Here is a 72,089-nt window from a genome sequence, read left to right as displayed (position 1 = left end):
TTATGCCTAATTATCTAAATCAAGATAAGATCATCAACATGCCTAACCATAGCCGAATGTGCAACATTAATCTATCACCTCTATCTCTTAAATACTATCAAGTTCATTTACTTCTAATTTCTTAAGTTCCACATCTTAATGCCCATTATACATAATCAAATTTAACATCATCTATATATTTACTCATATGGCCGAATATACATACCCCCATATAATATCATTTTCATTCCATTTAACACTTAATTTCCACCACATAATCACTTGGCCGATTTTGCTAGCATACAAGCCTATGACCGAATGTCCTTGACCTCTAGTCACCTAGATTTTTATTCTTTAAGCCTCATCCAACTCATATTTTTCATTGACAACCTCCTTAACTTCAATTTATTCACATCTTTAATCATGCTACATTCGACCATTATTTAACAATAATTCATGCATCCTTTTTATTAAACACTCAAAATCAACCATCTTCATACCTCATCACCAAAGACATCAAAATACCAACCAAGAATGTAACATTCATGGCCGAATATCATCTCCATCAATTAACAAAATTTGAACCATGGCTAGGTAGATTTTCACTTACAACTTAAAATATACATGAATCTCAAAGAATAATATCAAACATACCTTAGTCTAGCAAACCACCATAGCCGATTTTCTCAAGCTTTTTCCCCTTCCTTTCTTTCCTCTATTCGGCCAAGGATGTTCAAGAATGAACACTTTTTTTTTCTTTCTTCAATTCACGGCAACAAGGGGTGAGACCATGTTATTTTTTTTTTCCATCACCCTTCCTTTCATTATTTAATCACCATGCTCATTATTTTATTTTTCTTAACATACATCACTAGCATAACATGTTGGAGACATGTTTCCACCCATAGCATGGCCGGCCACTACATATTAGGGAGGGGGAATTTGACATGCAAGTCCCCTTTTTCTTCCACATGCACTAGTAGGTCCTCATGCATTGACCTATCACATTTTAAAATTTTCTCATATAAGTCCTATTGACTAAATTCACATGCAATCGACTAAATCGAAGCTTAAAATTTTCACACATTCATGATTACATATTCTAGACAATAAACATCACATTCAAACCTTTCGGTGACTCGGTTTAGCGGTCCCGAAACCACTTTCCGACTAGGGTCGAATTAGGGCTGTCACAACTCTCCCCCACTTAAGAAATTTTCGTCCCCGAAAATCTTACTGGTAAATAGGTTTGGGTATCGTTCTTTCATCGAGCTCTCAGTTTCCCAAGTAGCTTCCTCGATCCCATGTTTGAGCCATAACACCTTCACTAACGGAACCCTTTTGTTTCGCAACTCCTTCACCTCACGAGCTAGGATACGTATCGGTTCTTCTTCATAACTCATATCGGCTTGAATTTCAACCTCTGATGGGCTAATTATATGCGATGGATCAGATCGATAGCGTCGAAGCATCGAAACATGAAAGACATCGTGAATCTTTTCAAGCTCAGGGGGCAAAATCAATCTATACGCAACTGGCCCCACTCGTTCGGAGATTTCGTACGGCCCAATGAATCTCGGGCTCAACTTGCCCTTACGGCCAAACCTAAGTACCTTTTTCCAAGGCGAAACTTTAAGAAACACTTTATCTCCCACCTGATATTCAATGTCTTTTCGTTTCAAATCCGCATACGATTTCTGACGATCTGTGGCTGCTTTCAGACTTTCACGGATTACCTTTACTTTTTGTTCGGCATCTTTAATCAAATCAACTCCGAAAATTTTACTTTCACCAAGCTCGGTCCAAAACAATGGTGTACGGCATTTACGACCGTACAAAGCCTCGTAAGGTGCCATCTTAATACTTGATTGAAAACTATCGTTGTAAGCGAATTCAATCAAAGGTACATACCGTTCCCATGAACCACTAAACTCAAGGATGCAGCATCTCAGCATATCCTCGAGTATCTGAATTATCCGCTCGGATTGACCATCGGTTTGGGGATGAAAGCGGTGCTAAAATGCAGCTTGGTACCCAAAGCTTCTTGCAATTTCTTCCAAAATCGCGAGGTGAATCTCGGATCTCTATCCGACACGATAGAAATAGGTACTCCATGTAATCTCACAATCTGAGAAACATACAATTCGGCTAGTTTATCCAATGAAAAATCCGTACGCACGGGGATAAAGTGAGCCGACTTAGTCAGCCTATCAACAACAACCCAAATCGCATCCTTCTTACTTGCGGACAATGGCAGTCCGGACACAAAGTCCATTGTGACTCGGTCCCATTTCCACTCGGGTATCATGATCGGCTGAAGTAACCCTGAAGGCACTTGATGTTCCGCTTTCACTTGTTGACATATTAAACATCTCGAAACAAAGTCGGAGATGTCTCGTTTCATACCATGCCACCAAAACCGACGTTTCAAGTCGTTGTACATTTTCGTGCTCCCCGGGTGAATTGACATTCGGCTACAATGGGCTTCGTTCAGAATCATCGGAATGAGTTCCGAATTCCTTGGAACACACAAACGACTTCTAAACCTCAAACAACCATCATCATCAATCTGAAACTCTGATTCCTTGTTCGGAACACACTCAGCTCGTCTTGCAACCAATTCATCATCGACTATCTGAGCTTCACGAATTTGATGAGTCAATAATGGTTTGGCTTTTAATTCAGCTACTAACACATTGTCAGGTAGAACAGACAAGTGTACATTCATCGCTCGCAAAGCAAACAGTGATTTCCGGCTTAAGGTGTCCGCAACCACATTAGCCTTTCCCGGGTGGTAATCAATGACAAGCTCGTAATCTTTCAACAACTCAAGCCAACGTCTTTGTCGCAGATTCAAGTCTCATTGAGTCATCAAATATTCGAGACTTTTGTGATCCGAAAACACATGGCACTTCTCACCAAACAAATAATGTCGCCATATTTTCAATGCAAACACAATGGCGGCTAGTTCGAGATCATGGGTCGGATAATTTCTCTCGTGTGCCTTCAATTGTCTTGACGCATAGGCCACAACTCGACCTTCTTGCATCAATACGCAACCCAACCCAAGTAGGGATGCGTCACTATAAATGACAAACTCTTTACCCGATTCGGGTTGCACCAAAATTGGAGCTTCAGTCAAATGAGTTTTCAGTTGATCGAAGCTTTTCTGACATTTCTCCGTCCATTCGAACTTAACATCCTTTTGAAGTAGCTTCGTCATTGGTGTGGCTATCATCGAGAAACCTTTGAAAAATCGTCGGTAATAACCGGCGAGCCCTAGAAAGCTCCGGACTTCGGTAACATTTCTCGGAGGCTTCCAGTTAAGTATGGCTGAAATTTTGCTCGGGTCAACTCGAATACCCGATGCGGATACCACATGACCCAAGAAGCTAACCTCTCTTAACCAGAACTCACACTTACTGAACTTAGCATATAACTGCTTATCCCGCAAAATTTGCAACACTTGCCTCAGATGCTCAGCATGTTCGGTCTCATCTCTTGAATAGACCAAGATGTCATCAATAAACACAACTACGAACCGATCCAAATACGGCCTGAAGATCCGATTCATCAAATCCATAAACACCGCAGGGGCATTAGTGAGCCCGAACGGCATCACTAAGAACTCGTAGTGACCGTACCTCGTTCTGAAAGTAGTTTTAGGTACGTCCGAATCTCGAATCCGCAACTGATAATAACCCGATCTCAAATCTATCTTTGAAAACACCGATGCTCCCTTTAATTGATCGAACAGATCATCAATACGCGGTAACAGATACTTATTCTTTATCGTCACTTTATTCAGTTGACGATAGTCAATGCACAACCTCAAGGTTCCGTCCTTCTTTTTCACGAACAATACTGGTGCACCCCAAGGTGAGAAACTCGGTCGAGCGAAACCTCTATCCGTCAATTCTTGCAACTGAGCTTTCAACTCTTTTAACTCGGTTAGTGCCATACGATACAGAGCGATCGAAATTGGCGTAGTTCCAGGTACAAGCTCAATACCAAACTCTACCTCCCGAACAGGTGGCAAACTCGGTAACTCTTCAGGAAAAACATCCGGGTATTCACAAACCACCGGCACCGATTCGGGTTTCTTTTCTAACTCCTTGTCATCAAGTACATACGCGAGGTATGCTTCGCACCCTTTCCTTACATATTTCTGGGCCAACATTGCTGATATTACAGCTGGCAACCACCTTAAGTCCGCAGACTCAACTCGGATTATTTCGTTATTTGCGTACCTCAAATCGATAGTCTTGCTTTTGCAATTCACAACCGCATCATGCGCGGTTAACCAATCCAAACCAAGAATAACATCAAACTCGTCGAACGGCAAAAGCATCAAATCGACCGGAAAACAGGATTCTCGGATTATTAGAGGGCATCTCTTACACACTTTATCAACAAGTACGCATTGACCCAAAGGGTTTGATACTCGAATTACGAGCTCAGTAGACTCAACAGGTAGAGTCTTTCTGGTTGCTAAGGTTTCGCATACATATGAATGAGTAGAACCAGGGTCAATCAATGCAATCACATTAGTATCAAAGAGAGTGAAGGTACCAGTGATGACGTCGGGGGAGGATGCCTCCTCTCGTGCGCGAATGGCATATGCTCTAGCAGGAGTACGGTTCTCGGCTCGATCGGCCGTATCAGAGGCCCCCCTCTGACTACCACCCCTGCCTCCTAAAATTCTCGGTGGTCCACCTCTAGATGTCACTCCACTAGGTCTTGCACCTTGAATCTTATTCTTCTCATCCAGCTCCGTGCAATCTCTAATGAAGTGGTCCTTCGAACCGCATCCGTAACAGCTACCGAAGTTGACTTGCCCCAACATTCACCTAGGTGTCGTCTTCCACATTGGGGACATTCAGGTTTCTCGTGACGATTATTGCCCACACTAGCTACCGAAGTAGCTCGGGAGCCCATCGATGGTCTTGCCCTGATGGAAATTCCCGCAGTCGCCCTCGACTTATTAATGTCCTCCCTGAACTTCTTTACAACTGAGAACGGAGCTTTACCCGTCGATCTTTTACGATAATCTCTAGCTTCAAATTCAGCCTTTCTCTTCTCCTTTCCAAGTTCTTCCGCCTTGCAGGCTCGTTCGACTAGTGTTACGAATTCTTTTATTTCCAAAATACCCATTAGTAGCTTTAAATCTTCATTCAATCCTTCCTCGAATCTTTTGCACATAGCAACCTCATCAGCTACACACTCCCGGGCATACCTACTGAGTCTTACGAATTCATGTTCGTATTCAGATACAGTCATACGGCCTTGCTTGAGTTCCAAGAACTCCTTACGCTTCTGATCAATGAACCGTTGGCTAATAAATTTCTTTCGGAATTCCGTTTGAAAGAAGTCCCAAGTTACTCGCTCGTTCGGGACTATGGAAATCAAGGTCCTCCACCAATAGTAGGCTGAGTCTCGCAACAAGGATACAGCACATTTTAGACATTCGTCGGGTGTGCATGACAATTCATCGAACACCCGAATGGTGTTATCAAGCCAGAACTCGGCCCTTTCGGCATCATCAGTTACTATGGCCTTGAACTCCTCGGCCCTACGCTTCCTAATCAAGTCTACAGGTGGCTTACTCAGCCTCACAGGATCAGCGACTGATGGCATTACAGGCTCTTGGGGTGGATTATTCAAATTTGGGAATTGTTGGACAGCCGGGTTGGTTCGGGCATATTGCGCGACCCACTCATTCATCATGGTAAAGAAGGCTTGTTTAGCCCCCTCACCTTGATTATTCGTAGATGACTGAGGTTCAACAGGCGGCGTCCCTTGTGCAGGAGCAGCCGCTACGCTCTCAACGTCATCCGCTAGGGTTCTTTCTACACCGGGATCCATTTACTAATCAAAACAAAAACATTTCAACCGTCAGAAGTCATCACCCTTTTAAACATTAACATTAAGGCATGTATAGCTAGACTCAAACGTGCTATGGTAGTCCTAGAACCGACTAAACCATAGCTCTGATACCAATCAAATGTAACACCCCGAACCCGAAACCAACACCGGAGTCGAACACGAGGTGTTAACTGACTTTAACCCCTTATAAAATTTATTTTCCAGACACTGCCCAATCTGTGTACTAGTCATTTTAAAAATCATATCCTGAGTTTCGTAACTCGAAAATCAGTTTCGTAATTTTTCCCAGAAACTAGACTCATGTGCCCATCTATGTATTTTTTTCTAGAATTTTTGGTCGGGCCAATTAGTACAGTTTATTAGTCAAAGTCTCCCATGTTGCAGGGGTCGACTACACTGACCTTTTCCCATTACGACTTGGATATCTCCATGCACGGGGCTTCAATACTGATGCCGTTTGTTTCTATGAAAACTAGACTCAGAGAGGAATCTGTACATATATGGTACGACCCCTAATTATCTCTGGTTAATTTATAATGAATTTCCAAAGTCGGAGCAGGGAATCCAGAAACCGTTCTGGCCCTGTCCCACAAAAATCTGTTTATCTCTTAATATACTGCCCATATGATCTTTTCGTTACTTCCTCATGAAAACAGACTCATCGAGCTTCGATTACATAATTTATTAATCAATTAATTCCACTCCTACTATTTTTAGTGATTTTTCAATCTCATGACACTGCTGCTGCCAGCATCTGTTACGAAAGTAACTAGGTCCATTTCATGCCTACCCTTAATCCAACTCAATCGAACATTCGTGCCATTTTCGCATGGCTTAAAGTTTACATGCCAAAGTTCAAACACAACGTAATAGCTTATACATGCCAAAATGTTCTTCTAAGCCAACTAAGAAGAAAGTACCAAAACTTGCTATCGGGTGTGATGACTTCGATGACGGCCCGATCACGCAAAAAGAGATGTGTCCAAGAAACCTAGAATAGGTGACAAGGAAACACCGAGTGAGTTTATAACTCAGTAAGTCATAAGCTATGCACTACCATCCATCAATAACATTATCACAAGAGAAAACAAAATGGAACGAGGCTAATTACTCCATCCATTCCGAACCATACCATAGTTCCTCCAACCTATCGATTCAATTTCATATCAATTCATGCATTCACATTCCATATACTCATCAATAGGACATTGAAGCATTTTCATAAATCAATTTATTTTCGTTACAATCAAACGACTAAACGGCCTTTCACCCATCCTACGATAAATTTTATGTACGTGACTTCAAGTATAGTTGTCACATAGGTTCAAACTTACCGAGCTCAACACCAAGTATAAGCATAGCACCTATTAGCCATGTACTCAAGACACTTACCCGATCCGCTGTCCGCGATCGACTCAATAGTGTCGTACACATAGTGTCCTTAATGATTCACGAATGTATATTGAGTCCGCACACTCAGTGCTATATAATCAACTCGCACACTTACTGCTACGTAATCAAATCGCACACTTAGTGCTACATAGTCAAACTCGCACACTTAGTGCCGCATGGTCAATTCGCACACTTAGTGCATCATATTCATTTCGCACACTTAGTGCAACATAGTCAAATCGCACACTTAGTGCTGTACAATTTAATCCCGCGCACTTAGCGCCAATCTCATGGTCATAAATGGTTATACCCGCACGTTTAGTGCCGAGATCAACAACTCAGTACATCTTACCTCTTTTCTTTTCATTCAACAATTTCATCATCACATACGTACATGCATATATATATGTATATTTATTCATTCCATTCAGCATCAATACATAAACATTATGACCATTTGAAATAATACCAACTACATGCTTAATGACTTACCTCGTGTTGGGTAAGACGGTTCCAACTCGGCTACTCGATGACCTTTTCTTTGCCTTTGCTCGATTCACCTCCTTTAACTCCTTGAGCTTAATCAATAATTTAACTAGTTTAACCACCTTGCTAAATATTTACAATCCAATTTCACATGTATATGTATGTTAGTATATTCGGCTAATAACCTCATGCAACTACCATATCATCAAAATTTAATCACACATGCACATGCATTAGGTAAGTTACCTTTGCTAATTTTAAACCCAACATCACACAAGCTCTCAAGGGATGGCCGAATGCTTCTTTTGTTACCCAACTAATCATTCAACAATTTCATCCCCTTTGCCACCCTTTTATGCCTAATTATCTAAATCAAGATAAGATCATCAACATGCCTAACCATAGCCGAATGTGCAACATTAATCTATCACCTCTATCTCTTAAATACTATCAAGTTCATTTACTTCTAATTTCTTAAGTTCCACATCTTAATGCCCATTATACATAATCAAATTTAACATCATCTATATATTTACTCATATGGCCGAATATACATACCCCCATATAATATCATTTTCATTCCATTTAACACTTAATTTCCACCACATAATCACTTGGCCGATTTTGCTAGCATACAAGCCTATGACCGAATGTCCTTGACCTCTAGTCACCTAGATTTTTATTCTTTAAGCCTCATCCAACTCATATTTTTCATTGACAATCTCCTTAACTTCAATTTATTCACATCTTTAATCATGCTACATTCGACCATTATTTAATAATAATTCATGCATCCTTTTTATTAAACACTCAAAATCAACCATCTTCATACCTCATCACTAAAGACATCAAAATACCAACCAAGAATGTAACATTCATGGCCGAATATCATCTCCATCAATTAACAAAATTTGAACCATGGCTAGGTAGATTTTCACTTACAACTTAAAATATACATGAATCTCAAAGAATAATATCAAACATACCTTAGTCTAGCAAACCACCATAGCCGATTTTCTCAAGCTTTTTCCCCTTCCTTTCTTTCCTCTATTCGGCCAAGGATGTTCAAGAATGAACACTTTTTTTTTTCTTTCTTCAATTCACGGCAACAAGGGGTGAGACCATGTTATTTTTTTTTCCATCACCCTTCCTTTCATTATTTAATCACCATGCTCATTATTTTATTTTTCTTAACATACATCACTAGCATAACATGTTGGAGACATGTTTCCACCCATAGCATGGCCGGCCACTACATATTAGGGAGGGGGAATTTGACATGCAAGTCCCCTTTTTCTTCCACATGCACTAGTAGGTCCTCATGCATTGACCTATCACATTTTAAAATTTTCTCATATAAGTCCTATTGACTAAATTCACATGCAATCGACTAAATCGAAGCTTGAAATTTTCACACATTCATGATTACATATTCTAGATAATAAACATCACATTCAAACCTTTCGGTGACTCGGTTTAGCGGTCCCGAAACCACTTCCCGACTAGGGTCGAATTAGGGCTGTCACACTTACCCCTTTCCCGACATGTTGTTCAATCATCATACGATATATCGGGACAGTGTACGACCTCTCCATACCTGGATAAAAACTCCATCTACGAAAACGAATTACATGTTAGAATAGTATCATTAGAATAGTATCATTAAAAAATGTCAATTAATTGCTATAACAAGTTAAATTTTATCACTTGTTCACTAGTGGAAATACGTATGCTTGGTGCCTAATCGATGCCAAGAATGCCATCCGATAAAGAGCCCATGACTGTAGCAATATAAGGCATCCACCTATGTCTGCGGCATTAGGCTTTGTCATCCAATAAAGCTCACAATACAACATAGTCAGAACTGTAGAACCCTAACTATACGAGCGAACATTCTGGAAATCAGCTAATAGGGATAAATACATCAAATGAACCCTGTTTTTGTTCACATCCGACATCAGTACACCCCTTATAATATGCATAATATACGCTCGAGCTGCACACATCACCTTCTTCTCAGTGGCATTAATTGATAAATGTTCAAAATTGGCTTTCAGCCATGAAAATGTCAAACCCGTAAATTTGGACTTAGCATTGTTGGGCAAGATTCCTAGTAGGCTATAACAAAGGGCAGGCAACTCAGCTATCGTACCTATGCCCCTTACGGCACTTCCATCGATTGGGAGCCCAAGTTGCAATACAACATCCTCCAAAGCGACAATGCACTCCCCACACAGCAAATGAAAAGTGCGGGTCTCCAAGTGCCAACGCTCGACCAATGCGGATATTAAGTCGTACCGCAAATCAAACGTCTGGATCTATGCTGTTGACTCAAATCCAACTAACTCCAAGTATGGCATCAGTTGTTCATCGGGGGAATATCATAAACCATTCATCTGACCCCTTAATGCACCGTACAAAACCTGACACTATTAAATTACAGAAAATAGTTATAATAACATAATTTATTTCCGTAAATGACGTAGAACTTTTTTTAAAGGAACCCGTGATTAACAACTAATAATATAGTACCATATTATCAATTGTGTTTGATATGTGACCATTGTTCTTAATCAATGAACCTATTGCGATACCTGCAATTTTAAAATAAATTTTGGTTATTCATTTCAAATTTTGATGCATTTTAAATATTTATCGAAATACCTAAATTTTATATATTTCTTTTAATTACCAAAAAAATATCAAACAGTTTTGTTCACATCATATTTTTTGCCATACTACATTAACAAAATAAATATATCTTATAAATTCCAACTCAAACTCCAACTCAATGGTCCCATTCACAAATTCCATCTCAATGGTTTAATCTTTTACCTACGTAAAAAACAAAAAAAAATTATATTAAAATAATAAAAATAGCATGCCAATAAAAAATATAACAAAAAACATAACATAAACTATCTCAACATAATAAACACGAATATTTTTATTATTATTTTAAAATAATAATAGGTAAAATGTATTGGTTTAAAATATAATATATATAACAGCATGCCAACTTAATTATTGTCAAAAAATATAAATTTTTTTTTGCATAGAAGGATTCAAAAGAAATTCCATTTATAATATTTGTAGAAAACATAAAACAAAATTTAAAAACATAAACTCTTATTCTCAATTATAAAATCTTAAAAAATTAGAACATATAAACTAATTCCTAATTTATCACATAAATTCCAACTCAATGGTCCCATTCACAAATTCCATATCAATGGTTTCATATTTTACCTACAAAAAAAAATTTATATTAAAATAATTAAAATAACGTGCCAAATAAATTACATAAGAAATATATCTAATCAACCTAAAACACAAATAACAAATAAATTACATAAAAAAATAAAACATGCTTTGTGCATAACATAAATAGGTTTTTTTACTTCAATAAACATTAAAAATAAATTATGAATGAATGAAAATATAAAACAAATACAAACATACCTTAATAACTCTTTTTAACCAAATAGTACCTTACAAAAATAAAATTAAAAATTAAATCCGAATTAAATCAACAATAATAACAATAAAAAAAATTAATTAACATTAATTTATAACAAAAAGAATTACCTTTTCTTAAACACCTAATCTTCCCTAAACAACAAACTCTCCTTTCCTTTTCTATTCATTTTTTTCCTTCTCTTTCTGCTTCCCTCTCTCTATTCTGCTTCTCTTTTTCCCTTTCTTTTTCCCTTCCATTCCCGCCCTCTCCTTCTCCTTCTCCTTCTTCTTCTTCTCTTCTTTACTTCAAAAACTTTCTCTCTTCTGGCCAAAAGTAGGGCATTGGAGACCATTATAAGGTCCCCAAACACACAACTCACGGGCTGAAGCCATGACCTGTCCCATCACCTGATACCGTAGGCCTGTGTTGCCTCTTCCATAGGTGTGACCCCTTGTGTTGTCCCATCTATGACAGTGTGTCAGGTTTTGGGTCGGGTTTTTCCATATACGAGTCGTATTTGACTCATATTTTTGTTAGGTGCCGCCTATACACTACCCTCCACCAGTTTAAATATACTATTTTGGTACATAAATTTTGAAACATGCCATTTCAGTTTTTTTTTTATATTATATACGTAAAGAAACCCATGAAAGTAAGATGAGGTAAGTTAATGCATTTGGGTGTCAGAACTTGAATCCTCCAAGTTATTCATTTGCACGTGCATGCATGCATTAGCTTAGTTATATGTATTCTGCAAATATCTTTTCGGATTCATATTTTCTGCCTTAAAAAGTATAGCTTCGTTTCTAAGAAAAGCAGTATTTGATAGTTTTTCCTTTTTATATTTAATAAAATCTATATTTTAACACATGTTTTTTTAGGTATTTATTTATAATTATATAATTTTTTAGGTGTAATAACTTATTTGCCTTTCAACTTTATAAAAAAAAAGTTATTTTAGTCCCTCATTTAAAATTTCACCTCTTTTAACTCTTTAACATGCATATTTTATCAAATCACCTTAAAATAGAAGGAAAAATTAACAAACATTAACTTTGCTAATGTGACATCTATATAGCAGTTTACGTGTATAATCTTTTAAAAACAAAAAAAAATATTTAAAAAAGTATAATTTTTAATATTTTTACAAATTTTTTAAATAATTTTAATAAATTTCTATATTTTTGAAAAAAATATTTAATTTAAAAAAATTAATTGCTAACATGATATCCATGTGGAAGTTGAATCATCAAAGTTAGCTTGTTAACTTTTTTATCCATTTTAGAGTATTTTAACAAAAAGTGTAAGTTTGAGGGTTAAAAGAGACAAAAAAATTATACGGAAAGTTAAAATGATTTTTTTATAAAATTAAAAAGTTAAATAAATTATTATACCAATTTTTTTATTATCTAACTAATTTAAAAACTTTAAAATGAAAATCATCTAACTAAAAGAAATGAAAGAGTTGAAATAAAGTAAGTTTAGAACTTCTAAAAGAATAATTGAATAAGATTAAATATGTTGAAAACAAATTAAAAGGATAAATTGAAAAGATTCAATTTCGTAAAAGCACTTGAGGATGCAATACCTTTGAAATGAAGAGAGGATTGTATCATCGTTGGAATCCATGTGCATCCTTAGAAGAGAAGAAACAAGAAAAGTCAACATTCAACTTTGATTACAACGAAATAAATCATGAAAGATTGGAAAGAATATTGTTTATGCATTTATTTGAAAAGGGATATATTTATATTCATGCAAAATAATATTTTAAGATATCAAATACATAGTTAAATATTTTAAAACTCAACATGTATAATTTATATTTATAGAAAATAAAATATGATAATTGAATTGATAGAATATACAACATATAAAAAAGTTATACAAATGTATAAAATTATATTATTTATATTATTATTTAAGCTTTTAATTAAGTTGATATCATCTTCAACTAGGTCATTAAGATTCTAACTCAGTTACGGAAATTATGAAAATGTCATTTTGTAACTAAAATAAGTTATATTATTTAGGAGTACTTTAATTTTTTTAATTAAAAAAGTAAAAATATGCATATTGTGATATTTTAATTTAAAGGAACTGCACGAGTAAAACATTTAATTTATCACTCAACTAAAGTTTCATTTTAATATTTTTATACATTTTATTTTATTATGCACACTTTATTACTTACATCAACTACATATCTAAACTTATTATGTAAGCCATTGACCGAGTTGACTAGACACCAATTCAATTTAAAAATTTACGAAAATATCATTTCGTAATTAAATTAATTCAATTTTGACAAAAATCAATAAAAGTATGTATATGTAGTATTTAAATTGGTGCCAATTAAATTAATAAAACCTTAAATCTATCTCTTAACTAGAGCTTTACTTTAATATGTTTTATACATTTTATTTTAATATGCACAATTTATTATTTCCATTAGTTCCTTTTCTTTTTCTTCTTCATATAAAGATTTTTTATTGAATTGGTGTCACCTATAATTGGGTCCAAACTCAGATATTAAATTACCAAAAGGTCATGATTTTAACAACACAATAAATATTAATTTAATAGTTTTTGTCTTTTTATATAAATTTTTTTAAAAAAATCATGCTTACGACGGGATTTGAATCAAAACTCCAAATATAAACTCTCACACTTTAACATTTCAACTAAAGTAGCATTTAGTTTTTATATCAGTTCCTAATAAATTTATCATATAATTATTTTTACCCACATTATGGATATACTATAATCTTATTAATAATGTCGTTTATTGAGTTGATGTCATAAATCAACTTGATATCAAGACCAACTTAAGAAATATGACAATGCCATGATAAACAATCAAAGTGTATTCAATATTATTAATATGATGTATTTACCTATTTAAATTTCTTTTTACTCACGAATTAAACTATATTTTTATTTTATTTCGTACATATTGCATATGTGTTATTATTGGTTTGAAATTTTTTTTATTTCATTATTTATTTTATGTTTTTTATAAACGCACACATGTGTTCTAAATACGTAGTTTCCACCCACATACATGTGTGATAAAATTTTTGGTATTAATAATGTTGTTGATTGAGATGGTGTCACAAATTAACTTGACAACAACTTAGAATTAATGACAATAATATGATTAATAATTGTATTCATGTAATAATCTTAACCTGATGCATTCATGTGTTTAAATTTTGTTTTACTTACAATTTTATTTAATTTTTTTATTTTAATATCATACATATTACATATGTTATTATTAATTAGTTTCAAATAATATATTTCATTATTTATTAGATATTATTTTTAAACATAAATTTATATTTTAAATACGTGATTTTCACATGCATATATGTGTGATAAAAACAATGGCGGAGCCAGGGGCTGGCAGGGCCCTGACCCCCTGAACTAGAAAAATTTTCATTTAAGCCATTTATAATTTATAAACTTTTAAATTAATAATAATAAAATTATTCTTTGGCCTCTTAAAAGTGATAAAAATTTAATTTAATCTTTTAAAATTTATAAAGATATAAACTATTAAAATAATAAAATTAAATTTTTATTATGATAAAAATATATAATTTAATTCTGATACCAAAAATAATTTTATAACTTCACCACTGAATAAATATAATTTCTGAAACCTACTTTTTATGTGTCATTGTTTTGTGACGGTTTTTACAAACTTTTGTTGCTTTTATTTCAACAAACAAAACAAACAAACATAGAAACTTTAGAGAATAATGAAAAATAAAATAATTTTACAAGTTTTATCATAAATGAAAAGAGGAGGGTGACTAGATTAATAAAAGAGTAAGATGTTATTTGATAAATTATAAAATGAAGTATTAAAAATTCAAAATGTTAAAATTTTAGCATTGAATTTTAAAAATATTGAATTTATATTAAAAATGGTTTGATAAATTAATAAAATAATTACAAAATATAATTATATTATATTATTCGATAATAAGTGAATATTGATCTTTGAAAAATAATTTATTTGAATTAATTGTAGTTGTACCTCCTCTAAAAAATTAATTAATCCTCTAATTAAAGTTTTGGTGATGTTAATTAAAGAAAGGTTAAAATATGTTTCAAATTTTTGTATATTTGTACATTGAAAATCTAATTTTTTTATAATTTTATTTTTATAATATTTATTTTTTATTCTTCATATTTCAAAATTAAGGTATAGTTATAATTCTAATTAAATTTTTTATTTTTGTTGATACATATCTTAAAATAAAAAATATTTACTTCGTCATGATGAATAAATTCAAAATATAAAGAAATTATTAATTTTTGAAATAAAAATAATGAGACTAAACTATAAATGCATAAAACTACATACACTTAGATCATATTTCAATAATAATAAAAAGGTGAAATTGGAAAGTGAGAAGCGGTCCAAAGGTTTTCACAAAGGCGTCATCGTCATAGTTGACTGTTTCTCGTGCCCTCTATTTATGGAAGGGATTAAACTCAAACCTTTCCTTTCATTTTCTTCTGTCTCTTTGAATATTTCCATTTCCATCCAAATAATAATAACGATAATAAACATAATTTCAATTTTCTTCATTGCAGAATCAGATCTGCAACTCTCTGTTTACAATTTTTTCTAGAAAAAAGTAGAGTGAAGAAATTTGAAAAAAATGGCGACAGTCTCACCTTTGGCGAAATACAAGCTGGTATTCTTAGGCGATCAATCCGTCGGCAAAACCAGCATTATCACCCGTTTCATGTACGACAAATTCGACACCACTTACCAGGTAAACTTTTTTCCACAAATTCCACCGTATGTTTTTTTAGATTCGATGAACATTTCACCATTTCTTCAACTCTTCTGCTTCTTATATATTATTTGAATTTGATTTTAGTTTTTTCGACTTATTAATCTCTCTGTTTGGAATCTTAATCTCCTACTTGACATCGTCTTTGCTTGTTTTGTTGATCTCGAGCGAAATGATCTTTGTTATACTGTTTGATTCTCCATGATAGCCTAATGCAGATCCTTTTTTTGTTTATTTAAATAATCAGTTTGGAATTTTTTTTTCTGGTACGATGATTATTTCTAGTAATTGAATTTGAACTTTACTTCTATCACATCGAGTGAATACTGGAATTGAGGGAATGTTTATATGTATATTTTTCTTGAATGATTGCTATATAAATGCAGGCCACCATTGGAATTGATTTTTTGTCAAAAACAATGTATCTTGAAGATCGAACGGTTCGTTTGCAGCTTTGGTAATATATTTCTTCCTTTTTCATTGGATCTTGGATAACTATGTTCAACATTTTCTTTATTAGTTCTAGTTCCATTGCTAGATTGTATGTTCAATACACATGCAATCAAGCATATATTTTGTGAACTTAAGGAGTTGATTGTTTAAATTTTAGACTACAAAAGCTAACTTTTGTTGTAAGGCAGTTTTAATTTGTTGTCGGTGAAGGAGCTTTAAATTTGTGGGTAGTTGTCATTACAATGAGAAAACAAGAAACCGTATTTGCTTGATGAATCCCTAGCATTTCCTCTTCATGCGGTTGACAACTTTTAGAAACCGAAAGTAATTCATTTCTGCTACGCACTTCCATCCTCTTATAGTAAACTATCAAAAGCCATCCATGCCAAAGTGTGGTTTGGCAATTGAGAAAAGCATAACATGCAAATTAATCTAAATTTCTTGGTTTTCACGAGTTATATTCTCTTCAAATTTTCATTTGTCTCGTCTCCGTTTGAGTTTTTATCTTATAATTTCGCAGGGACACTGCTGGGCAGGAGAGGTTTAGGAGTCTTATTCCGAGTTATATCAGAGATTCTTCTGTTGCAGTAATTGTCTATGATGTAGCTAGTGAGTATGAGCTTACCCGAGTGGCTTTTGTTTTCTTCCTTTTCATTAGATGAGAAACTATAATGGAAATCTTTTACTGGCTGTGATGTTGTCCCAACTTTTTATTTTTCTAAAACATTTTTGTTTGGCATATACTCTAAATATGGTATATATATATATATATTCAAAATGGATGTCTAACATGAAAATAGAGAGATATGTCTGATATGGATCTAAAGATAGATATATTTGGAAGTACCTGTATACGACACGTCCATTTCTAATACTGGGAAAGGATTCTATGAAACAAAAATGCCACGTCATATGTATCTTTTTTCTCATAGTTTTATGCTACATCAGCATTTTCATCTTGAAAAAAATTAAATCCAAATTAAAATCCTTAAATTCAGGATAAAATTACTAACGTGGCATAAAACTATTAGAAAGAGATAATATCCCCGTTTCATACGATTCTTTCTCTTCCAATGCCCTAATTTGAATTGCATAAGTTGACTCCTGTGATAACCATACTGATCTTATTGGCATATATGTTAACCCCAATTATATCCTTGCAGATAGGCAATCATTTTTGAACACCTCCAAATGGATGGAGGAGGTACGCACAGAACGAGGCAGTGATGTCATTATTGTTCTTGTTGGGAACAAAACTGATCTAGTTGATAAAAGGTCCGTGATTCAATATCAAGACTTAAACCGCAGGGAGTTTCTTAAACATTGTTAATATAATATGTCATTCAGGTCTAGACTTAAACCACAGGGAGTTTCTTAAACAGTCTTAACTATTATCAGGTAATTAACTCTTAATGTTGTTTCGATTTATACGCTTTGGTGCTTAAACAGGCAGGTCTCTATACAGGAAGGAGATAGCAAAGCTCGTGAATTAGGAGTCATGTTTATAGAAACCAGTGCAAAAGCGGGATTCAATATCAAGGTGCAAAAAGAAAAACACTACTTGATATAAACCAATAATCATAACCGAGTAATTTCGTTGATGTCTGATTAAAGTCGATGTAGTCAAGGTGGCCTAAGTTCCTTTAGAGAATGAACTGAAATAGTTCCTCAAGACATACTCCGATCATTATTTATTTATACCCGACTTTTGATGCAATGTGTTAAGTGGTCAAAAGTCTGACGTGATCCTTAACACACCTAACTTAGGCCACCTTGACATCACTAAGATTTTGGAGACAAAATTTGTTTGCTTGTTAATGTTGAACTGCTGCTTCCCATAGAATACTTGATTGCCCTTGGTTTGTTAAAAAATCATGTTGATTGTTATAAATATGAAAATGCAGCCTCTATTCCGGAAAATCGCGGCTGCCTTACCGGGGATGGAAAGACTTTCTTCAACAAAACAAGACGACATGGTGGATGTGAACTTGAAATCCACCCTCAATTCTTCCCAGATAGAGCAACAAGGAGGTGGTTGTGCATGTTAAAGACAAATATGTAAAAAAAAGAAGCATTCAAACATTGTTTTATTTCAACCACCAAATACAAAGGTAAACGAAGAACAGAATCCCTCAATTTAAAAAAAAAAAAAATTATTTCAGGAATCTAGTCTTCGATTTTGATAGTAGTTAATGGAAGTAATGTATCGTAGAAATTAGAGTTAAACTATATTTTCCAGTATTTTATTGATCTCAGGAAATTACTTCTAGGATTGACATTTGGAGATCTTTAAAGCTTAAACTGATTCTTTCGTTAGAATTTCCTGCCCTCCATAATCAAAATGAAAGTATTGTTTCTGAATGATGACTTGCATTACTCGAATATTAAAGACAGGTTTGGTATTTATTGAATTCATTTCCGCTTTTTTACCCTAATAATGTAAGTACATTATAAATTATTTATGAAAATAAGCAAAATAAACACTGCAAAATTGGTGCTACTCCCTCAACTTCCCAGTCATCATTACAAGTTATATAAAAAACAATTTTTTTGGTGCTGTAATTGTATTAGGCGGTATTTGTATATATCTTTTAAAAAATACTTACAAAAAATACGAGTATTTTGGGTTTATATATTTTAATGGTGTCGTGTATGTGTTAGGCTTCACCGGAAGTGAACTTTTTTTTGGTTGGTTTTTGTAAAAGATATCTGAAAAGGAAAAAATGAAAGAAAAAAATGGGTCTACTAAATCTTTGTATTGTGTCGTCGCCAACAACAACAATTGTCGATGATTTTCAGTTCCAAGATCATATTTTGGATTATTTGATTGGCGATGGTGGGGGATACATCCATTCGACTTTACATCGTCGGAATTCTCGATTCTCCAACTGTGTTTTATAAGTGAAGATGAGAATGATTTTTTTTGGCAAAGGCTTTGTTTTTTTTTTTTAAATAAGGGTGATAGTGGTGCATGAAATATAATTTTTATTTGAAAAATAGTTATACGGAAAGAAAACTATAAAGACTATAATGAAAATGAAAAAATTTTTTGGAAAGGAAAATTAATTGCAAACATATATTTTTTAAAGAGCTCAAGAAAGAGAAAGAACTAACCGTCACAATTGAAGTGGCGTAGCAAAATTTTAAATTTTAATTTTAAAATAATTTTGGTTGACAAAAAGAAAAAAATTATTGTAACTCTTTAAATAAAAATAATAATTGCAAGCAAGCTTCACGAGAAACGTAAAATAATTAATTCTTTCTCTCTCCTTTAATTGTGCTGCAGTCAACTCTTAAAATTAAAAATTAATTGTGACAAGTTTCATGAGAAAAGAAATTAATTTTCGGAACATCATTGGGAAGACACTCATCAATCTTGGCACGGATCTAAACTTTGGTGGCCAGTACTTATCGAGGCTTGAGCATAACCCCAATTTGGAAACTCGGGCTTGACATTCAATCAGTGCATTCAATTTCAACTTTGGCACTAGGTCAATGTCATGGGGCAGAAGTAGTTATATGGGGGGATCATCGATGTACACTGGACATCAAACCTGTTCATTTTTTTATGGGCACATGAGTTGCAAGAGAATCAATGACCTAATCCTTTCGACGGGGATCGATAAGGGTACGTCTAACTCCCTACTTGAAGGTGACAATGAAGGTGCAGATGAGGAAGAAGATACGATCGAGGAAAAAGATGCGATCAATGAAGAAGGGTGGCTGTAGAAGATACAAGTGAAGAAGGAAGAGCAGCAGATGCAGTTGATGGGAAGGAGTCAGATGTTCGTACAACTATCTGTGGCAATGGTGTTAGGTATTGGATCGGTACGTACTAGGTTCTACAACTGATCTGGAAATGCACCCAACGTACTTCGACGACCAATTGGTTGCCTGAATTCCATAAGGATAAGGAACATCATGGATATTCATGAGAAGGACAGTCAATAGAGATTATGCACGTATTGTAGAAACTCAGGGCATACGAAGACAACATGTTCTCTGTACAGGGATACAGTGGGGCCTTAGTATCAATAGGATTGTTTTCTTCCAAATAATATTGCGAATGTAGTGCTTCATTTATTCAAGAAATTGAAATTTGTTATGTATTGCTAACTTATGCATAACTCATATTACACAAAAATGAAGACAAATGTAATGTTTGAATGAAACAATTTATTTATTTATTTACTTTTATATATATTTACATTACAATATTAAGAACAACAAAAATACATCAACTGTGTCGTCGGGGAGAATGTGTGCTGCAAGGCGGTGGACGACGGTCGTGTGGAGGATTTTTGCCTACAGCCAAAGGTGCAACCGGAGGTACATCCAGAAGTGTATTCAGAGGTGAGGGGCTATAGACTTCCTCTTCATCATCATTGTCACTAGGACTCCCACAACTAATGCCTCATGGCCTTCGTCTTTGGGTTCATCAGCGTCATCCTTGTCCTCCGTGATTGATTACTACGTGGTCCTAAACTCCCATCGTGTACTCTAGCAAGCGATGGTTGCATCGGTGACCCATTTTAGTAAAACAGTGATGCGGGTGGTGTTTAGGTTACTATAAGCAAGTAACCATAAGGTGCCCTAAATTCTGGGTCCGTCAGCATTGTCCCGGGCATCGACATCGAGTGTTGCATGGGTATCTGCATTAGCGTTGAGTGCTGCGTGCTGCATCGGCATCTATATTAGAATTGTTATCGGTGGTGATGCATGCCCTGGAATCTGGCCTAGCATCTAGGTTGGTAGGGGGTGAAGCATATGAGGGATATCAGTGTAGGGAAATATCTACTTGTAGGAACAGAAGAACCAATCACTTGCGATAGTGGTTCGTAGTGCAATAGTGCTTCTGAAAAAAATATGGGGTTAGTGAAATAAACCGAAATAAGTAGAGTAAACTGACCTGTTTATTGTATAGACATAGGTGGCGCTTCTTCTACCGGAGCCGATGACGATCCCGTTGTGTAACCATGTCCCCTCCTATGTTGCTGTTATGGCGGTTGTCGTTGCCTCTTGTGCCGAATTTGCCTTCTCCTCTTCTATAGGGATAGCAGATATGACTTGCCGTTGAGTTTGAACTATGGTAGGTACTCGACATTTGATGCCGTGTCCGCTGAGAAAAATGGTTCGCAAATAGGTAAGGATTGCATCCTACACTTTTAAGCCTTAATGACTCCTCATGTCGTTGTGTCATAAGGCTAGATCTTTTGTCTCGCGATCCGTGCGACCTTAGACGATCCGTTCGTACCGAACTCACTTAAGTCAGCCTTAACACCACAAGTGGGGATTTCTTTAGAATTCCTCTAAGGCACCAATTTGTATAGTGGAAGCAATTTATGCCAAAGAAGCCACAAAAGAACAACAAAAAGCCATAGAAAAGAATGCACGAGAGATGTTTAAGTAAATGCTCTCCAAGAATTTTATTACTCTTAAGAATTCAAGTTACAATGAATGATTTACAAGTGAGGAGGAGGCTCTCTATCTATAGTTGAGCTCCCCCAAAACCTATTGTCAGGATTAAGTTACATTGAAGGAGGAGATTATCCTTATCCCTTAAATCATGAGATTTACAAGATACAATATCTAATCAAATCTAATCTTTACAAGATATGATTCCTATCAATCTTCTAAGATTAGTTCCCATTTTTACCAAGGTAGCCTATGTTGCCATGTCTTCATCATTGGGCCATCCAGGCTTTAATCTGACATATTTTTCCAACAGTTCTTTGAATCGGACTAGTTCTTGTGGGCTGAACGATCCCCATTTAATCGATAGACCTCTATGGGGTGCATCTTGTGCCATGGTCACGGGCATTGTGTAATGACCTGAAATTCACGGGCACCAGAAAAGTGAGTTATAGGGCCTCCGTCTTAGTGAAATAAGTTCGAAAATAATTATAAAAAAATATTTATGAGCCTAGTGGTGTGTCTAATTAGGATCTAATTAAGTGAATTTAGCTTAATTTAGAGTAAGTAATAAAAAGGATTAAATTGAATAAAGGGTAAAAGTTTAATTATAAAGCAATAGAAAATAAAAAGGATTAAAATGTCAATTAAGCCATTGACTACAAATGAGGTGGCATATTGGTGAAATAAAATCAAAGATTTTTTTTAGGTTTTATATATTATAATGATTATTATTATGGTTTTATATTAAATTGTTATGATTATTTAATTGATAATATATTATAAATAAATTAAATAGAAGACAATTGTATGGTAATAAAATATACATGTGTAAGAATTGTATGGGTACATTTGTAATTTAAATATTTAATTACTTATAATTTAAGTATAAAAATATTTTATAATTATTAATTGTATTAATTAAATTATGAGATTTTTATTTAATAAGCAAATTAGATAATGACATTTGTAATAATATAAATATGTACACTTGTTATATAATTATTAATTTACTTAATATTAAAGTAAAAGATATTTGAATATATTATATTAATATTATATTATGTTAATAAAATAATAAAGTATAAAAGAAATAAAGAAATAAAGAAACAAAAGGAAATAGAAACAGAGTTGAAAAGGGGAAGCAGGGGAGAAAAAGAGAAAGAAAAAGGGAAAGAAAAATAAAAGAGTACTAAGGATTTGAAGCTTGGAGTTAATTTGGTAAGTCAATTAAGTCCTTTTTAGTTAATTTTGATGTTTTAGGAGCTTTGAAACAAGATTTTGATGAAATTAAGTTGATAGTTCAAGAGTTCATATGTTTCCAAGTAGGGTTCATGTTGGAAAAATTATGGAATTAGGGATTTAATTGAATGAATTCTAAGTTAGAATTGATTAAGGGATTAAATTGTAAACTAGGCTATAAGTTTTATGTTGTAGGGACTAAATTGAAGAAATTTCGAAATTAGGGAAATATGCTGGAAATTTTATAGTTAAATATAAGTTTAGACAAAATTTGAATAGAAAAAGAGAGTGAATTGGATTAAGAAAATAATTAAGTTTAGTTAGGATTAAATTGGGAATAAGGTAGGAGTTGTTTAGAAATTTAATTATTTATTATAATTAATGCTGTAAATAATAATGTAAATTACTATTATTTCATAGCCAACAAAGAACCGGAAGCATCAGCATCGAAAGGAAAGGAGAAAGTCATCGAGGACTAAAACGGGAGAATTACGGTGTGTATTACTATAATTCAAATTTTAATTATTATTGATTGCTGAAATTTTAATTGTAATGTATGGTAAATAAGACTTGAGGTAAGTATGTGAAATCAATATGAATATTGAGTGAAAATGAAAGTGATATAAATTGAATCAAATTGAATTGAATAAGTGAATTATGGAATATGTGATTATTTGAAAAGTGTATTGATTGAAAATAAATAAATTGTGACAAATGTATGGTGTTGATGGTATACACTTGTGTGAAAATTAATTTGTATATGAATTAAGATAATAGATATTTGAATTGAATGAGTATTGAAAATTTTTGTGTAAATGAAATTGAAATTAGAAAAAAAATAAAATAATACCCTATTAACTTGTCGGACTAGATTCGATACAAATGGCATGCCATTGGATTTTTGATGTGATGAAGAGATTGTAGTTCGGCCGAGAGGATGTTTCTGTTATTATATACTTCGGTTTATCCGAATAGGCATTTAATGCCTTATTGGTGTGTTTGGGAGGATATATTATACCGGTGTGTTATGGAGGATTTACAATATTTCGGGTGTGTTTGGGTTGGACATTCTGGTGTGTTTGGATGGAATCCGCGTATCTGTCATAGTCTGAGCTTTGTTAATAGGGTAAATAATTGAAATGAAATTTTGAAAATGAGATTATTTGTTTTGCACTATTGAAAAGTACGAGAAAGAATGTATGAACTAAATTATGAATTGAGTTAGTATGAGAAAAATAAATTATGAATTTAAGATTTATGAAGTAAAATAATTTTATATAAAAGTAGTTTAAATAATTATAAAATTTATGGTTGATGTTTGTAATTTATTAATGTTAAATAGTCTTGATTTATAGTAATACCACTGAGTATATCCATACTTAGCGTACGGTTGTTTCCGTGCGCAGGTTAGTAGAAGTCAAGTGTCCCGGCTCAGCATCCAGAACAATCCCGACTCCAACACAAACTTGGTGATGTATATTTTTCTTTTGGATAAAGGTGGCATGTACATAGGTGTTATTTAGTCACTTGAATATGTATATTACTTTGGGTAGTGAAGGATGAATTATAAAATTTAGATGGTTAAATGAAATGGTAAGGAAAGTACATGATATTTTGATACATGAACATTAAGTTGTTAAATGAATGAAGTTTTTAATCAATTTTGAATGATGCTATGATAGTTATTAAATTAAAATTTTGTTAATAATATAAATATTAGTATATGAATGTGAAATATTGGTGTTGGTTGTTTTGGTTTGAATTTGCAGGAGGTTTAGGTAAAAATAAGCAGAAATGCTGCCGAAATTTTTATAAAAATTTTTTTTTGGAATACTCGAACAAGTCCCGTTCTACTTTTAATACGTGTTTGAACTTCGAGAGTTCAAGATAGGGACTTAATTATTATATTATACTATGAAAGTTATATTAATTGTAAATTATTCGTAAGTTGTCTGATATGTCCGGTAATGCCTCATAACCTCGTTCCGGTAACGGTTTGGGGTTAGGGGGTGTTACACATTGCACTTTGGCTCTTGACAGCTGCACCCAATCATCTTCTTTCTTCCCCTACATGTCCACATTGTGTAGCTCCTTCAGGTTTCACAGTAACAGCGAGATTCGTTGCCTCCACTTGAACTGTAGCAACATTTGGTCCAATTTGTACATTTCTACTGTCGTGTATACTACTAATGACACCTTGGCCTCCTACATCTTCCGATTGGCCAACACTTTCGGAAGGATGCAAGATATGATATCAGTGTTGGCGTACGACATCCATTCAAACTGAAAAGCAAAATTATAAATATGGTTATGTACGAATTTTTTTTACGAATCATTGCGTAATTAATATAGGTTCAAAAGAATAAGTAACTAACCTCGTTTCCGAGCGTTGGTCTAACAACGCCTAAAATCTTCCAACTCCTCGGGTAGTCCCATGTAACTCGACCCATGGTTCCACCTGTACAAGTGATATGTTAGTCAAAACGTATAATAAATAAAAAAAATTATTGTACAAACTACGTATTTATTAATAAATGATGTTTACCACATCAACAACGGGAAAATGTATTGGTCGGTCACTTTGGGATGTAGAAACAGTAGTCACCACCAGGCCTATGACTGCAGTAGGAGAAGACAGCCACTGATCGACATCATATTCGATATTGTGGCCCGACACATCTTCTAGTATAACGTAGACAAAATGGACGATCCCCAATTTAGTTTTCTGCATTCATTGAAGTCCGTTAGATGTAGTAGCCACCTTATGTACACCAAATTTTGAGATTTTTTAGGCATTAAGATGTCCCCGATTAACCTCATAATGGATGCTCGGACGTATTGTTCTATGACCTCCCCCATTCGATTTTTAGGGAGCTTGTTGAAATTATTTTCCAACCAGTTGATTGATATTCGACCACCTTAAAACTTGTTCAGAACCTTTCCCAACAGTGCTCTGCAGAGGTCCACTTTGTAACAGCCCGATTTAGGGCCAAAACAGAACAGTGGTTTTGAAACCACGAATCCGAGAATTTATTATTTTGATTAAGTTTTAGTGTTTATATTATGATTGCATAATCGTGTGAGAATTTCGTTGCGAAATTTTATCGATTGAGTGTTTAATTTGACGTTTAGGACTAAATTGAAATAGGTGAAAAATATGTGTGTTCTAGTTCATAAAGTACTTGATTGAAATGGGGGTTTTAATTAGAGGTCCTTAAATGGTAATTAGACCATTATACTTTATATGGACAAAAATTTGGACATGGATGGAATTTTTAGAAAGTTTAGTAGCAAGGGCATTTTGGTCATTTGCATAATAAATGAAATAAAATGGGAAAAATAACACAAAAATGTGTTCATCCTCATTTAACTTGGCCGAAACTTGCATGTTCTCCATAGCTAGGGTTTGTTTCAAGCTTTCAAGCTCAATAGTAAGTGCATTCAAGCCTCGTTTTTAATGTTCTTTACATTTTTGAAATCCTCGTAGCTCGGTTTACCTATTTCTACCATTATTTTGAGTTAGGGTTTATGTTTAAAAAATTACCCATGAATGATATGCATGTATTTTGATGTTTGATGGTAGAATATGAATGTTTTAGGTTAGGAGAACGATCTTTTCTAAGCGATTTTTAGCGAAAACGAGCAAAACGGTATAATCGGTAAAAATACCTAATGCTCATAAGTACATGTTAGAGTGAGAATTTGATGTTGTTATGGAAGAGAAAAATGTTCAGCATGTCATAAAACATAAGAATAAGGGCTGAAATTAAATTTCCGAGCCTAGAGGCAAAATCATAATTTTGTAAAAGTTAGGGGGCAAAAATGTGATTTTTTGATTGAAATAAACAGTATGAGTGTTAAATGAGCTAAATGTGTTGTTATAGATCAAGAAAGGCATGGAATCGACCTCGAACGAGGGAAGGAAAATGTTTTGGACTAAATTGCAAAATTTCCATATTTTGCACCGAGGTAAGTTTGTATGTAAATAATACATTAACTTCATTTACATTTTTGTATTTCAGCCTATTTTATATATTTTAGTTGATTTTGAATCATAAACCGACTATTGGAAGAATAAAAATAAGTAATAGTGAGAGAAATCCCGGTTGAACTTTCGGAAAGATTGAATAATATAGATGAAATGTAGCTAGGTCACATGTATGGTGCTAAGTGCACATCATGTGTACAAGAGAGCTACGAGACACTATGTAGTAGCTAGGTCACATGTGTGATACAAGATGTATCCCATGTAGACAAGAGAGCTACGGGAGAGGATAAATGTAGCTAGGTCGCATGTGTGATTCCAAGTGAAGGACACCATGTAGACAAGAGAGCTACGAGATAAATTGGCTAGGTCACATGGGTGGTACTAAGTGTTCACCATGTGTACAAGAGAGCCGAATTATATGAAATATGATGGTGGAGCTGTGTGCTGAAACCACTAAGTATCGAGGATTGATCGAATTGTTCAACGGGATGATTTTATAGTGACATTGTAATCATGAACCTACACTTGTGATGTATGAAATGTGGTGAAAGTGAATTGTGATATGTAGGCTAAATGAGGTAAATACAAAGAAAGTGTGAAAGAGTGAATTAGCAATAATACTATTTTGGACTGTTGCAGTGATGTGAATTTGAAAAATCACCAAAACTAGTAGGAATTTAATTAGAGACTGAATGAGATATGAATTTAAAGCTTAATGGGTCTATTTTCATGTAAAAGAAACAGAGCGAGTAAAGGAACTCTATAATTTGAGATATTTATAATTGTGTGTGACTTGCTCAGAATGACTACGTGATCCCCTATTCTTATTTTGAAAAATAATTAAAAAATTGTACAAAACTAATTAAGAAATATAATTTATATGTATAGATTCCTTATTGAGTCTAGTTTTAAATGAAACAGATTTCATGGCTATTTGAATTGTGTACTGGGAGAAATTCAATTTGTAGTGAACAAAGGTCAGATCAGTCGAGATGTATAACAGGGGAAACTTTAACTAATAAACTGTACTAATTGACTGGACCAAAAATTTTAGAAAAAAAATTAGTAAAAATTAATATGAGTCTAGTTTCAAGAAAATTTTATGGAATTGAATTTTGAGTTTTGTAACTCGAGTTATGATTTATTTAGTGAGTATGACGCAGTAGAGACAGCTTGACCAAAGTGGAGTAAATGGTGAAATTAAAAGTAGATACACTTGAGTTATTATGTAAACATATTAGATTCTTATTCATTATTTACATACTTGCTTACTAAGCTATAAGCTTACCCTCTTTTCTCTCTTTTGTCTTATAGTGTCGTCCAACTTGCACAGGAGTCAAGGATCGTTGAAGATATGTCTGCACTATCAATATTTTTGGGTATTTGAACTAAACATTTTGAATTATGGCATGTATAGTAGACTTAGTTATTTTGTTACGTGTCATAATTGTCTAGGTTTTAAAATATTAAGTATAGTATTTGACCGATTATTTTGTACGAATCCTTTGAAATTGGCTAATATTATTAAAGGCATATGTTATAATAATTCATGATCTAATTGTATGCCATATTTTTTTTGTTTTGGTTTTATTTAATGGTATGTATTATGATTCGGTAATACCTCGTACCCTATTTGGGCGACGGACGGGTAAGGGGTGTTACACACTTTACCCGGAACAATCGCTAATCTCGTGATGATTGGCCTATCCACTAGTAGACTGAGTTGGAGTGTTACGTCCTTGAGTGTGATTGTACATTCGTCGCATGAAAGGTGGAAAATGTGTGTTTTGGGCCTTCATCTTTCCGCCAACGCACTGATTAGTGTAAGATCGAGTTTGCAGCCCCCAGTTATGCAATACGCATGTAAGAATCCAACCTCTTGCAAGTGGCCACAAATTTTAGGGATCGCAGGTTTTCTCATATTATGAATGAAGCCCTCCAAAACACAATCATCCGCCTATTTATACACTAAAAAATTTAAATTACAATTTTTTTTAAATTTAACATAATTGAAAATAACAAAATTTAAAATTTTGTTTTACTATTATAGCTTGGGCAACGAAAATATGCTTGTCGTTGAAGCGGATTAGAGAGACAGTCATTCGTGAGAAATTGATTTGAAACGAGATTATTAAAAATATATATTTTTAAATGAAAATATCGAAAATTTTAAAACGAGAGAGTTGAGAAGGATGTGAATGAAAAAAATAAAATTTGGTTGCGTATTTATAGGGTAAATTTTTTTACCATTGGGGGGTTTTAATTTTTTTACTGTTGGTGCAGCAACATTTTAAAAACCATTGCTTTCTACCGTTGGGGCAAGCGCGTCCAGCTGGACGCATTTTTCTTTTCTCTCTCCTAAAATCAGTTTATTTTCCTAAATAAAAAATGGCCCAAAAGCCTAATTAAAAAAAATCTACATTCAAGCCTAATTAAGCCCTATCACCCTCCCTTAAACAAAAAAATAAAGTCAATTTTTTTTCATTCTCATCTTCACCTGTAAAACAGAGTTTGGGAATCGAGAAACTCCAGCGATGCAAAGTCGAATCAACGTATCCCCCACCACCGCCGGCCAAATAATTCGAAACATGGTCTTGGAACTGAAAATCATTGACAAATCAACCATTGTCATCGATGGTAGCACCATGCAAAGATTTAGTAAGATTTAGTAAACCCATTCTTTCACGCCTTTTTTTTTCCTTTACAGATATTTTTTATAAAAACCAACAAAAAAGATCCACTTTCGGTGCCACCTGACATGTCGACGACACCATTAAAAAGTATTTTTTTTAAACCTGAAATACTTATATTTCTTGCGGGTATTTTTAAAAAATATATATAGGTGGCGGCACAAAAAAAATTAATTTTTTTTAAATAACTTGTAATGATCGCTGAATGGTTAGAGGAAAATTTTGGGGTGCTGGCTAACACGTCAACGACATCAACTGTATATTGTTCATTTTACCTATTTTCTTAAATAATTTGTAGTGTGCCTATTTCGAAAATTAATATTTTTCCCCACATTACTAGGGTAAAAAAGCCTTTCATTTCGGTTCATAATTGCAATTATTCCAATTAAATTGATTTATATTTTCCTATTGGTTTTTAAATTTTTTTTGTTTCCAAAAAAGAAAACTTTTTAATTCCACTTTAAATATGATACTATGCATTAATCATAATATATATTCCAAAATCAATATAAAACTAATCGTTGTTACCCAAAATTGATCAGAAATTAGATACAAAAGAGAGATTCCGTGCCTGAGAAAATGTTGCGTTGTGTAAAATGTTTGTTGTGTCCAAAACCAAGTTCATCGGTGCCCTTTGATAGTGACTAACAGCCATCCTCAACCACTAACATCTTAAATTTTAAACTAGTGTATTTTTGTAAGCAAGCATGTTTTATTTTTAATTTCTTTTATAAAATAAAAGATTTTAAAAGTTAGTTTATCATGATCAGATGAACTCATGAATATGTCTATGAATAAAGCTTTTAATTATTTGTGGATAGGTTGAATTATATGTTGATTTAAATTTATGAACAAATTCAATTAATTCGAATCACCATTTTTTCTTAAAAAGAAAAACCTCAACGAACACAAACCCAACAAAAAAAAGCTCAGGAAATAAAAACTATTGTGGCTTCATTTTCAGTGCCCACTAGAAACACGTTAATCATATTTACAGAGGAAAGCTAACATAAAGCAGCAGTTGTTAAAGAAAAACATGATAAGAGGACATGATTGAACCCATCAATTGTTTGTGAACGTCAGATAAATCAAAATCAATGTCCCCACACTTGACCTGAACACAAGAAGATGATAGGATAAGTCAATTATTTGAAAGATAAGAACATAAAAAGTTGGACCTCCGTTACTCTGATTACCATGTCAGTACTAAGAAACATTATGATTGCTTCCCAACCAACGTCCATTAATATCATCCACCCAATCAAGAAGATGAGTACACATTCATTCATTCAGAAGACGCATCTTTGTTTGCTCAAATCTGTCATGGTAAGTTGCTAGCTAAGTTATTTGCTTGAGCTCAATGCTAGGTTTCTTAGGGTTTTACTCAAGAATTTTTAAAGTCGGATCGAAATAATAATTTTTAAAGTAGACTGACTAAACAAAATCCTCCAAGCTATCATTATATTTTAGATTCCCATCTCTTCTTGCATCAATGCTTTCTATTTTTATTAATTACTATATTTTTGTAGGCATAACCTTACTATTTATCACAGAAATATTTCGTCTCACTAAATGAAACTACCAATTAACGAAAACAATTGTAGTCTGAAAGTAAATAGTTAAATTTGCTAAAATTTGTAGAGCTTACAAGATTGAGAAAAGCAGGACCATTTTCCTTGAGTCAAATGACGCGGCTCGTTTATACCTCCTCCATCTGGTCGTAGGTGCATCATAAACCCTCTCGGTTGATGATTTGTCTGTCAAAATATAACTCAATTGAAGTCATAAAACCAAATCTGCATGGCCTGAGTAAGGCGTAGCCGATGGAAATAATAAGAATTAAACAGGTACAAAAATAATGCAGAGAATAGATATTAGACAAGTCCGAAAACAAGTATAAAAATCACATATAAAGATGAAGTTCACTGATCTGGAACAGTAATATAACAGAGTTAAAACTTCAAAGACTTGATGTCCAAGTAACAATCATGGACCTATTCTCATTTGTCACTTCACTGAAATTATACATGTCAAATGAAGTTATTTTGTCAACTTAAAATCTTCTTGAGGGTGAATGTTTAAGCTTGGGGCAGGCGCCACAAGAGGATTAAGATTTTTTCCAACTCGAATATTTTTGTTAGTTATTACAAATCTCATTCAATTTGTTAAAAATGCAAGTTTAGATCTCGAAACACCACATCAAATGATATACACAAAACATTATAAACCCGAAGCACTTTATAACAGTTCAGATACTAGCAGAATATTCTGTTCATTCAAATGTTCTCTTGTTTCTTGTTTAAAGTAAGCAGCCAGCCATAGCTATGACAAAGAATGCAACCATGGCCAAATCATCGAAGTGGTAAATAAATCCACAGAATTTGGGAGGCATATGGAAATTATTGTTATCTATAATATGTAATGGGATATTCTTATAAACCTTTCAGAGTAAGTTTAGTGCAATTAGCCCATTAAAACTCAAAGCTGAGTTAACACTCACCTACAGATAAGCTTGCTTGCCTCTGCAACACCTTCTGCAAATGCTGTAAAACATTGAGATCTAACATTAGAGTCAAGAGTGAAGAAGAAACAATGTACCAATAACTCAAGGAAGGAAAATCAGCAACACTTGATAATTAAATAAACAATTCTCATTTCCGACACTGTACGTATGATCTACATTTTACTAAATAGGCCTGATTTATATAGATAGGAGATCAACCATACTGTCACTACACCTTCACTTTTCAAATTTCCAACAGTTTTATCACTGGATTTAAATATGTCAGGAGTCTCTTTCTCGATGTTTATATCCAGAAAGCAAGATGAATAAGCGTCTTCTCTGTCCACTTTCAAATCAATGCACTTCTGGAAACTCAATTGCGCATCCAAACACATCTGGTTTTTAGATGAAAAGGGAACTTCTAGGAGGCTCAAAAACGTTAACCGTGTACAGTTTAGACTCATGTTTCCTTCCTCAGGCAACACAGAAAAGCTATAGGCATCCGAGACCTGCACAAAGAAATGGTTAATAAATAGGAGACAACTCAATTAATTTCCAGATTCTCATTTTGAAGGAATTTATTTACAAGAAAGAGCATAAAGTTAGAACTATCTTTCAAACAGAGATTAAGAGATAGCAAAAATTAGACTAACAAAAATGGAAGCCACAAAGGAAATTACAAGACAATAAAAAGTTCTCAAAGCATTAAATCTAATGGGACGTGACAGAATTTGATGTAACACCTGGACCGTCCTGAGGTCATCTCAATGGGTCAGCGGTTGTGTACTTTGAGTTCCATGTTAAGTAAATTTTCACTTCTAGAAATGAACACATCTACTTGAAAGAAAATGGAGAAGGATTTCAAGAGACCATGCTGACCTGATTCTTAGGGAGATCAGCATTACCTCAAAAGGGTCAAATTGCAGGATTTTAAAAGACTAATTTAGCTTCTTTAACTTTTACAGAAGAATCAGGTAGCAAATTTACTAAACAATACCATTCTATATTTGGAAAACAAGTTTTAAGCATGTATTTGAAGATATAAACATGTAACATTTCTATTATGCCAGTGGCTTTAGAGCAAATCTAGTATTGAATTACGGCCTTAATTTACATTAACAACATTGCAAGTTGCTATAAAGAAAAGATATGATTGGTTAAATGCATCTCAGATTAATCAATTGAGCAAATGATTTTTTTTTAAAACCCCACTAAGATAAAGATGATTGAATGATTGGATCAGATTTACAGGGGAGGAGAAAAGGACTGGAGCAGATGACAAAAAACTTACATGTGAAGTGTTTAAGCTGCTTTTTTCTCTTACTGGAAATGAAGTCTCCTCAATTAAGATAGGCAAGACATCTGAAATTAACGCATTAAACATGCTTACTAAAAAATGTGTTTATCAAAGTAAAGACATTGATTAATACTCGTGTTACTCAAACTTGGGTGTGAATGTTGGATAGGGGCATGAAATGCGTCCAATTGTGAAGTATAGGACTTGGATTCACATAGGAAAATTATGGATCTTGGGGGTTTATATGGACCTAGGCTCTCCAACTACAATAGATAGCTTTTGGGGGGTTGTTCTCCAAAGATCCATATCAATTGGTATCAAAGCCACCATCATGTCTCTCAGTTGCAACCATGTGGCACAACTAGCGACATCGGAATTGCATCGCCTGAGGCTAGATGGTAGTGCAAAACCAGACTTCATAACACGGATGGTGATGTCAACATTGCAGCGTTTGCTCAGGACCAGAAAAAATTAACTAACGCAAAGTTAACTCATGACCCAAATGGTGACGCTGGAATTGCAATGATCACCTAGGGTTAGTTTAAGCTAGTGCAAAGTCAACGTGCATTGGCATCAAGATTACACGGCAATTGATTTGTCTCCAACTGCAAGGTATGCAACTTGGATTTCACTGTAGGTGGGTATATGGACCTAGGCTCTTCAACCTCAATAGCTAGCTTTTGGAATGTGGTTATCCTAATGTTCATTTCAGGTTGCCTCCAACGTGGCAATGCTAAAACCTTTTCATGTATTTGGGGATTTGGAGAGCCCTATCTTCATATCCATGTCCGAATATATGTTGGACATGAGTGTTTAACACAGATGCTTCAAGAATAAAACATGAAGAGTTGAAGAAACATAGAAACGCGTTCTATCACATGCTTCATTGTTGGAGGTTTATATGGACCTAGGCTCTTCAACCTCAATAGCTAGCTTTTGGAGTGTGGTTCTCCAAATGTTCATTTCAGGTTGCCTATAACATGGCAATGTTAAAGTTTTTTCATGTATTTGGGGATCCCTTGAGAGCCCTATCTTCACATACATGTCTGGATATGTGTTGGATATGAGTGTTTAAATTAACACAGATGCTTAAAGAAAAAAAAAATGAGAAGTTGGAGAAACATAGAATAGTACTTTTTCTGATGTGAATATCCTTACCAAGAGAACAATGCTGGTTGGTCTCATCAAAGCTTGGCTTAATCAATTCAAAGCATGAAATGTCGATAGGTAAATTGGTGCTTCCATCCACTATCCCTGATAGAATGGTTTTTCCTGCAATTAATCATGATTTAAAATAAAGCATAGCAATATAATCTTTGATAGAATCATAGAGAAGCACACACAGACTATATACCGATATTGAAAACAATTATTCTTATCCATTTTTTTCCCTCTTAGGTTCTTTTAATCACTGAAAGAACGAACTAGTGACAAGTTAAATGTGAGAGCGATATGATCTAGATTTTTTTTTCTAGGTCAACGCTGATTTTCTAACTATCTACAGATTCATACCGCTGACATTTTACCATTAAATTTAGTGGAAAAAGAAAATAAAATTTACTTAATTGTAGAAATGAAGAATATATATATATATATAAAAGGTTTGAAATAAGAACTAGGCAATGGAAGAAAGTCTTAAGTCATAAACAGAACTTGAAATAGGAACCAGGCAATGCAAGAAAGTCTAATTCATCACTGTCATATAAATATTTAATTAAAAAAAAAGCAATTCTATTTGGTCAAGAAACTGAAGAAAATGCAAGAAACTAGAAGTAAAAATGCCTTTCTCATTCTACATTTTCACAGCAACCAAACAGGAAACCAAATATTTTTAAAAAAATGAAATGGAACGTAGATTAGATCATAATGGCCATGGAATTTCAGCTAATCATATTCTAAATAAGAGAGAAAAAGAGAAGAGACAAAAATGAAATGCAATTCCTGTGCTTCCCAATAAAAGGAAAAGTATGCAAGAAAATTTGAAGTTTAAAATACTAAATTTGCTCTCATTTAAAAAAAAAAAAGTCGACACATAATCCAAAATTAGAAGTTTTATTTCCCAAAGCAGCTCCATTTCATCACAGAAAAAGATAAGAATCAAATGCTACACATTAAAAAAAAACAAAAAAGGAAGAAGCAAAAACTCACCTCCACGATCGTTTTAGCGGCCATTGCACCTAAGAGGGAGCGAAATTATTGAGAAATATTTCAAAAAATAAAAGAGAAAATGAACGTTAAAAGAGTACATGGGAAGGGAGGAGAAAGGATGCTCGCCATTTGGCAGATAAAAAGGCTCCTGATTACGATGACAACAAAAATCTTCTCTTCTGTTCTTTTACTTTTTTATTTTGACGTAATTGCCTCTTCCTATTTTTACTGATATCCTAATTAGTCTTTTCCTTTTTAACTATTTAGTCCTTGCATTATACTCGGTTTTTTTTTTGATATCTAAACATTTTTTCTTAAGTTTTAGACTTAAACTTTGCTCCATTATCCATTTTGGCACCTAAAAGTCCACGTCATTAATGACATGGAACGTTGACCATGATATGGTTGTTAGAATTGTAAAAATAAGGTCTGATATAAAACTTTATTAATCAGGATCTATCATGTCAAATCATTCAGAATAAATCAATAACAAAACTAGATGTGGAAGTGTACCTAAATCTATCGCTTTCTTGAAATTTTTATTATGGTTTTGATCTTTTAAATTAGCACACAAGTAATTTAATGAAGGTGATCCTCTCTTTTCTAAGGATGAGATGTTAGAAAAGTTACATATATGTAATTTGAGGACCATAACTCTAATATATAACTTTTGCACATTAACCATAATTTCTATTCAGCCTATCATGAATTAGAAATTAGTTACTAGAGTATCTAAACATATTTGACTTATACATTATTTAATAACTAAAACCTAATAAACCTTAACCAAATTAAATCATTTTTAGTTTGAGCTAATATTTTATGATAGTAAATAATAACATGTAATTATACTTATTATATATGTGATGGTCATAATTTTTCCAACAATCTCCCACTTTGACCACATATATATATTGATTAACTTATAATTTCATGTCATTATATAAGCTTATGAGCTCAAAACCTTCTATCATATCCAAAATGTATTCCAAACAATCTTATCCATTAATTATGTTAACATAGAACCAAGGCAACTTTTATTACATATATCGTAACTAAATCCATCCCTAATCATGTATATTAACATAACCAAATGACATAGATCAAGTATGGATATGTAGCATGAAAATTACGTACAATGTGAACCAAACATGCCTATTTCCAACTAGTCCTCCTTAACCTTAGTGAGATCAAATTTACTAAAATCAGAGTGTGAATAAACTAAATAAACTTTATTTCTATAGAAAATATCCTTAATATCCATAAATTGAAATAAATAAAAAATAACTAAAAAATGTGTCTATAACAAAAAAAATTAAAATTACAAACTCCTACTAAACTTGAATATTCTGGAATAACATTATACCCATATGAGTAGTGTGCTCTTATAAAACCTTGGGTGTAGTCCTTTAGTAAGCAAGTCTGCAATCATGAAGTTTGTCTTAATATGCTTTATAGGCACCTAACCACTCTTAACTTTTACTTTAACAACCAAGAACTTAAGTTTATGTGTTTTGACTTTGATGTGCTCCTGTTGTTATTGGAATAAAGGACTACCAATTATTGTCACAATTTGTACCCTAGTGACAAAATTTTGCATCAATATTCCATCAAATTCAGAGTTTGTATACTTGATTATCTCTAACTTATCCGACCTCCAATATGTGAGCATATAATTTTTTTCTCTAAAGATACCTTATAACCCTCTTGGCTGCTACCCAATAGTCCATACCAGAGTTGCTTAAATGTCTGTCTAACATCCCTATAATGTACGCAATATTTAGACGTGTGCATACTTGAGAATACATTAGATTTTCAACAGTTGATGCATAGGGAATCTTTTGTATTTTCTATATTTCAAGGTTGCTTTTAGGGCATTGAGTAAGATTAAATTTGTCTCCTTTAGCAACAGGGGTGTTACTTGGTCTACAACCTAGCATGCCAAGCCTTTTGAGTAAGATTAAATTTGTCTCCTCTAGCAACAGGGGTGTTACTTGGTCTACAACCTAGCATGCCAAGCCTTTTGAGTGTTTTATTCATATAGCTCTTTTGTGACAATCCAAGAATACCCCGTGTCTTAATGTATCTGAATTCCTAAAACAAAAGCAGCGCTCATAATATCTTTCATCTCAATATGCTTAAATAAAAACCTCTTGGTTTCGTGCAATAAGCCTATATCGTTAGTGGCAAGCAAAATATCATCAACATATAGAACCAGGAATATATACTTACTCCCACTGAATTGTGATATACATAATCATTAACAATATTTATCTAAAAACCGTACAAGACAATTACTTGATGAAAATTAAACTTACGGTACTATTGACTGGAAGCTTGTTTGAGTACATAAATGAATTTTTTTAATTTGCAAACCATATTCTTTGGGTGATGATACATGCATGGGAGCGTTTGATGAAGAATCGATTGGAATAATATCAAAGTTGTCCATGTCAATACCAATCGGGTTGAAAGATAAGGAGAATTCAAGAAGAAATCCAATTGAAATTCTCGTTGGGCCTATGACTTGGGCTAGGTCCAAGAAGCTCAAAGAGGTGATTTTAGGGTTGATTTAGCAAGTTTGGGCCAAGCATGAGAAGTCCAATTTCTATTAGACTCAAGATAACGATCCAATTCCATGCAATGTGTTGCATGTGACAGTTTGATTAGCTTGAATAGCTTGAACAGACTTTTCAAGTTTTAATTATGTGTTTTATTTGTTAAATACATCTTTGTTTAATGATTGTGTAACGCCCCAATTTTCGGGAATTCTGCGAGTGTTGGCAAATTTTAAATTTTGGTGTTCTGTCTCCTTGGCGTAGATTTAATCAGGTTAGTGGGTCTCTAGAAGGCCCAAGTTTAAGTTAAAATCCGGTAATTTTAGTTAATTTTAATTCTATAGAAGAAGGGGTTCTGGTTAGCTGGGCTTTAAGGTATTAACTGGGTAAAATAAAACACAAGGAAGCCCATGGTAAGTTGGCTTGTGGCGTCACTTGGGGGCTTGAGAGGTGGCATGTGGATGACCAAGGACAGCAAAGGTTCGAGTCGCAAGGTAAGCAAATTGGTGATATTAATTTTTATGTACAGAAAAGGTAAGCAGTGGAACTAAAGTGAAAGGCTGTCAGGAGAAGATTTAGGAGCTGATAAGGGAGAGGATTTAGAAGCTGATAAGGGAGAGGATTTAAGAGCTGATAAAGGAGAAGATTTAGGAGCTGATCAAGGAGCAGGAGTTGGCCGGCCAAGGGCCTTTAGCATGGGAAAATTCGACTAGGTTAAGTGCCAGTATAAATTCGGCATGGGGGGGAAAGTTGTGCCGTTTGCTGACCATTCTCCTCTCCTCTTCTCTTCAGCTTTTTCTTTTTCTTCTTTTCCTCCATAGCCAAATCTCTCTAACCACCTGTGCATCTCCATATTTTTCTTCAGACGTTTCTAAAACCTTCATAGCCATTGCCCTAAAAAGCCGAAATCTTGAAAACTATACTTTTTCTGTGCCGATTTCTCCTAGCCAATTTTATTATCTTTTCCATCATTCTTGACCGATTCTTTAGTTCTCTAAACCTCAAGGTTCTGTCGATAGGACCATAGCAAAACCCTCCTATTTCATCTTTCTTTACACAGCTTCAACAAAAGCCGAAAACCTCACTCTCTTAGGGACTTGGCAGAATAGTGAGATCACTGAAGGCTCGAATTTTGTTATCATTTGAGGGCTTAGATCAACATCAGAATTGAGTAGAAATTAATTGGGATCATTGACCAAAGGAACCGGTGGTAAGTCTTTTCAATCTAGTCTTTATTTCGTATTTTAGAAAAGCTGAAACCCCTAAAGGTTAGGGAGGCTGTCGACTTGGACTTGTAGCCCTAAGGGGTTGTGATAACTATTTTGTCTTGATAATAATGTGATCTAGAGGCGGCTGATCAAGGGCTTGGACAAGTGGAGCAATGGGATCTAAGTCTAGTCGCAAACTTCGGCAAAGGTAGGATTTCTAGTGCCTAAGGTGTTATGGCCGAATAAGGTAAGGAGATATTATGTAGTTCGTTTCGGTAGTAGATTAATGTGGTAGTAATATAATTGTAGGTAGTTCATGTGTGGATCTCGTCAAACGAATCGTCATAAAACAGGTGTGTAACTGACACCCTTTCTTAGTCTAGTTCGGCAAAAGTCGAAAAGCCGAAATACCGAAAAACTGATATTTTGTAGATTTGCGAGTGTGCGAATACTCGTGAGGTAAATCGATTAATGTTTTTGGTAAGCTGCAATGTTTGGACTGCAAAGTGCATGATTTCTATGCCCTCGATATTTTTGGGCTTATTGGGCCAAAATTGGAATAAAGGGCCAACGGGCCCAATTCGGTAAGAACCCTCGGTAAGTGATTCTGTTAGTACGTGAAAGGTAGGAATATGCATGAAAAACCCTAGAATAGATAAATTACTGAAATACCTTTAAAAAGTGGAAAATTGACCTAAATGCATGTTTGACTGTTGTTATTTACTGCATGACATGTTGTTATTATCTGATGCATGGGACTGGGATATTGATGGAGGAAGTACTGAAAGTGGCTTGTCCACGTCCTGAAGGCTTTGCCTCAATTTACTATTAACTGGGCAGCAAGGCTGTAACTGTGGAGTGTAAGGCTGGGTGGGTTGAGTTATTCCCCACATGGAGTGTAGGGCTGGTACGGGTGGAGTGTAGCGATTGGTGGGTTGAGTAGTCTCCCCAAATGGGCTTGCATATGTTTATTGATGTTGCATGTATTTTGAAATGGGCCTATGGGTCGTACTGTTATCTGAATAAGGGGCTAAGGCCCAGTTTAATGTAATCTGAAAAGGGCTCTGGCCCAGTATCACTGTTATCTGAATGGGCTTAGGCCCGATGGGCTTGAGCTGACTTGGGCTTTGAATGGGTTTTCCTTACACACTGAGTTTCCAAACTCACCCCTTCTTTAACCTTGCAGGTGGGCCTTGATGTGGGTGTCTTGGAGCCGGAGGGGATTCAGAGTGGCCATGGTGAACGCTTTTGGGTTTGAAAAGAGACTGGTTTCCTTAAGTCATTTTTATTTACTATTAAATTTTTGGGGTGTAATAAGGCCATTTTAACTTTATTTTCTTTTTGATTTTATGGGATTATATTATTTTTAATAACTTTATTCTGGTGGATAATAATTCAAATGGGCTAGACTTAGGGCGCGATTTCAAAATGATACTTGTTTTTAAAATAACACGACGTCACAAATATTCGATTTATCAAAGATAACCACTCAAAGAAGTTTCAATCCGTTATAACCAAGTGTGGCAATGATGTGGGCATGTATAGGATTGGATCCAATCGAAGAGCTTGGTACTTAAACAGCCTTCATGGCTCACCTCCTCTGTTATGGATACCTACCTGGTGCCCAGCTTCCATTCACTTGGTTAGCTTGACAAAAGTCGGCTTTTAAAACACTTAAAAGGGAACATGGGTTTTTAACTTCAATGTGGCACGTCAGATTCAGCCATAACGTGTGACAGCCCTAAATTGACCCTAGTCGGAAAGTGGTTTCGGGACCACTAAACCGAGTCACAAAAATAATTAGATGTTATATTCTATGTTTATTTCATGTGAAAGTGCATGTGTGAAAATTTCATGCTTTGATTTTGCCAATTGTGAGTGAAATTATGAAAAATGACTCAATGTGAAATTTTTTGCAAATGCTATGGGCTAATTTATAGTGGCCAAATAACTTATAGTATGAAATAGGTGGATTTGCATGTCAAATTTCTCACCTTAAAACCTAGTGGCCAGCCATGATGGGCATGATAAGCATTTGTGCAATTTTTTTTATTATATTGAAATTATGGCATAAGTATGGCACAAATAAAATATGTTATTTTGTGTCATAAAATGTTAGTAATAAGATAAATAAAAGAGAGAATAAAAGAAAAGTAATGAAAAAAAAAGATCATCATTCATGTTCTTGCTAGCCGTGAGCTAAAGAAAAGAAAGGAGAAAAAAATGTGTTCATCCTTTTTCATCTTCATCCTTGGCCGAAAATGCTAAGAAGAAGGGGGAAGGGGAAGTAAAACATTCGGCCACTCCTTCTAGTCTTGAATAAGGTATGTAATGCATGGTAGCTTTTGGAAATTTTTGAATGTATTAAGCTAGTTACTAAGTCCCTTAGTTAGCCCATGTTCAAATCTTGAATCTTGTTGGTAACATGAGCAATCGGTCATGAGAAAATGTTCAAGAAATGGTTGTTGTTCATGTTATTTGGATGAGAAATGGTGAGTTTTGTTGTTTCATGTTAAAGTTAGGTGAATGATGATAGAGGAGTGTTTGAACTACAAAAAGAATCATAGGTGAGCATTAGACACTAAGGAAAAAGAATCGGCTACCTTGTTATGAGCTAGGGCCGAATGTGAGTTTGGTTGTGTTTGAATATTACATGCTTGGTGGAATGGTGGATGAAAGTGCCGAATGTGATCTTTGGTTTGGCATGAAGTAGTAAATTAAGGTTTGCTAAGCTAGCTAGTAAGGTGAAATGCAAATGTTAGTGTTTGATATGGTAATAATCTGCTTGGGGACAGCAGCAGTAACGTGACTTTAGAAAATCACCATAAATTTATGGATTTGAATTAGAGGCTGAATGAGACATGAAATTAAAGATTAATGAGTCTAATTTCTTATAAAAGAAACCGTGCAAGCAAAGGAATTTCCGATAATGAGATACTTAAAGTTGTGTGAGACAGCGCAGAATGACACTGTAATCCTCTGTTCTGTTTTAGAAAATCATTATAAATTGTACAAAAATGGTTATAAGATAAAATTTATATGCTTAGACTCCTTAATGAGTCTAGTTTCAAATGAAATCAAATACAACACATTTTGAATTCTGTAAAATGAGAAATTTGATTCGTAGTGAAGAGTGGTCAGATTAGTCAAACAGTGAAACAGGGGAAACTTTAAGAAAAATCTGGTATTTATTGGCCAAGCCTAAAATTCTGAAAATTTTATGGATGGAAGATGTACGAGTCTATATTCAGGGAAAATTAACGGCAAGTGATTTGGAGTTTTGTAGCTCCAGTTATAAATAATTTAGTGACTGCTGCTCAGGAAAACAGCTCGTAGTGAATATGTGATTTTGTTGTAAACATTATTGAAAATTTGCTAATGAATTATTTATTGATTTTTATAAAGCTTATTATAATCTATGTGTGTGAAAGTCGAATCAATATATATATTATTCTGAAAGTAATACTTGAATAGTCGATTAATGACTATTTTAAAATTTGTTGAACTTAAGCTCAAGAGCAAAGGGGAACTAAATCCGATAAAGGGAAGGAAAAAGTAATTGAATAGCCATTGAAGTCGTTCGACAACATCCGAGGTAAGTCTTCGAGTAATGACCCTACTTGAATTATATTGAAATGATTAGTCATACTATGATGGATAGTCGAATGTGCATAGAGACTATGTTATAAAGCCAATTGAAATCATGCTCTTTGTGTGTGGCTATTGAGCCGAAATTGGAAAGGTTTAATAAATGCTTTGTGTTTGAGCCTTAGTAACGAAAGTGAAATATGGATGTGTCATGATTGTTGATATATGTGTGCATGAGCATTTGAATGATATCCGGGCTAAGACCCGAAGGCATTTGTGCGAATTGATATATCCGGGTTAAGACCCGAAGGCATTTGTGCGAATTGATATATCCGGGCTAAGACCCGAAGGCATTTGTGCGAATTGATATATCCGGGCTAAGACCCGAAGGCATTTGTGCGAATTGATATATCCGGGTTAAGACCCGAAGGCATTTGTGCGAATTGATATATCTGGGCTAAGACCCGAAGGCATTTGTGCGAATTGATATACCGGGCTAAGACCCGAAGGCATTTGTGCGAATTGATATATCCGGGCTAAGACCCGAAGGCATTTGTACGAATTGATATATCCGGGCTAAGACCCGAAGGCATTTGTGCGAATTGATATATCCGGGCTAAGACCCGAAGGCATTTGTGCGAATTGATATATCCGGGATAAGACCCGAAGGCATTTGTACGAACTGATATATCCGGGCTAAGACCAGATGGCGTTTGTGCGAATTGATATATCCGGGCTAAGACCCGAAGGCAATTGTGCAAGTTGATATATCCGGGCTAAGACCCGAAGGCATTCGTGCGAGTTGCTATACCCGGGTTAAGACCCGAAGGCAATTGAGCTTGTGGTTATATCCGGCTAAATTCCGAAGAAACTTGAGTTTGAATGTGAGCGTTTTGTGCTGCAATAAATTCAATTAATACGCTCGATAAACCCAAACGATAAGGTATGTTTGCATGTGCTTTGAAAAAAAAAAAGTCGATTCGTTTTAAATAATATTCGTTCAATCGACTAACGAATTCTCGGCTTTTAGATAGGTTGATACCTTGTGTGTGTATATGTTGATGAAGTGTGAAGTAAGTACGCTTATGAGAATGTGAATTATTAAAGTGATTTATTTAGCTATGTGAATGCAATACTTTAGTCAAAGCCGATTTCATTACTTGAAACTTACTAAGCTTTAAAATGCTTACCCCGTTGCTTTGGCTCTCTGTTTTATAGATATTGTTCGTTAGCTATCGGATTCGGGATCATCGAAGTCGAAGTCATCCATACTATCAAAGCTCTTTTGGTACTCTTTTAGTTGAACTCTGGATATGGCATGTATAGGACTACCCGTTTGTTGTGGGTCATGGATCCTTTGGACTTGTATAATTTTGGTTAGCCATGCGAAAATGGCTTATATATGTTTGAGTATAATGTTATAATCATTTAGTGTGAATATGCTTGACAAGGATTGGCCATGGGAATGGTTAATCACCATCATCATTTGTGCTACTCATGCTAAAAGGGCTAGTTGAATCATGGAAACTATGAAATAGGTAAAGTCTACCTTAAAGGCAGATGCTGACAGCAGCAGTGATGTAGATTTCGAAAATCACTAAAAATAGTAGGAATGGAATTAAATAGTGAATAAATTATGTAAACGAACCCTGATGAATCTATTTTCATAGGAAAGTAACGAAACAATCATATGGACAGTATGTTAAGAGATATTCAGGTTCTCGTGAGACAGGGCCAGAACGGTTTCTGGATTCCCTGTTCCGACTTTGTAAATTCATTATAAATTAACCAGAGATAATTAGGAGTCATACCATATATGTATAGATTCCTCTCTGAGTCTAGTTTCCATAGAAACAAACGGCATCAGTATTGAAGCTTTGTGCAGGGAGATATCCAAGTCATAATGCGCAAAGGTCAGTGTAGTCGATCCCTGTAACATGGGGGAATTTGACTAATAAACTATACTAATTGGCCTGACTAAAAATTCTAGAAAAAAATATGTAGATGCGCGTATGAGTCTAGTTTCAGGGAAAAATCACGAAACTGATTTTCGAGTTGTGAAACTCAAGATATGATTTTTAAAGCGACTAGTACGCAGATTGGGCAGCATCTGGGAAATATTTTTATAAGGGGTTTAAAGTCTGTTAACACCTCGTGTTCGACTCCGGTGTCGGTCTCGGGTTCGGGGTGTTACATAACGTTTGGGCCGGGTTTGGGGTGCTAAGTTTAGTGGTATTAGAGCCTGGGTTGCAACAACTCGGCTGTGGATCGGGTCCAAAAAGGGTTTTCAAAAATTTATGCCAAAAAAGGTATTTTTGGAAAAACTTGACTTTTGAAAATAAATTTTCTGTTTAAAAGGGGATAATCTCCGAACTTGTTTTTTTTCAAATGTTTGAAAAATGGATTTCAAAAAGCCTAAATCTTTTGAGTTTATCTGAAAACTGATGAGGTGGCACACTGAATCCCCGGCACCAAGGCTGTAAGTACCTTTCTGTTTTACATATTGAACTGTACTGTAGTTAGTACTAAGCCTTAGCGATAGTACTATAGATCATGTAGCATAAAGGCTACAAAACTGAGACTGTAGGGTAAACTAAGCCCTAGGAAATTGAGACAGTAGCTAAAATGTGGTTATGCGAGAACAACTCTGAAACCTTATCTGTTCATAAGATATTCTGTAATAAACAGTGGAAACAGTAAACTAATTGCATAAAATTCGTAATCAGATAAATCGATATGAGTACGAGAGCTACTCAGGGAAGAGGCCGTGGTCGAGGCCGAGGTAGTACTCAAGCTGGATCTTCGTATTCTGAGCACATACCCGCTGGGGTAGTACAACCACCACCGGTGGATGAGAATAGGCCGTATGATCGGGCCACGGGGGATGACGCTCTGTCCCAGGCCATGTTAAAAGTTTTGGAAAGGGTGGCCGGAGCTAATATCGGGCCTATGAATAGGGGGTCTATTTCTGAGCGACTTCGGGCCAACGGAGGAGAAGTTTTTAGGGGTGTATCTGGAGTAGCCCCAAATGTGGCTGAGTACTGGCTGGAAGCCACGGAGCGGATTATGGATGACCTGGACTGCTCAGTGGAGCAAAAGTTAAAAGAGGCGGTGTCCTTACTGCGGGACGAGGCATATCAGTGGTCGATCACTGTGAGAGAGGGTACCCCAGCTGAGAGGGTAAATTGGGAGTTGTTTAAGCAGTCCTTCAAGGCGAAGTATGTTGGAGCTAGCTATGTGGATGCGAGAAGGAAGGAATTCCTGAACCTGACCTAGGGTGGTAAGACCGTTGCTGAATATGGGGCAGAGTTTCTGCGATTGAGCCGGTATGCTAGTGGCATTGTCTCTACCGAATATGAGCGCAGTGTTCGCTTTGAGGCTGGCCTCAGGGATGAGCTAAGGGTGCTTATAGCTCCGCAGAGAGAGCGCAATTTTGCTGCACTGATAGAAAAGGCTAAGATAGCTGAAGAGGTGAAGCAAGCCGAACGACAGAACCGCGACAGGGATCAAAACCGGTTCAGGAGAGATGCTGGACCAGCTGGTGCTGCAAACCGGAATGTTAAGAGAGCCAGGATGGAGGAACCAGTTCGAGCGATTTCGGTGAACACTGTTAGATCACAAGTTTGTGGAGATTGTGGTAGAATGCATCTGGGGGAATGTTGGAAATATTCTGGGGCTTGTCTTCGTTATGGATCAAAGGAACATAAGGTCAAGGATTGTCCTAGGAGGCCAGCTCAGGCTCAAGTGGTTGAACAAAGGGCTGTGCAACACGTCTAACCAGCGCGAGGTGGACCGCCGCCGCCGAGAGGTCGTGGCCAAGGTCACGGTGGTAATGGCCATGGACGTGGGGCACCTAGCAGGGGTACTGTTAACACTGAGGCTCGTCAGCCAGCTTTGGTATATGCTGCTCGTCACCGCGAGGAGGGTGACGCACCTGATGTCATAATTGGTACATTTTTTATCTCTGACGTACCCTATACTACTCTCATTCATATGTAGCACGTGATATTTCTAGGGCATTGGGTGTTCACTTTGAGGAGATTGTGTGTGGAGTAACTGTGATAAGTCCATTAGGTCACTCAGTTAAAGTAGAGAAACTCTTTAGGTGCCTTTAGAGACTCAAGGTGGGATTTTCTGTGGAGACTTAATGGAGTTACCGTTCGGAGAATTCGATTTGATTTTAGGGATGGATTGACTGACCAGGCATAGGGCAACGCTGGATTGTGCAGCTAAGAGGATGGTGTTAAGGACTATTGAGGATGAGGAGGTAATGATTATTGGGGAACGAAGAGATTACTTGTCCAATGTGGTATCGGCTTTAAGGGCTAAGAAATTGATGCGTAAGGGATGCGAGACGTACTTGGCTTTTATAAATCAAGTTGAAACTGGGGATCTGACTGTGGATACCGTCAGGACTGTTAGGGAATTTTGAGATGTTTTTTCGGAGGAGCTTCCTGGATTGCCTCTGAATTGGGAAGTGGAGTTTGGAATCGATTTGTTGCCTGAAACAGCTCCAATATCCATTGTACCCTATAGAATGGCACCGAAGGAGTTAGTGGAACTGAAAGCTCAAATCCAAGAGTTGTTAGATAGGGGCTTCATCAGACCTAGTGTGTCTCCATGGGGAGCACCGGTCCTGTTTGTGAAGAAAAAGGACGGGACAATGCGCATGTGCGTCGATTATCGCCAGTTGAACAAACTGACGATAAAGAACAAATACCCACTGCCAATGGTTGATGATTTATTTGACCAACTTAGAGGAGCTTCGGTATTTTCTAAGATTGACTTTCGATCTGGATACCATCAGTTAAGGGTAAAGGAAGTGGATATTCATAAGACAGCATTTAGGACTTGATATGGTCATTACGAGTTCCTGGTTATGCCGTTTGGGTTGATGAACGCACCTGCCGCTTTCATGGATCTGATGAATCAAGTGTTCCAACCTTACTTGGACCGATTCGTGGTAGTTTTCATCGATGATATTCTGGTATACTCAGAAACCGAGGAGAAACATGAGGAGCATTTACGTATTGTGCTTCAAGTGCTAAGAGAGAAGCAACTGTATGCAAAGTTTAGTAAGTGTGAATTTTGGTTGCGAGAAGTGGCTTTTCTAGGTCATGTGGTTTCTACTGAAGGAATTAGAGTGGATCCTCGAAAAGTTGATGCGGTTCTGGGATGGAAGCCACCAAAATCAGTATCAGAAATTCAGAGTTTTCTGGGTTTGGCAGGCTATTACTGAAGGTTCGTAGAAGGATTTTCTCTGATTGCTGCACCATTGACGAAACTGTTAAGGAAAGGGGTAACATTTGTCTGGACTGAGAATCAGCAAAAAGCTTTTGACCATTTGAAAAAGGTATTGACTGAAGCACCAGTGTTGATTCAACTGGAGTCTGGGAAGGACTTCACTGTGTACAGCGATGCGTCGCATGTGGGGTTAAGATGTGTATTGATGCAAGAGGGTAAGGTGGTCGCTTATGCTTCGCGACAGCTTAAGCCTCATGAAGCCAACTACCCTACGCACGATTTAGAGCTAGCAGCAGTGATCTTTGCGTTGAAAATCTGAAGATATTACTTATATGGAGAAAAGTGTATCATATACACAGACCATAAGAGCCTAAAGTATCTGTTAACTCAGAAGGAGTTAAACCTTAGGCAACGAAGATGGGTAGAGTTGCTTAAGGATTACAACTGTTCGATTGAGTACCACCCAGGTAAGGCTAACGTGGTGGCTGATGCGTTGAGTCAAAAGGTTGTTTCTGATTTGAGAGCCTTGTTTGCACTTTGAGTCTGTTTGACGATGGAAGTCTGTTAGCAGAGTTGCAAGTGAGGCCTACTTGGACTTAGCAGATTAAAGAAAAATAGTTGAAGGATGATTCGTTGGTTCTTCGGTTTCAGCAAGTTGAGAAGGGTGAGAATGAGGATTTTGGACTGAATACTGAAGGAGTTTTATGCTTCCGAGAAAGAATTTGTGTTCCGAAGGACTCTGACTTGAGACAGTCAATATTGAAGGAAGCTCATGGGGGACTTTGTGCCATGCATCCTGGAGGGAATAAGTTGTATCACGACTTGCGAGAGCTATACTAGTGGCCTGGGCTTAAACGAGAAGTAATGGAATTCGTGGGGAAATGTCTAACATGCCAGGAAGCGAAAGCTGAGCATCAATTTCCTTCTGGATTACTACAACCGGTGAAAATTCCATTGTGGAAGTGGGAGAGAGTCACTATGGACTTTGTGAGTATTCTACCTTTGACACCCGCCAGGAAAGATTCTGTGTGGGTAGTGGTGGATAGGTTAACAAAATCTGCCCATTTCATACCAGTTCGTACTGATTACTCCCTGCAAAAGTTTGCTAGGTTGTATGTGGCAGAGATAGTGCGACTACATGGTGTGCCAGTGTCGATTATTTTCGACCGAGACCCTAGGTTTACATCTTAGTTTTGGAAGAAGTTGCAGGAGGCATTGGGTACACGCTTGGATTTCAATACTGCCTTTCACCCACAGACAGATGGACAGTCAGAGAGGGTTATTTAGATTTTGGAGGATATGTTAAGGGGTTGTATCATCGATTTTCGTGGGAGTTGAGAGGACTATTTGCCATTGGCGGAGTTTGCATACAATAACAGCTACCAAGCAAGTATTCAGATGGCTCCATATGAGGCACTTTATGGGCAGAGATGTCGTACGCCTACGTGTTGGACAGAGTTGGGTGAACGACAAGTGCTTGGACCGGAGTTGGTGGCAGATACCGAGAGTAAGGTTAAGTTGATAAGAGATCGATTAAAAGAGGCATCTGATAGACAGAAGTCGTATGCGAATCTAAAGCGCAAAGAGATAGAGTTCGCTGTTGGGGATATGGTTTTCTTGAAGGTTTCACCTTTGAAGAAGATCTTGAGATTCGACAAGAAGGGCAAATTGAGTTCGCGGTTTATAGGGCCTTATCGGGTTCTTAAGCGGGTAGGGCCAGTAGCGCATCAGTTAGAGTTACCACCAGAGTTGGACAGAATCCATGACGTCTTTCATGTGTCTATGTTAAGACGATATCGATCGGATCCCTCACATGTTGTACCAGTGGAGGAGATTGAAGTAAGGACTGATTTGACCTTTAAAGAGGAGCCTGTGTAGATATTGGCATGAGATGTTAAGGTTCTTAGAAGGAAATCTGTTCTGTTAGTAAAAGTGCTTTGGCGTAATCATGGAAGGGAAGAAGCTACTTGAGAGTCAGAAGAGACTGTGCGTCAACAATACCCTCAACTATTTGGATCAGGTAAATTTCGAGGCCGAAATTTCTTTTAGGGGGTAGGGTTGTAACACCCCAATTTTCAGGAATTCTGCGAGTGTTGGTAAATTTTAAATTTTGGTGTTCTGTCTGCTTGGCGTAGATTTAATCGGGTTAGTGGGTCTTTAGAAGGCCCAAGTTTAAGTTAAAATCTAGTAATTTTAGTTAATTTTAATTCTATAGAAGAAGGGGTTCTGGTTAGCTGGGCTTTAAGGTATTAACTGGGTAAAATAAAACACAAGGAAGCTCGTGGTAAGTTGGCTTGTGGCGTCACTTGGGGGCTTGAGAGGTGGCGTGTGGATGACCAAGGAGAGCAAAGGTTCGAGTCACAAGGTAAGCAAATTGGTGATATTAATTTTTATGTACAGAAAAGGTAAGCAGTAGAACTAAAGTGAAAGGCTATCAGGAGAAGATTTAGGAGCTGATAAGGGAGAGGATTTAGGAGCTGATAAGGGAGAGGATTTAGGAGCTGATAAAGGAGAAGATTTAGGAGCTGATCAAGGAGCAGGAGTTGGCCGGCCAAGGGCCTCTAGCATGGGAAAATTCGGCTAGGTTAAGTGCGAGTATAAATTCGGCATGAGGGGGAAAGTTGTGCCGTTTGCTGACCATTCTCCTCTTCTTTCTTTTCTCCTTTTCTATTCAACTTTTTCTTTTTCTTCTTTTCCTCCATGGCTGAATCTCTCTAACCACCTGTGCATCTCCATCTTTTTCTTCAGACGTTTCTAAAACCTTCATAGCCATTGCCATAAAAAGCCGAAATCTTGAAAACTATACTTTTTCTGTGCCGATTTCTCCTAGCCAATTTTATTATCTTTTCCATCATTCTTGACCGATTCTCTAGTTCTCTAAACCTCAAGGTTCTGTCGATAGGACCATAGCAAAACCCTCCTATTTCATCTTTCTTTACACAGCTTCAACAAAAGCCGAAAACCCCACTCTCTTAGGGACTTGGCCAAATAGTGAGATCACTGAAGGCTCGACTTTTGTTATCATTTGAGGGCTTAGATTGGCATCAGAATTGAGTAGAAATTAATTGGGATCATTGACCGAAGGAACCGGTGGTAAGTCTTTTCAATCTAGTCTTTATTTCGTATTTTAGAAAAGTCGAAACCCCTAAAGGTTAGGGAGGCTGTCGACTTGGACTTGTAGCCCTAAGGGGTTGTGATAACTGTTTTGTCTTGATAATAATGTGATCTAGAGGCTGCTGATCAAGGGCTTGGACAAGTGGAGCAACGGGATCTAAGTCTAGTCGCAAACTTCGGCAAAGGTAGGATTGCTACTGCCTAAGGTGTTATGGCCGAATAAGGTAAGGAGATATTATGTAGTTCGTTTCGGTAGTAGATTAACGTGGTAGTAATATAATTGTAGGTAGTTCGTGCATGGATCTTGTCAAACGAATCGTCACAAAACAAGTGTGTAACTGACACCCTTTCTTAGTCTAGTTCGGCAAAAGTCGAAAAGCCGAAATGCCGAAAAACCAGTATTTTGTAGATTTGTGAGTGTGCGAATGCTCGTGAGGTAAATCGATTAATTTTTTTGGTAAGCTGCAATATTTGGACTGCAAAGTGCATGATTTCTGTGCCCTCGATATTTTTGGGCTTATTGGGCCAAAATTGGAATAAAGGGCCAACGGGCCCAATTCGGTAAAAACCCTCGGTAAGTGATTTTGTTCTACGTGAAAGGTAGGAATATGCATGAAAAACCCTAAAATAGATAAATTACTGAAATACCTTTAAAAAGTGGAAAATTTACAGTTTTACCCCTAGGAGATAAAGTACCGAAATACCCCTAGGAGTAAATTGACCTAAATGCATGTTTGACTGTTGTTATTTACTGCATGCCATGTTGTTATTATCTGATGCATGGGACTGAGATATTGATGGAGGAAGTACTGAAAGTGGCTTGTCCACGTACTGGAGGCTTTGCCTCAATTTACTGTTAACTGAGCAGCAAGGTTTCAACTGTGGAGTGTAAGGCTGAGTGGGTTGAGTTATTCCCCATATGGAGTGTAGGGCTGGTACGGGTGGAGTGTAGCGATTGGTGGGTTGAGTAGTCTCCCCAGATGGGCTTGCATATGTTTATTGATGTTGCACGTATTTTGAAATGGGCCTATGGGCCGTACTGTTATCTGAATAAGGGGCTAAGGCCCAGTTTAATGTAATCTGAAAAGGGCTCTGGCCCAGTATCACTGTTATCTGAATGGGGTTGGGCCCGATGGGCTTGAGCTGACTTGGGCTTTGAATGGGTTTTCCTTACACACTGAGTTTGGCTTTGAATGGGTTTTCCTTACACACTGAGTTTCCAAACTCACCCCTTCTTTAACCTTGCAGGTGGGCCTTGATGTGGGTGTCTTGGAGCCGGAGGGGATTCAGAGTGGCCATGGTGAACGCTTTTGGGTTTGAAAAAAGACTGGTTTCCTTAAGTCATTTTTATTTACTATTAAATTTTTGGGGTGTAATAAGGCCATTTTAACTTTATTTTCTTTTTGATTTTCTGGGATTATATTATTTTTAATAACTATATTCTGGTGGATAATAATTCAAATGGGCTAGACTTAGGGCGCGATTTCAAAACGATACTTGTTTTTAAAATAACATGACATCACAAATATTTGATTTATCAAAGATAACCACTCGAAGAATTTTCAATCCGTTATAACCAAGTGTAGCAATGGATGTAGGCATGTCTAGGATTGGATCCAATCGAAGAGCTTGGTACTTAAGCAGCCTTCATGGCTCACCTCCTCTGTTATGGATACCTACTTGGTGCCCAACTTCTATTCATTTGGTTAGCTTAACAAAAGTCGGCTTTTAAAACACTTAAAAGGGAACATGGGTTTTTAACTTCAATGTGGCACGTCAGATTTGGCCATAACGTCTGGGCTGGGTTTGGGGTGCGACAATCTGTTTCATTATGTGTTTTGTTTGTTAAATGCATCTTTATTTAATGTTTTGCATTTATACATCTACATCTTTTAAAATGTGCATTATGTTTCTTGTTTATTGAATGCGTCTTTAGTTAACACTTTACATCAATACATTAGCATCCTTTAAGACCTGCATTATGTGTTTTCATAAGTCATGCATTAAATCATCTCATTTGTTAATTTACTTCAAGTATGGTTTAAGTTGCATGTTCATTTAATTTGTGTGCATGAGTGTTATTAAATATGTTGTTTTTATGAGTGTTTTAAGTTATTATTTAATCTTAAATATCTATTTTGCAGGTGACTTTTCATATGATTAAAAACTCTTCAAGTTGGACAGTTTCAAAGCTTTTTAAAGAACATTAGAAGGCTGTTTAATGGACCAAAGGAGACACTTCAAGTCTGAACATTTTTAGAGTTTTAAACCTTCATCTTGGTGCCATTTAAGAGGATGTTACACAAGCTTTTATAATTTGGTTTCAAGGGAGCTGAAGGGACATCAATTAAACACATTAAGGATATATTAAGTCTTCATTAAGGAGGATTGGCATGCCTTATCAACTACATCAGATTCTAATGAAGAGACATGACTCATTGGCTTTCTTAAAAGAGTTAAAAATGAAATTAGTGCTTGTAATAATACTTGTTAATGGCTAAATATGAAAAGTCCCACATAGGCATTTGAATAGTCACAAAAGTGTCTATAAATATTTTGTAAACAGAACTTTGATTGGCTAATGAATATTTCTGAGTTTTGTGTGAGAATTTTATCTTTTTGTTCTTGGTCTAACTTACTTGGACTTATCATGGTTCTCCTTGTGGCGTCAAACCCTTTCTTTTTGAACTTATCACTTCTATCCTTTCCTTATTTTTTGAAGTGCGACATTCTAACATACTGTTGGTTCCTATTTTTCTAAATAGCGGGTCATAGTTTACCTCTTTTTCTTCAAAGACTTTGTAACACCCTAACTCGTAACTGACATCGAATTAGGGTTACGAGGCATTACCAGACAAATAGAACATTTCAAAGGAATTCAGAATCATAGATATCATATAACATCATTTCATAAGCAATCATCTCTTAAGATGGTCTACTAGACCTAAAATGTACTTTTAAGAGACAGTCGGGACTAAATTGAACACATTCATAAAGTTCAGAACTTTTAAAAATTTTCAATTCTATAGAGGTCACACGTCCGTGTGACCAGGCTGTGTGCCCCACACGAGCATCAGACACACCCATGTGAACCAGCCATGCCAAAATAAAGCTTATAAACTGACTTATTCCCACAGCCAACAAACACGACCGTGTGATTCTTCGCTAGCTATTGACTTAAGCCCACGGCCAACAAACACGCCCCTGTGCTATGGCCGTGTGGCACAATGCAGGCTTGGTTTAAGCCAATTTGCCACCCCTTTATGAGTCATTCCTACAAGCCAAATTAAACAACATTCATACAAAATATTCAGCCAATTTCACACTCAAAACATGCTTCATTACAACTACTTCATCATCTCATTTAAACCATACCAAAACTTAACACAAACATACCATTTGATAGCCAACTTTCATTGCATAACCTATATTGACAATTCAAAACTTACTACATAAACCTTCTAGCCTATACATGCCATACTTTAAAATATTTACACTTTCAAGAGTACCAAAATGAGTTCGATAGTGTGGTGACAATCCTCGACTATCCCCGAGCCTTCAGTAGCTACGATAACTGTAAAACAGACAGTAAACACATAGAGTAAGCTACAAAGAGCTTAGTAAGCCAAATATAATTGGTCTAACTACTAAAGCATATAAATACAATTCACCTATATAGATTCATAACCATTTCACAGAATAATTTATAAACTTAACCATGCTCCTTTGTTTGCATATATGTCATGCTTTATTTCCATACATATTTCACAGAGACAGAGTTTTTCATATTCAGAAATTTAGTATGATACAAACGTACCTACATAGGTTATACATTTCATATACTCAAACTCAGATTTCGTACATTATCATCAGAAGGGCCAGAAACGATATAGATGCTCATAAACAAGTACAATGCCGATGTCCCGGACGTGGTCTTACATGTAATTCAATGTCGATGCCTCTGTCCCAGACAGGGTCTTATACGCAAATCTCAACCGAGGCCTGTGTCCCAGACACGGTCTCACACGATGTCTCAGACAGATGTTAACTTTTCTTAGAAACATACAGAGCTTTTCAGATATTAACATATTATCATACTATACTCCAAAGATATTCATCAGGCACTCAAGGCCATCCAATACAGATTACAGTTTATATGTGCAGAATTTATTTCAATTAACACGTAATTGTAATTTGACTTACCTCGAACGGATTTCAGATAAAACGAGTCGTCTATTCAACTATTTTGGACTTCCCCCGATCTAAGTTTGATTTTCTTTATTCTTTATCTAATACAATACAAATTCAACCATTCAATCATTCATTTCATTCAATTTAATCCATATACACATATTTAGGGAACTTTACATTTTAGCCCTTAAATTTTCACACTTTGACAATTTAGTCTATTTTTCTCAAAATCACCAATATGCAAAATTTCTTTGCAACAAGGGCTAGCCGAATTTTCATGGCTTCTATAAAAGTCCATACAACATGTTCAATTCACAATTTACTCCTTCTAAAACTCATTTTCAAAATTTAACCCAAATAGCTCAATTTCATCAAAAACTCAAAGACAACTTATGAACCATCTACCAAGCCTTCATAATTCATTCAAAAACATCACAAAACTCATGATATCAATAATGGCATTTCGTGAAATTTTTAACAGAAACAAAAATTCAAACATGGGTTTTGAAGAACACGAAGCAACGATCACAGAGATGTAGAAATTATCAAAAATCGAGTTAAAACCGTACCTTAATCAAGCAATCAAAATGTCAAAACCTAAAATGGCTTTCTCCTTTTTCTTTTTCTTTGATTTTCGGCTATATGCATGATAATATGGCCAATTTCATGTTTTCATTATATTATAATATACATTAATATGCATTTTACCATTTTAACCTTATTAAAATAATATTTTCAACATATAATGGATGTCCAACAATGTCCACTACCATTTTAAAATGGTTTATTTGACATGCAAGGACATTACTTTAAAAGTCAAGGCCAATTTGCCCCATTAACAATTAGTTTGCAACATTTGCATTTTACGCGATTAGGTCCTTTCTGATAATTGAGCACAGAAAATGACAAATTAAATCACAGAAATTTCATAGACATAAATTCACATATCTCAGACACAAAAAATAATATTAAAATATTCTTCGGACTCAGATTTATGGTCCCAAAACCACTATTCTGACTAGGGTCAGAACCGGACTGTTACAATTCTCCCCCATTAGGGATTTTCATCCCCGGAAATCTTACCATTAAACAGATTTGGATATTGCTATTTCATTGCATCCTCAGGCTCCTACGTAGCTTCTTCTACACCGTGACGATGCCACATCACTTTAACTAGAGGAATTTTCTTATTTCGTAACTCTTTAATCTCACGGGCTAAAATACGGATCAACTTTTCTTCGTAAGTCATATCAGACTGGATTTCAATCTCAGAAGGGGATATCACATGAGACGGATCAGATCTATACCATTGAAGCATCGATACATGAAATACATTATGAATCTTTTCTAACTCAAATGGTAGCCTCAATCTATAAGCAACCGGCCCAACTCACTCGGTGATTTCATACGGTCCAATGAACCTCGGACTCAACTTCCCTTTTTAAAAAATCAAAAACAGTTTCTTCCACGGAGATACTTTCAGAAACACTTTATCACCGATCTTAAATTCAATATCTTTTTGTTTTAAATCTGCATAAGATTTTTGACGATCAGAGGCAGCTTTTAAACTATCCCGGATTACTTTCACTTTCTGTTCTGTTTCTTTTATCAAATCAATACCATAAATCTTATTCTCACTGAGCTCAGACCAGTATAACGGAGTTCTACACTTTCTACCATATAAGTCTTCGTACGATGCCATTTTGATGCTCGATTGAAAACTATTATTATAAGCGAATTCAATCAAAGGTAGATATTGTTCCCACACACCTTCAAACTCGAGAATGTAACGTCTCAACATATCCTCGAGTATCTGCATAATCCGTTTTGATTGACCATCTATTTGTGGATGAAAAGCAGTGCTAAAATGCAATTTAGTACCCAGAGCATCTTACAATTTCTTCTAGAATCGCGATGTAAATCTCGGGTCTCTATCAGACACTATTAACAATGGCACATCATGCAATCTCACAATATTGAAATATACAACTCAGCTAGCTTATCAAGTGAATAATCAAACCGAATCAGAATAAAATGACCTGATTTCATCAAACGATCAACTACAACCCAAATTGCGTCTTTCTTTTTCGGAGACAGAGGCAAACCGGAAACAAAATCCATGGTCACTCGATCCCATTTCCATTCTGGAATCATAATCGGTTGTAATAACCCAGATGGCACCTGATGCTCAGCTTTAACTTGCTGACAGATTAAACATCTCGAGACAAAGTCAGAAATATCTCTTTTCATTCCCGGCCACCAATATAGTTGTCTTAAATCATTATACATTTTCGTGCTTCCTGGATGTATAGAAAATCTACTACTGTGAGCTTCATTCAAAATCGTTTGAATCAAATCTAGATTTCTTGGAACACAAAGTCTATTTCTGAACCTCAAACGGTCATCATCATCTATTCAAAATTCAGAATCAGAATCAGAATTACACTGAGTTCGTTTAGCCATAATCTCATTATCAATCTTCTGAGCTTCAATAATCTGTTGTAAAAACAAATGTCTCACTTTTAATTCAGCTAAAACTGAACCATTATCAGATAGAACTAAATGAGAATTCATTGCAAATAATGATTTTTGACTCAAAGCATCAGCAACCACATTTGCTTTTCCCGGGTGATAATCAATCACAAGTTTGTAGTCTTTTAGCAGTTCTAACCATCTTCTCTGTCACAAATTCAAATCTTTTTGCGTCATTAAATATTTCAGACTTTTATGATCAGAAAACACTTGACATTTTTCACCAAACAGATAGTGACACCAGATCTTCAAAGCAAACACGATGGCAGCTAACTCAAGGTCGTGTGTCGGATAGTTCTTCTCATGCGGCTTCAACTATCTTGAAGAATAAACAACAACTTTCCTTCTTGCATTAAAACACAACGTAATCCATTCAACGAAGCATCGCTGTAAACAACGAATTCTTTACCTGACTCAGGTTGTACCAATACCGGAGCTTCAGTTAACAGAGCTTTTAACCGATCAAAACTTTTCTGACATTTCTCAGACCATTCAAATTTCACATCTTTCTGAAGCAATTTTGTCAACGGAGTTGCTATCACAGGGAAATCTTTTACAAATCGTCTGTAGTAACCGACAAGTCCCAAAAAACTGCAGACTTCAGATACATTCCTTGGAGGATTCCAATCCAGAGTAGCTAAAATCTTACTCGGATCAACTCGGATACCGGAAGCTGATACAATATGACCCAGAAAACTAACTTCTCGTAACTAGAATTCACATTTACTAAACTTTTCATACAATTGTTTATCTCGCAGAGTCTGTAGCACTATTTTCAGATGTTCAGCATGCTCAGATTCATCACGTGAATAAATCAAAATATCATCAATGAATACAACAACAAATTGATCAAGATACGGTCCAAAAATTCTATTCATTAAATCCATAAATACAGTAGGTGCATTCGTTAATCCAAAAGGCATAACTAAAAATTCATAATGCTCGTACCTTGTTCTGAAAGCAATTTTCAGAATGTCAGAGTCCTTTACTCGCAACTGGTAGTAACCCGATCTCATATCTATCTTAGAAAACACAGTAGCACCTTTCAACTGATCGAATAAGTCATCAATTCGAGGCAGAGGATGCACTTTGTTAAGCTGTCGGCAATCAATACACATTCTCATTTTGCCATCTTTCTTTTTCACAAACAGAACAGGAGCACCCCATGGTGAAAAACTCGGTCTAGCAAACCCTTGATCGGTCAATTTTTGCAACTGAGATTTTAATTCTTTTAACTCGGTCGGAGCCATTCTATATGGAGCTATTGAAATCGGAGTGGTACCAGGTACTAATTCAATGCCAAACTAAACTTCTCGAATCGGAGGCAAACCAAGTAGTTCTTCAGGAAACACATCAAAGAAGTCACAAACAACAGGCACTGATTAAACTTTCTTATCATTCACTTTCGAATCTAACACATAAGCTTAAGTAGGCTTCACAACCTTTCTTCACATATTTCCGTATTTTCATTGCAGATACCACAGCTGGTAGTCCATTCAGATCACTAGACTCAATTCGGATTATTTCATCATTCTTACACCTTAAATCAATGCCTTTTCTTTTGCAATTCACAATAGCATCATGCAAAGTTAACCAATCCATTCCCAGAATTATGTCAAATTCATCGAAAGGTAAAAGCATCAGATCAGCTGGAAAATAGATATCTCGTAACATTAACGGGCAATTCTTGCAGACTTTATCAACCAAGACACTTTTGCCTAAGGGTTCGATACTCTAATTATGAATTCAGTAGACTCTATAGGCAAAGTCCTACTATGTACTAAATTCATACATATATAAGAATGTGTTGATCCAGGATCTATCAATGCAATCACAGAAGTATTATAGAGAGTAAAAGTACTAGTAATCACGTCTAGAGATGAGGCTTCCTCACAAGCTCGGATAGCATAGCCTCTGGCAGGTGCTCTGGCCTCAGATCTAACAATAGTATCTCCAGTAGTTCTTTGACCACTACTTGCATTTCTTGCATTTTTAGAAGGTCTACCTCTAGTTGAGGTGTTACTCAATTTCAGATTCTGTACATTCTTTTTCTCAGCAGGTTCAGAACAATCTCTTACAAAATGATCCAGAGATCTACATCAGAAACAGGCTCGATCATTCAATCTATAATTTCTTGGATGTCTTTTACCACAGTGTTTACATTCAGGTTTCTCAGATCAGATATTTCCAACATTGCAATAGAGGTAGCAGGGGCTCTGGAGTTTGAATACGATCTAGCTCGATCTCGATTCGAATGCCCCACATTAGCATTTGAACGGTTACAATGATCTTAGAATTTCTTTGACCCAAACTGAAATGATTTACTTGAAGATCTCTTTCTAGCATCTTTGGCTTTAGAATCAGCTTTTCTTTTCTCTTTACCTAATTCTTCGGCTTTACAAGCTCGCTGAACAAGCACTACCGTTTCTTTAATCTCCAAAATTCCCACTAACAGATGGATATATTCGTTTAGTCCATCTTCAAACCTTTTGCACATTATGACTTCATTCAATTCACATTTCTGAGCATACTGGCTCAATCTCATAAATTCACGTTCGTATTCAGTAACAGACATACGACCTTGTTTAAGCTCGAGAAACTCTTTACGTTTCTGATTAGTGAATCTTTGGCTAATGTATTTCTTCCAGAATTCAGCTTGGAAGAAATCCCAAGTAACCCGTTCACTCAGAATCATAGATATTAAAGTTTTCCACCAGTGATACGCTGTATCTCTCAGAAGTGAAACGGTACATTTAACACATTCCTCAGGATTCAGAGACATTTCATTAAACAGTCGTATTGTATTCTTTAACCAGAATTCGGCTCTTTCAGTATCATCATTCGTTGTAGCTCGAAATTTTTCAGCCCCATACTTTCTAATCTTATCAACCGATGGTCTACTTAGTTGAACCGGACTCACCGAGGGCATAGTAGGAATTTGAGAAGAATTAACTGGGGGTGGAGGTTGTTGTACAGCTGGATTGGTTCTAATATATTGAGTGGACCAATCATTCATCATCTGATAGAAGGCTTGCTTAGCCTCGCTATCATGGCTACTCATAGCTGGTTGTGAATCATCTTGCACCGTCCTTTGCGCGGGGGCAGGTACATTGCTTTCAACATCGTCAGCTACGGCTCTATTGGGATCCATTGCTATATATAAAAGCACATTTTAATGTCAGGATTCATCACACTATCATAGTTTCAGATATATGGCATGTATAGCTAGACTCACATACGCTATGATAGTCCTAGAACCGACTAAACCATAGCTTTGATACCAATAAAATGTAACACCCCTAACCCGTAACTGACATAGATTAGGGTTACGAGGCATTACCAGACAAATAGAACATTTCAAACAAATTCAGAATCACAGATATCATATAACATCATTTCATAAGCAATCATCTCTTAAGATGACCTACTAGACCTAAAATGTACTTTTAAGAGACAGTCGGGACTAAACCGAACACATTTATAAAGTTTAGAACTTTTAAAAATTTTCAATTCTATAGAGGTCACACACCGGTGTGACAAGGCCGTGTGCCCCACACGAGCATCAGGCACACCTATGTGAACCAGCCGTGCCAAAACAGAGCTTATAAACTGACTTATTCCCACGGCCAACAGACACGACTGTGTACCACGGTCGTGTAATTCTTAGCTAGCTACTGACTTAAGCCCATGGCCAACAAGCACGCCCTTGTGGTATGGCCGTGTGGCACAATACAGGCTTGGTTTAAGCCAATTTGCCACCCCTTTACGGGTCATTCCTACAAGCCAAATTAAACAACATTCATACAAAATATTCAACCAATTTCATGCTCAAAACATGCTTCATTACAACTGTTTCATCATCATTCAAAACTCATTTAAACCATACCAAAACTTAACACAAACATACCATTTGATAGCCAACTTTCATTGCATAACCTATATTTACAATTCAAACCTTAATACATAAGCCTTCTAGCCTATACATTCCATGCTTTAAAATATTTACACTTTCAGGAGTACAAAATGAGTTCGATAGTGTGGTGACAATCCTCGACTATCCCTGAGCCTTCAGTAGCTACGATAACTATAAAATAGACAGTAAACATATAGAGTAAGCTACAAAGAGCTTAGTAAGCCAAACAATTGGTCTAACTACTAAAGGATATAAATACAATTCACCCATATAGATTCATAACCATTTCACAGTATAATTCATAAACTTAACCATGCTCATTTGTTTGCATATATGTCATGCTTCATTTCCATACATATTTCACAGAGACAGAGCTTTTCATATTCAAAAATTTAGTACGATACAAACATACCTGCATAGGTTATACATTTCATATACTTAAACTCAGATTTCGTATGTTATCATCAGACGGGTCAGAAACGATATAGATGCTCATAAACAAGTACAATGCCGACGTCCTAGACGTGGTCTTACATGTAATTCAATATCGATGCCTCTGTCCCAGACAGGGTCTTACACGAAATCAGATACGATGCCGATGTCCCAGACATGGTCTTAGACGTAAATCTCAATCGAGGCCTGTGTCCCAGACATGGTCTCACACGATGTCTCAGACAGATGTCAACTTTTCTTAGAAACATACAGAGCTTTTCAGATATTAATATATTATCATACTTTACTCCAAAGATATTCATCAGACACTCAAGGCCATCCAATACAGATTATAGTTTATATGTGCAAAATTTATTTCAATTAACACATAATTGTAATTTGACTTACCTCGAACGGATATCAGATAAAACGAGTCGTCTATTCAACTATTTTGAACTTCCCCCGATCTAAGTTTGATTTTCTTTGTTCTTCATCTAATACAATACAAATTCAACCATTCAATCATTCATTTTATTCAATTTAATCCATATAAACATATTTAGGGAACTTTACATTTTAGCCCTTACATTTTCACACTTTGACAATTTAGTCCATTTTTCTCAAAATCACCAATATGCAAAATTTCTTTGCAACAAGGGCTAGCTGAATTTTCATGGCTTCTATATAAGCCCATACAACATGTTCAATTCACAATAGTCCTTCTAAACCTCATTTTCAAAATTTAACCCAAATAGCTCAATTTCATCAAAAACTCAAAGACAAAACTTATGAACCATCTACCAAGCCTTCATAATTCATTCAAAAACATCACAAAACTCATGATATCAACAATGGAATTTCATGAAATCTTTATTAGAAATAGAAATTCAGACATAGGTTTTGAAGAACACGAAGCAACGATCACAAAAATGTAGAAATTATCAAAAATTAGTTAAAACCGTACCTTAATCAAGCAATCAAAGTGCCGAAACATAAAATGGCTTTCTCCTTTTTCTTTTTCTTTGATTTTCAGCTATATGCATGATAATATGGCCAATTTCATGTTTTGATTATATTATAATATACATTAATATGCATTTTACCATTTTAACCTTATTAAAATAATATTTTCAACATATAATAGATGTCCAACAATGTCCACTACCATTTTAAAATGGTTTATTTGACATGAAAGGACATTACTTTAAAAGTCAAGGCGAATTTGCCCCATGAACATTTAGTATGCAACATTTGCATTTTACGTGATTAGGTCCTTTCTGATAATTAAACACAGAAAATGACAATTAAATCACAGAAATTTCATAGACATAAATTCACATATCACAGACACAGAAAATAATATTAAAATATTCTTTAGACTCGAATTTATGGTCCCAAAACCACTATTCTGACTAGGGTCAAAATCAGACTTTTACAGACTTGTTTGTTATTTCATTATATAGAAATTGGGTCACGAACATTTATATCTCTGGTTCTTTTCTAGATGTTTAATTCATGCAAGTCATCCTTCCAGAACCTACTTTGATATTTTTATTCAACCTATTTTCAATTACTTACAATTTCACTTTGAACACCAACATGAAAGGATACTAAAATTAGACGATCGAAGTTCAACGTCTTGTAATTGAATTCATGAATATGAGCTCGCATCATTTGGTATCAAAGCTACAGAAATCTAATCTAGGTATCGTATTAGAAGTTTCAAAATAGTGAAAAAAAACAACAATTTGAAGTTGAAAAATAAAATAATATAAAAAATCGATTCAATCCTGGAGTATATCTTATATTTTTGGACAAGTTGTCACACTACTAAAATCTTTTGATTAATTTTTTTTTTTACCTTTTCCTTTCCTTTTTGAACCTATCCTACCATATCAACCATTTGTTGCTAACCAACTGTTGCAAGTGTTCTTTGATAAGGTCCTAACTAGTTCGATCCAGAACTTAGAGAAGAACTTGAGTGAAAAAAGGCACAAGCGGTGAGATTAAAAGAGCGAGAAAAAGCCAAACTAAGTGAAAACACGAGAGGAGCGATTTCTTTTCTTTTCTGAGAGAAAATTGTGAGGTTTGATTTGGTGAGGAATATTTCATTATTAACATTGTTTTTGTGACTAGTAGAAATCATGTCAAGGAGTCCTGTAAGGAATAATCCTAATGAAGGAGGGGGAGTTCCAAACTTGGCTTATCAAGTGTTGCTAAGGGGAATAGAATGCATGATGTAAAATTAATTGGAGCCCATCCAAGAGCAGCTTGATCAGTTAGAGGGGAGTCCACAACGAGGTTGTTCACATCTACAACGAGCTCGTTTACAACCACAACAAGGATGTTTACCTCCATAATGAGGCCATTCACCTCTACCTTTAGACCGATCACCTCATGTTCCTAATGCTCAATGGTAATAGACCCCTGTAAGAAATTACCGAGATGACTACTATGGCAATAGTGAAGTGGAAAGTGATCAAGTGTTAGAATAAAGTGAGACAAAATGATTGTAGAAATTAAGAACCAAGGGGGCGAGAGCAAGTTGATAACAATATTAAAAATATTAAGGTGCAGATTCCTTCATTCCAAGGAAGAACTAATCCTGAAGCTTATTTAGAATGGGAAAAGAAGATAGAGTTAGTATTTGAGTGCCATAATTATTTAGAATTGAAAAAGGTAAAAATCGCAGCCATCAATTTTTTAGATTATGTTATTATATGGTGAGATCAACTAACCATGAATAGGAGATGAAATGGAGAACGAATCATGGAAACATGGGCTAAAATGAAGGCACTCATGCGAAAAATATTTGTTCCTTGTCATTACCAGCAAGACTTGTTCCAGAAACTCCAAAATCTTTCACAAGAAAATCGGAGTGTGGAAGATTATTTCAAAGAGATGGAGATAGCTATGATCTGAGCCAATGTTGATGAAGATCGAGAGGCTACCATGGTGAGGTTTTTGTCCGGCTTAAATCGAGAAATAGCTAATATTGTTGAACTATACTATTATTTCGAATTGATGGATATGGTTCATATGGCCATAAAAATTGAGCGGCAACTCAAGAAAAAAAAAGTGTTTTGATTGGCATCCAACACTGGTTCTGCTTTAAAATAGGGCCAAACATCTTTTAAAAAGGATGTAACCATGCCAGCAAAAGACAAATCCAGACCACCCAAATTCCAAAAGCCAAGTGACATTGCATATAAAGGAAAGGCAGAAATGCAATAAAATTGTTTGCGAGATGTCAAGTGCTTCAAGTGTTTGGGCCGAGGGCATATTGCTAGCCATTGTCCCAATTGAAGTACGATGGTCCTTAGAAAAAATAGAGAAATCAATAATAAAGATGAATCCGATGATGAGTCTTTACCGCCACTAGATGATGTAAATGAAATGGAATATACTGTTAGTGGTGAACTTCTTGTGGTAACAAGGAGTTTGAAAATTCATGTCTCGGAAGATAACAAGAAGTTTGAAAATTCATGTCTCGGAAGATGAACAGCAACGGGAAAACATTTTTCACACCCGATGCCATGTTCAAGGAAAGGTATGTAGTGTAATCATTGATGGTGGAAGTTGCATTAATGTCGCAAGTAATGCAATAGTGGAAAAACTTGGATTGGCAACACTTAAGCAACCTCAACCATATAAGTTGCAATGGTTAAACGATGGTGTGGAGATCAAGGTGACCAAGCAAGTTGTAGTTCCTTTTTCCATTGGCTTGTGATGTTGTTTCCATACATGTTGGACATCTTTTGCTAGGGAAGCCTTGGCAATATGATCGATGAGTGGTGCATGATGGCTACACCAATCGCTATTCATTCAAGCATAATGAGAAAGCTATTACCTTAGCTCCGATGACACCAAAGCAACTTTATCAAGATCAGATTCATTTAAAAGAAGAGAGTGAAAAAACAAAATCAAAAGAAAAAGAAAAGAATGATGAGAGTGAAAAAGAAAAGAGCAACAAAAAGAAAAAAGAGTCTAAGGTAAAATCAAAAGAAATCAAGAGAAAAGAGGAGAAAGAAACTGAAAAAGTGAGTTTTTATGTTAATGAGAGAGAGATTAAGAGAACTCTAGTTCTTAGACATCCAGTGCTTGTACTTTTGTACAAGAAAGCCTTGTTTAATACTAATGAACTCGATGATACTTTGTCATCTTCTATTGTTTCATTATTACAGGAATTCCAAGATGCCTTTCCTAATGATGTGCCAAATGGATTACCACCCCTTCGAGGAATTGAGCACCAAATTGAATTTATTCTCGGTGCCATTATACTGAATTGACCGACATATCGAAGCAATCCTGAAGAAACTACTGAGTTGCAAAGACAAGTTGAAGCATTAATGGAGAAAGGTTACGTTTGTGAGAGTCTAAGTCCTTGTGCCATACCTATGTTGTTGGTTTCAAAGAAAGATGGTACGTGGCATATGTGCGTCGATTGTTGAGCTATCAATAAGATGACTATTAAATATAGGCATTTGATACCCTGACTCGATGACATGTTGGACGAGTTGAGTGGTTCGCGCATTTTTTCTAAGATTAATTTGAAAAGTAACTACCACCAGATTTGAATGTGAGAAGGCGATGAGTGGAAAACAGCCTTCAAAACGAAATATGGTTTGTATGAGTGGTTAGTCATGCCATTTGGCCTAACTAAAGCACCAAGCACTTTCAGGAGGTTGATGAATCATGTGTTGTGACACTTCATTGGTAAATTCTGTGTTGTTTATTTTGACGATATTTTGATTTATAGTAAGAATTTAAATTGTGCAACACTTAGGTTCGATTTTAGAGGTTTTACATAAGGAGAAGTTATTTGCTAATCTTAAGAATGCTCATTTTGTACTGAAAAACTTATTTTCTTAGGTTTTGTAGTGACTTCCAAAGGCCTCAAAGTTGATTAAGAAAATGTGAGTGCAATTCGAGATTGGCCAAGACCGACAAGTGTAAGACAAGTTAGAAGCTTTCATGGACTAGCTAGCTTCTATTGAAGGTTTGTTAAGAATTTTAGTACTTTGGTCACACTTTTAACTGGAGTCATTAAAAATATATCGAACTTTCATTGGGCAGATGAGTAAGAAAAGTCCTTTAATTTGATAAAATAACAACTCACCAATCCTTCATTATTAGCTTACCTGATTTTACTAAAACCTTTGAAGTTGAGTGTGATGCTTCAGGTTTAAGCATTGGCGCTATGTTGATGTAAGAAGGACGTTCTATGTAACAACCCATTTTTTAGTGAAATCAGAATTGTGGTTTCGAAACCACAAATCTGACCCAAAAATATGATTTAATTATATGGTCTGTAATATAATAGGCATGTCATGTGAAAATTTTGAAACGAAAATTTTATCGATTAAGTGCTTAATTCCGAGAAGGACTAAATCGCATAAAATGTGAAAGTTGAATTCTAGTAGCTATAAGGATCAAATAGCTATGGAATTCAAAACTTAAGCTCCTTATATGGTAATTAGACCATTAAGAAAAGTATGTAGATTTTTCTTGATGACTCATCCATGGAATTATAGAAAAAAGGTAAGGACTAAATTGGAAATACCAAAATACTTAATTAATTAAAAGATGAAAAGAAATATATCATCTTATTTTCATCATTTCAACCTAAAAATTTTATGGAAACCCTAGGAGAGATAGGGGAAACTTTCAAGGCTTAATTGGGTAAGTTCTCATGCCCCGTTTTTAGTAATTTTTGTATTTTTGAAACCGGGATAACTTAATCTCTCTATTTGAGGGATTAATTTGAAAAGTCATCAAGGTATGAAAATGGGTCATGGATGTATTGTGCTGGAAATTAGAAATTTATGGTAGAAAAGGAAACATTATTGATAGATAAACAACTTTTACAAAGTGATTTTTGATGAAAACATGATTTAGAGAATAAAATGAAAAGTTATAAAATTTCATGAAAAATTCTGAAATTAATGGATACATGTGCTGGAAAATTTGCAATGGGGCTTTGGTTTCTTGGAATAGGGAGTAATTTGCACAAGTTTCATTTTTCGGGCCTAGGGACAAAATCAAAATTTATGGAAAAGTTAGAGGCAAAATGATAATTTTGCCTAGGACATTAATTGAGTCCATTTAATATGAAATGTATGAAATTGATGGTTAAACTCATTTATATAGATCCGGACAACACTAATTCGAGGTTAGATTGAGGAAAAGGAAAGATTTCAAATTAATAGACTTTTATGCGAACAAGTGTTGAGGTAAGTTCGTGTAACTTAATCCGGCATGTAAATATGTTTAATTGAATGTTGTGTTGTATGGAATGTGATCTATATTGATGTACATTACTTGAATGTTATAATGAGAAACTTAATACATGCTTGAAATGGTGATAAAGGGTTAAGTCCCGATTGAATGTTGAATTCCGATGATTGTATTTGTTTTCCCGAAACAAATAGGGTCCTGTATTTGTTGTGAACAGGATTTAGCTCGAATGAGTAATCCTAATGACCTTGTCATAGAAATGATTTAGCCAGAACGGGTAATCCCGATACATTACCTCTTGAGCATACGTTATGATTAGGGTTTAGCCTAGGCTGGTAACCCTAATTGAGCTCTTTCGAGCATACGTTATTTAAAGAATTTAGCCTAGACTGGTAATCTTGTTATACGACAAGTAACTTGAGAGTGTGTTCCTTGGTTAAGTAACCTAAGGGGTAACTTCGATAAGAATTGATGGATTAATAAATAGTACACTTCGAGTGTACTATTTGAGCCTTCATCAGAATTTCAATGATTCAACGGACATCAAACTCTTGACATGGCATGAAAATGTTGAGATGATATAATAATGACTTGAAAGAATATTGCTTAATAAGCTCATCTATTCTTACTTGATGTGTATGGAAACTTTGTGACTAACATGTTTGATTGAGTGTATGTGATTAGACAATTTAAGCATATGAAAGGAAACATAACATTGTATGCCTAGATTTTAATAAACAAGATTAGTAAGTTTAGTTTCTGTTATACGAACTTATTAAGCATGTAATGCTTACCCCATTTTATTTTCCCTTGTTCTATAGTGTTCGGAAGCTTGTGAAGGTTGGAAGATCATTGGAGTATTGTCACACTATCAACTAGCATTTTGGGTATACTTAGTAAAATCGTTTTGGGTATAATGGCATGTATAGGAAAACTTGGCCAATCATGACTTGAAAATGTTATTTTGTAACCTAGCCATTGGAATGACTAGTAATAGTTCATTTTTGTATGTTTAAGTAGATTAATTTGATATACATATACACATGTGTTATGTCATGAATATATGATCAATGTTGTGGATGCTTAAATTAATCCAAGGTAAGTTTATAAACACTTGTGCTTACAATGATATGTCATGTCAAATGATGAAATTATCTATTTTGAATTCTTGGATTGGTTGGTATTGGTTCTGTGTTTCAAGTGTAGGTCTTGGGTGAAATTTTGGGTGAGAAATGAAGCTAGAAATGACTTTATTTTGTCCACATGGACAAACACACGAGCATGTGTCTAGGCCGTGTGCACATAGGCATGTGGTTAGGCCGTGTGTCACCTTAATTTTGAAAAGCAGAATGCTCAGAATTGGGCACAGGGGCAGAGGCACGGGCATGTGTCTCAGCCGTGTCTGCCACACGGCCTAGAACACAGGCGTGTGTCTTGGCCATGTGAAACCTGCACCTGATTTTGAATTAAATTAATTAACCACATGGCCTGGCACACGGGCGTGTGGCATGGCCATGTGTGCAAGTCAGAGAGTTACACAGGGTCGAACACGACCTCCAACACTGGCGTGTCCCAAGGTTACACGGGCGTGTCCCTTGGACCACACATGAGCTTGTGAGCCCTGCACCTTGGAAAAATTTTGAAAAGTCGTGAAAAATTCTTAGAGGTCTCGACTAATTCTCGATTCAATTCTAATACTCGTATTGGGCCTCGATGGCTTGATCAAGGGACGTTATGGTTGATCTTAGTAAATGAATAGTAATTTATGTAGATTAATGGAAATTTTTTTGAATGTTTTGGTAATGTTTCAAAACCCTGTTCTAGTGACCGGGTTAGGGGTGTTACATCCTGTACTTTAGTGAGAAGTTGAATGGTGCTACTTTGAATTACCCGACTTATGACAAAGAAATGCATGCCTTAGTACGAGCATTGGAAATATGGCAACATTACCTTTCGCCAAATGAATTCGTTATTCACACGGATCATGAGCCATTGAAGTATTTGAAGGGGTAACATAAGTTGAACAAACGACATACAAAATGGGTAAAGTTTTTTGAAACTTTTCCCTATGTCATCAAGTACAAACAAGGTAAAGAAAACATTGTTGCTGATGCATTGCCACATAGGTATACTCTGTTATCAACTCTGCATACAAATTACTTAGACTTGAGTATATTAAAGACTTATATGATTCTGATGTTGATTTTGGAAATGTATATCAAGCTTGTGAAAAAGAAACTTTTGGAAAAATTTTAGACATGATGGTTTTCTTTTTAAAGAAAACAAGCTTTATGATCCTCAGGAATCCATTCGTGAGCTATTTGCACATAGAGGACGACTTATAGGTTATTTTGGCGTGATCAAAACTTTAGATGTGTTACAAGAACATTTCTTTTGGCCACACATGAGACGAGATGTTGAAAGAATTTGAGAAAGGTGTATCACGTGCAAAAAGGCTAAGTCTAGACTTAAAGCTCATGGTTTGTATACGCCCTTACCCATACCTACAAAATGTTGGGTTGATTTATTGATGGACTTTGTGTTAGGACTACTGAGATCGAAAAATGGTAGAGATTCTATTTTTGTGGTGGTTGATAGATTCTCTAAAATGGCACACTTAATACCTTGCCACAAAACTAATGATGCTATGCGAGTAGAAAACTTATTTTTCAGGGAGGTAGTTCGATTGCATGGGATTTCGAGAAGTATAGTTTCAGATCAAGATGCTAAGTTTTTTGAGTTACTTCTAGAAGACCTTGTGGAGTAAGTTAGGCAGAAAGCTAATGTTCTCAACTACTTATCATCTACAAACGGATGGACAAATTGAAGTAGTTAATCGAACTTTATCTACATCATTGAGAGTGATCATACAAAGGAACTTGAAGACGTGGGAAGATTTTCTACCCCATGTTGAGTTTGCTTATGACCGCACCGTTCATTCTGCTACGAAGTTTTCACCATTCCAAGTTGTATATGGTTTTAATCCTCTTACACCTTTAGATTTAATACCTTTACCTTCTAAGAGAATGTTAATTTAGATGGTAAAAAGAAAGTAGAATTTGTTAAGGAATTGCATCAAAAGGTGAAAGACAATATCAAGAGAAGAACTAGGCAATATGAGACGAAGGCAAACAAGGGCTGTGTAACATCCCTAACCCGTATCCATCGTCAGAATAGGGTTACGGAGCATTATCAGAGTTTTCAAATTAAACAAACATAAATTTCCAACTTTTCAAATCATATCATTAAACACATTAAAATCAATTCAAAACATACATGTTATCCCTTATACGAGCCCTCGAGGCCTTAAATACAAGCT

General features: G+C 35.6%; 2 protein-coding genes across 7 annotated transcripts; one reads left to right on the top strand and one right to left on the bottom strand.

Moving 5' to 3' along the window:
- Positions 1-15,590: 15,590 nt before the first annotated feature.
- LOC107934428 (ras-related protein RABH1e) lies at positions 15,591-18,875 on the top strand. Its single transcript, XM_016866861.2, has 6 exons — positions 15,591-15,999; positions 16,407-16,477; positions 16,994-17,082; positions 17,637-17,748; positions 17,923-18,013; positions 18,378-18,875. Exons 1-6 carry the CDS (start codon positions 15,883-15,885, stop codon positions 18,519-18,521), a joined length of 624 nt encoding a protein of 207 aa, XP_016722350.1. The 5' UTR covers positions 15,591-15,882; the 3' UTR covers positions 18,522-18,875.
- An 11,867-nt stretch (positions 18,876-30,742) lies between these two features.
- LOC107934438 (uncharacterized) lies at positions 30,743-35,940 on the bottom strand. 6 transcript variants are annotated; one of them, XM_041084271.1, is made up of 8 exons: positions 35,852-35,933; positions 35,754-35,782; positions 34,764-34,877; positions 33,600-33,670; positions 32,533-32,817; positions 32,306-32,348; positions 31,454-31,562; positions 30,743-30,919 (listed from the first exon to the last, which is right to left on the bottom strand). In XM_041084271.1, exons 5-8 carry the CDS (start codon positions 32,770-32,772, stop codon positions 30,868-30,870), a joined length of 444 nt encoding a protein of 147 aa, XP_040940205.1. In that variant the 5' UTR covers positions 32,773-32,817; positions 33,600-33,670; positions 34,764-34,877; positions 35,754-35,782; positions 35,852-35,933; the 3' UTR covers positions 30,743-30,867. The 6 variants fall into 6 exon arrangements, 2 of the variants coding, with proteins under 2 accessions (XP_040940205.1, XP_016722361.1); XR_001693904.2 differs by lacking the exon at positions 33,600-33,670 and adding an exon at positions 31,002-31,123 and having other exon boundaries at positions 35,754-35,940; XM_016866872.2 differs by lacking the exon at positions 33,600-33,670 and having other exon boundaries at positions 35,852-35,937.
- Between the last annotated feature and the right edge of the window lie 36,149 nt (positions 35,941-72,089).

Source organism: Gossypium hirsutum, chromosome A12, assembly GCF_007990345.1.
Source record: "Gossypium hirsutum isolate 1008001.06 chromosome A12, Gossypium_hirsutum_v2.1, whole genome shotgun sequence".
Classification (NCBI taxonomy): Eukaryota; Viridiplantae; Streptophyta; class Magnoliopsida; order Malvales; family Malvaceae; genus Gossypium; species Gossypium hirsutum.
The sequence above is the reverse complement of the archived record's forward strand: the minus strand, read 5'-3'. Positions and strand labels throughout refer to the sequence as shown.

Bases quoted from the DNA above. Each gene is read 5' to 3' on its own strand.
- LOC107934428 (XM_016866861.2), top strand. From the start codon at position 15,883: ATGGCGACAGTCTCACCTTTGGCGAAATACAAGCTGGTATTCTTAGGC. The intron at 16,000-16,406 runs GTAAACTTTTTT...ATATAAATGCAG, and splicing joins AATTCGACACCACTTACCAG to GCCACCATTGGAATTGATTT. The intron at 17,749-17,922 runs GTCCGTGATTCA...GTGCTTAAACAG, and splicing joins ACTGATCTAGTTGATAAAAG to GCAGGTCTCTATACAGGAAG.
- LOC107934438 (XM_016866872.2), bottom strand. From the start codon at position 34,790: ATGAGACCAACCAGCATTGTTCTCTTG. The intron at 32,818-34,763 runs GTAAGGATATTC...TTCTTTGTGCAG, and splicing joins CAACCAGCATTGTTCTCTTG to GTCTCGGATGCCTATAGCTT. The intron at 30,920-31,453 runs GTAAGCTCTACA...TCTTGTGTTCAG, and splicing joins GTCCTGCTTTTCTCAATCTT to GTCAAGTGTGGGGACATTGA.